Source organism: Trifolium pratense, linkage group LG5, assembly GCF_020283565.1.
Source record: "Trifolium pratense cultivar HEN17-A07 linkage group LG5, ARS_RC_1.1, whole genome shotgun sequence".
In the NCBI taxonomy this organism is placed as follows: Eukaryota; Viridiplantae; Streptophyta; class Magnoliopsida; order Fabales; family Fabaceae; genus Trifolium; species Trifolium pratense.
The window spans coordinates 14524478-14595899 of record NC_060063.1 but is presented as its reverse complement, the minus strand read 5'-3'; the positions used below and the strand labels follow the sequence as shown (position 1 = coordinate 14595899).

Genomic DNA, 71422 nt, shown 5'->3' with positions numbered 1-71422 from the left:
AATTCTTCTTCGCTGTGTTGTTTACTTTAGAGAGAGAGAGAGAGAGAGAGAGAGCATGTAGATTTGACAGTCACGCTCACGTTTGGACCCTCTTTGTGTCTTAATATTTAACCATATTCTTTTTCTTTTTTGGAATTTACCTATATTTTAATTGAGTATTTATTTTTTCACCAAAAAAAAAATATATATTTATTTTTGACAAATTACTGTTTTAGTTTTTTTTTTTCATCACAAGTTAAATTTGGTTCGGGGGTCAATTCTAGCATCAAGTGGTTTCAGCCTCTCCGATCGTAGTTGTGGGGATCAAATCGTGATTCTTCCTACCAAGTTCAATATCAATCACCAATGATCAACTAACAATTGGTTTAATAACCGTTTTAGTTTCTAAAAGTGTAACTTAATGTCACATTGATTTTCAAAAACATTGAAAATCAATTTGTACTAAATATAAAAATGTTATCAATTAAACAATAAAAAAAATATTAAGGAACTAAAAATTTGCTTAAATGACAGTTTGCTTAAAATTACTTAAAATTCCCACAGTTTGCTTAAAATTTCACATCAACGTAGGCCCCGTTTGAATTAGCTTATTTTTGAGTTTATGCAAACAGCTTATGCAATTTTTATGTATTACTCCCTCCGTTTCAAATTACTTGACATTTTAGAAAAAATAATAATATTAAGAAAATGTATTTTTACACCTTATTTTCCTATTATACTTTTATTTTAATTCACTGATAGGGAGTATTATAAGTTTGTCAATGTAGTTTATGATAAAATTGCTTATAAAATACAATTTTCACAAACTAATAACAAGTGACCATTAAGGTACTAAAAAGTTGTTAATAATATAACTTGTCTTACATAAAAAAGATGTTTTTAAATTTATTTTTAAAATTAAAAAACATTAAAGTAAAAACAATTTTTTTTTTAATTTTAGGGATTTTAAACTTTATTTTTTGTTTTGGTCCTTCAATAATAACTTTTTTTTGTTTTGGTCCTTCATTTGCCACGTCAGCAGGGACGGATCCACTTGTAAATGAGGGTGGGCAGTTGCATACACTGGATTTTTATATTTACTCATAATACCCCAATATATTTTGCACTTGCACCCCCTGAATATATTCATTTGCACCTTATCCAATGATTTTGTCCATGGACCCATTGAAATCTCACCTCATGTAGCAGCCCAACTAGCCTAACCGGAAGCTTGCTTGTTCTTCTTCTTGTTTCTATTTCAGTGTTATTAATTATTATTATTTTTATATTGTTTTTCTCATAAATGCCAAAATGCCATAAAAAAAATTCTTATATGATCTTTGCAAAGTTAATATATGTAACAAATTAACTCTCTTATTTTATTTTAAGTAAAAAAAAATAAACTATCTTATTTTATTGTTACAATAAAAATTAGGAACGGTCACAAATCAAACTCATACGTGTTTAGAGATGTTCAATAGGTGCATTTTGCGTAAATAGGGTTATACCTCTGCAAAATACGCCAGTTTTGCGTTACCCCATATCAAAACATTTTACAATAAAAAAATACACGAGTTTTGCATTACCCCACTGCAATTTATTTTTTTTATTGTTTGTTACAGTAAAAAGTCTGCACCCTCTGGTCCAGGGTCCTGGATCCGCCACTGCACGTCAGCATGCCATATGTCATGTCGTTAGCCACATCAACATTTTTTAGATGGGACGGACGAAAACCAAAAGGAATTGGATATGCAGGGACTGTTTAAAAAAAAAAAAACAGGAACTAAAACAAAATCGGGAACATACAGGGACTAATGTGATATTTAAGCCCATCTAACTTTTATGCCTTTTCAAAAATACAATAAATCATCAATTTGATTTATGAATCGTAAGAACATTGTTTTATTTTTATTCTTTTATTTGGGCTTATTGTAACAACCCAAATTTATTATTCACTATGTAAGTGTCTAATTATTTGGTAACGTGGTTTTTAAGTAAGATAGTAACTTTAAGTTATTTATCGAGAGTTGTAGTTAACGCGCGAGTTAGTGAGAGTTAACGCGAGTTGGGCCAAGTTAGCGGGCTTGAGGCCCAATGGGCCTTGTCACATGAGAGGGGGCGGTTTATATAGCCCATTAGAGAGAGAAAGTCTCATTTTTCTTTGTTCTTGAGAAAGATACAGAGAAGGAAGAGAAGATGAGAGCTAGGCAAGAGCTTCAAGGAGAGATCCAAGAGCAAAGTTCGTGAGTTCGTCGATCTAAGGTAAGAGAGTAGATTTTATATTCGTGGGTGATACGAGAAAGGGGAAAATGTCGATTTCTCTGTACCCGAACTTTCTCCACCCCATTTTCGTTTGGGTTTTTGGGTCATTTTCTTAAAGAAAATGATAGAGAATGTTCATAACATGTATAATATACTTTTAACATGTAGTATGAACGAATTTGTGGGTTAAAATTGGGTATTTGTTATGTTTTGATTTGAGTTGTTGTGTTTTCTTGAGCTTTTGAGCTAATTAAAAATGGTAAATCTCTACTTTTTCATAGTAAAAATGGTAGATCGGTGAATTGAACCGTCCTTTTGTGTTTAGATATGTTTGTTGCACTTGAATATAAACTTATTTGGGGTTTATTATAACATGAAAAATGAGATTTTTGGGTGAATTTGAGTGAAAAACGCAAGGTTTGAGCATTCCTGTCAGGAGACCTTCGCCACTGCTCGCCAGGACCAAGTGTTCCACTAGTGTGGTTCGCCACTGCTCGCCAGGCCTTCGCTCAGCGAACTGCTCGCCACTGTTCGCTTAGCGAACAACACTGGACAACAACTTTTTGTTAATTGTTTTAAGTACATTAGGGCACTTGTAACATGTGAGTAGGGTGTTCTAACATACAATTAGGTGTTTATAACCATGATTAATTGTATTGTGATGAATTGTTGATTATATTTATGTAATCTAATTGTTGTTGATTGTGTTGATGATGTTTGTTTAAATGTCAAAAGAAGTATATTAAGGTGTTAATTAACTTAATAAAGAAATATATCGAATTATGTTATTCGATAAAGACGTATATTAAGGTATAATGTTATCTTAATAAAGACGAAATATCGGATAGTGTTCCACATTATAAATGACGAGTAAAATGTTAATCGTGTGAGTGTGAATTCATGAATTACATACATGCATTCATGAATTGTTGATGTATATTGGATATTCCAATAAAGACGGATATCGGATTATATTTATCTGATAAAGACGAATATTAAAGGTGAGATACTCTAATAAAGACGATGGTACCACATGCATTAGATATGTCTAGGGGACGTAGCATGAAGATTGTGGCATTAGATTGCATTAGGATATGTGTACATTATTTGATATTTGATATGTGACACATATGTTTGGAATTTGTGATAATTGTCTATGTGTGTTAGACTTGTTGTATTTGTTGATTGTCCGATGATTATAAATGTAATTTGCTTCAATTTCCTGTGGATTATGATTGATATTTGATTATAACTTCTGCTACCTTATAATTAAATGAGATTAATGAAGTATATGAATGATATATGAATATGCATGAATGTTGATGAAGTGTTTAAGTATAGATTACTTATGTAACACCCAAACCCATTAATGCCTTTATTATGGCTAAAAAAATTCTTTTCTCAAAAACGACGCAGCGGATAAAATAAAGTTCTAGACTTAATTCAATTGATTGATTAATTGTTGGTTCGAGATATTACACTCCTTTTTACAAAAATAATACTAATTTGATTAATTAGTAAAACTCGCTTTATACAAAATAAATCTTCTTTATAAAGATACATTTTCCAAAGTAAATACAAATAGTCACAAAGACTCTATATACTAAATACAACCATTTTCCGTGTCACAATCAAAGCGGAGCTTCACTGACGACTCGACATCGATAACCACAAAACCTGTAGATCTGGACCCCCAATAGTCCAGCACATAACACATAAAAGAGAGTTAGACAACATACTCAAAATATACAAGTGTAAGTAAACTATACTTAAACACTTCATTAACATTCATGCATATTCATATATCATGCATATACTTCATTTATCACATCTAATTAGGAGTTATAACCTAATTGTACTCATACTTCATTTATAACATACATCATTAACTTCATTTAATTATAAGCTACACAAAGTTATAATCAAATATCAATCATAATTCACAAGATATTGAAGCCAATTACATTTAAAACAATCGGACAATCAACACATACAACAAGTCTAACACACGTAGACAATTATCACAAATTCCAAACATATGTGTCACATCATCAACACAATCAACAACAATTATATTCCAAAACAAGATACACACACCTAATCCAATTGCATACATCATCACAAAAGCATAAGATTAAGTCATATTCCCAACACATATTCATGACCATTACAATCATATTTATTCTCTAAGATTACTCAATTAATCTCATACAATATGTTCATTATCCATATTATAAGCATATATGTCTATTACAACAATTAACATACATAATATAACATGTTAGAACCCTCAAAGTCATTCAAATTTCAAAACAGTAAAGTGTTGTGCTGTCACGGTGGCTTAGCGAGCCGTAGCGAACGGTTCGCTAAGCGAAGGCCTAGCGAGCATCAGCGAACCACACCAGTGGGACACTGGCTCTTGGCGAGCCGTAGCGAGCCGTAGCGAAGGGCTCTTGTCAGGAATGCTCAAAACTCACGTTTTCACGTTTTCCACTCCAAATCACCCAAAAATCCCATTTTTCATGTTATAAACCTCAAATGAGTTTGTATTCAAGTGCAACAAACATATCTAAACACAAAAGGACGGTTCATTTCACCGATCTACCATTTTTACTACGAAAAAGTAGAGATTTAACACTTTTACTCAAAACACACAAGAACACAATGTTCTTGAGTTTAATCCTCTATAAATCCCGTTTTTATCCATTAGATTCATTCATACATCATGATAAGAGCATGTTAAACATGTTATGAACGTTAGAATCGATTTCCATTAAGAAAATCCATTCACAACTAAAACGAAAATGGGGTGGAGGAAGTTCGGGTGAGGAGAAATCGACATTCTCCCCTTCCTCGTATCACCCACGAATATGAAATTTACTCTCTTACCTTAGATCCGACGAAAACTCGACGATTACTCTTGATCTCTCTTTCTCAAGCTTGCCCTAGGTCTCCTCTTCTCTTCCTTCTCTCTATCTTTCTCAAGAACAAAGAAAAAATGAGACTTTCTCTCTCTAATGGGCTTAAATAGCGCCCCCTTCCATAAGTCCAAGGCCCATTGGGCCTAAAGCCCACTAACACGGCCCAACTCGCGTAAACTCTCACTAACTCGCTCGTTAACTAAAGCCCTCGATAAATAACTTAAAGTTACTATCTTACTTAAAAGTCACGTCACCAAATAAATAAACACTTACATAGTGAATAATAAATTTGGGTCGTTACAACTTACACTTGTATATTTTTGAGTATGTTGTCTAACTCTCTTTTATGTGTTATGTGCTGGACCGTTGGGGGTCCAGATTCACAGGTTCTGTGGTTTTCGATGTCGAGTCATCGGTGAAGCTCTGCTCTAATTGTGACAGGGGAAAAGGGTGTACTTAGGGTATAGAGTCTTTATGACATTATTGTATTTATTTGGAAAAGTGTATCTTTTTATAATGAGGATTTATTTTGTATATAAACAAGTTTTACTAATTAATTACATTAGTATTATTTTGACGAAGAATGTAATGCTCGAACCATGACTTTTATAATATCAAACATTACTTTTCCGTTGCGCATTTTGAAAAAGATTTTACTAAAGGTAGAAATATATAAATAATGGGTTTGAGTGTTACACTTATCTCTTCCGGTAAATAGTAGGACACATGTCTCGTGAGCTTAGCTTATTTGGTAGATACATTACATCTTACCTTAATGCTCTGTTTGGATTGATGGAACAGAACGGGACAGAGCGGAATGAAACATAATGGAATGGAGTGGAGCGGAACGGAATGAAACACAAATTCTATTCCATTGTTTGGATATTTAGTGATGGAATACAAAAAAATAGTACAAACGAAGAATTTTCACTTGATAGATTCAGCTAATCAAATGATGTACCCAAACGAAGAATTTTCCCTTGATAGATTCTGTTCCCAATGAGGGTATTATCGGAGTACCCAAACGAAGAATGGAGAAGTTGGCCAACACCATAATCAACTACTCCGATAATACCCACATTGGGAACAGACAAATCCTTAAGTTTCAAAAACTGAAGAACCCGAGACGCCATGTCCTTATCTCCGTACAGTGCAAACAATGCCTCCTATGAGGGAAGTGGTTTCTCATCATGAGATTCACGACTGCGCTTCTTGGCCTTCTTCTGTGGTGGTTGTGCTGATTCTCCCATCGCGAGAATACTTTTTCTATTTCTTTCTCTATTGTTTTTTGTTTCTTCATTAAAAATTCAATCTTCAATTTTAATGTTTATTGTGTGCATGATATAAAACTAAATTGTTTTTTCGTATTATTTAAACAAACTTTTTATTTATTGTTTTTATTTGTAGATAATAAGTAGCATAATGGATAGTGGTGGTGTTATAGGTTTGAGCAACAATACAATAAATTTTGGTTTGAATGAATGTTTGGTACATGATATTTTTTCAGAGACTGATTATTCAAAAACAACTGTTGAGCATTTTGATCATATTATTGTGGCAAAAGATGTTTTAGAAGTTGATAATCCTGGGAGTCTTAAGAAAGAAAATCTTGTACCTTCTAGTCAGAATATTGAGAAAAATAAATTGTTATATGAAGTTGATAATGTTGAGAGTCTTGGGAAAAAAATATTGTACTTTCAAGTTAGAATATTGTGATAAATGAATTTTTTGAAGAAGTTGATAAAAATGTAACTTGTAATGGAACAAATTGTGTTCCATTCGTTGGTCAGATTTTTCTTAGTGATGAAGAAACATTTGCCTTTTATAAGAGATATGCGTATCAACAAAAGTTTTCAATAAAAAAGGTAGATTCATAAATAAAAAAAATGAGGTTATTAGACAAATAATTCGCGTCATAGAGCTAGACAAGAATGTGAAGGTTGAGTTGACTATGATTGATTATGGTGTTTGCTTGCTGGATCACAAGGATAAAGATGAATGAGGGAACTGAGTTTGGATAAGAAAGGTTTCATATGGAAAGAATTACGGAAATGGATGAATGAATGAATATGTCTAGAGAAATACAAAAAACTATTTTTTCGTTGTTTTTGTTCTTCAATTTGTTGTTGTTTTCCATTAATAGAGAGAATCAATCTACATGATGGGGGATGGTGTAAATTCGTCACAACGTAGCAACACACCATCGTCACGAGCTGCGTTTTCTTCTTCGGTTATGATTTTTTGTGGTTGTGGTAGAATTGCAGTTCGACGTGTTGCACAAACCCATGTGAACATGGGTAGGGCATTCTTCACATGTGCAATTAACATGGTATATGGTGTAATACCCAACTTCATTTTTAAACCGCTCCAAGATTTCAAACTCCATTTCCTTTTCCAAGTGAACTTGCCCAAACTGTGCATTTGCATCAAATTGTGGGAAAATTTGCCTCCCATTACTATCAAATTCATCCTCACTGCTAACAGCATTTTTGGTTCTTCATAATGGTACGAGTCATTGTCACTGTTCTGGTAAAAAACGAGGGGGTTTATGTTATTGATCAAATGGTGTGATTACACTTAGTTCGATCCCAACAACCCTGGGAGTTTTATAAGTCAGAATTCGATCCCTTTACAAATGAAAGTATGGAGCTATTTATAGAGCTTCTAGTCTTCTTCTCCAAGCAAGGGTTCCTGAAAATCCGGTCCTTAGCATCTTCTTCGGTGATGCAGCGTGAAAGTAGGGATGAGAGCCTTGGTCTCCAAGCTATGGCAGTTACTAGAAGTTTATTTCTTCTTTCTTAGGCTAGCGGTTGATACCAGGAAGGGGAAGATATTTACTGTAGCATTGGATTCGCCCTCTTTGGCGTTGCTTTAAGGTGGCCAGTCACGCCTTAGCTTCTAATCGCCTATTGGACGCTCTAGGGTTTAGTTGATTTGGGCTTATCATTCTTTTTACTCTAATTGGGCTTACTGGATATTCTCTTAAGCCCATTGCCCAGTCCACAGCCCCCCAAGCACGAGGTCCAAAGGAATGAAGTGCTTGAGTAGGATTCGAATTTTCCCTCCAAAACCTGTAGCGCGGGAAGAATTTCATCACGTTCCTCCCCACTTTCTGGCACACGTTCTTGTGCTCCTAGACCATATCTATTAACCGCTTCTCCATTCACCGATACCACGATGGGATATTTTCTCTATAAAATGGAGCATTTGATAGAATCAACTCGTCACATTCTCACCTGCTCTCTTGAGAGTTTTCCTTCTGCAGTATGTCTCCTAAAAGCCTTCCCTTTGAATGTGGTCAGTCCCCTGCTTCCCCCGTCATTAAGCGACTCCGCCGTATGTTGAACCTGAGTACGGAGGACTTAATGGACGATTTCGGTGAATTCTCGGAGTTTGTCAAAGAACTTAATGATTATTGCTGGAGGTTGACCAAGGAAGAGAAGCGTTTTCTTGACAGTGTGCTGCGTCTGGAGAAGGAACTGAAGGATAGTGCATCCTTTGTGATCGCTGTGGAAGGTGTGAAGGAGTGCCACGCCGAAGTCACTGAAGCTGTTGACAGCCAGATAGAAATTACTAAAGAGACTATGGGTGTGCAGGAGGAAATCTTGGGGATATGCTTCAATGAGGAGCGCAGAGTGGATGATCGTCTGGCGATGCTGAATAAGGAGATGAAGCCGCTGGTGAAGAGGAAGAGGGCTCTTCAAGGCGAGATTAGGGATGACATTGCTAAGTTGATTACCCGGCGCCATTCTTTGGTGGACCTTCTGGACAAACAAAGCGTACTAAGAGAGGATCTGAAGCCCATTGAAGAAAATATGGTGAAGGCGAAGAGGGTGAAACGGGCATTGGAGGAAATGCACCGTATCGCCGTTGCCGATGCCGGTGAATTAGGGAGCTCTACTATGCCGTGAAGTCTTTTGTTTGCTCATCTTTCCGTTTTGTACTTTTCTTTCCAATATTTGTAATTTGCTTCTGTACTTTGGGATCTTTGTTATTTCCATTCTGTTTCTTTGCTTCCGTTGTATTTTCTTTGCGACAAATTTGAATATTAAGCAATTTCCTTCCCTTATGTGTTGCTCTTCTGTTCCTTTTAGTACCGCCTTCCTTTACGATCTTCGATAACTAAACTGGGTCAAATTTTGACTCCTTGGAAACATAAAAGTGGTATTTATCGAGACGGTCAAAACTTGATGGTTACGACCGTCCACGCATTTATTGTTGCCGTTAATAACGATGCTAAGGTTGAATATTGGCTATAAATATCACCTGCTAAAACTCGAATTTTCATCAACTTGTTTTGAATCTTTATGATGGAAAATAACAATGCGAAAAAACCTGTTGCCGGAAGCACTCCGCCTCAGCGAAGGAAGAAAAGGGTAGAGGTGTCTACCTCCAACTCCACTCGCTCCCGAAGGTCTAAGGATGTCAAAAAGGTGGAGGTTATCGTTCTTTCCTCGGATACCTCCGATTCTGGTAGTGGTGATGAGGATTACATTTCGTTTCTGGAGACCTATGTTCCTCCTGAGCTTCGTGCTTCTTCGTCCAGTGAAGAAGAGGGATCTCGGATTACCGTGGAATCAAAGATGACGCTTCCTGAGCCTATGCAGAAGGATTCGGAGTCTGATTGATAGGATTTTAGGATTTTTCCATGTAGCCTTGATTTCTCCTCGTTTGTACTTTTTTATTTGCTGCTAATAATAAAGATTGTCTTTCTTGTTTTGAGTATAATGCTTTACTTTTTATTTTTTCTTGACCTTTTTGCTTCTTCTCGTTGGGCGTTGTTTTGGATATCTTCGCCGCGCCCTACGGGCGAATCAAACTTTTTCGGCGAGATAATTTGTCCTGGCATGGCCCCTCCTTTAATTAGTTATCTCGCCTATAGGCGTTGTAATAAAACATCTGACGATAAATCTTCTATGATTTACTCTTGGGATGTGCGCTTTGACACGTACGCGATCCGACGACTCGTATGACAACTATTCGTTCGAACCTTACAACTTCAAATTGACTGTTCGGAATAAAGTCTTATAAATAAGGGTTTAGCTCTTTCTTTTTCCTTTACTTCTTCTGCAAAATTTTCTACTCCCATTCCGATCCAGTTTACGCTCTCTTCTTCATTCTCTTGATAAAGGTTTTCAACGGTCTTCGTTTTAGGACGACTTATCTCCCTGCTTCGAGGTCTTCATCCGTTTCATAAGGTATTTCACTTCATATCTTTCCTCTTTTCGTTAGTTAGGTCTGTTCTGAGTAGGAACCCTAATTTCTCTAATTAGGTTTAGAACAAATGGTTATTTTGAGGGAGTTAGATGAGGATTAGGGGAGAGTTCCTATTTCTTCTCCTAGTTATCTCGAGTGGGCGCAACAAGTTCGCGCCCACTATACTAGGGCTAACGGCGTTCTTAATAGCCGGGGGTTTTATTCGGAATTGTGGGGTTTTGATGTTGGGAGTAGTAGTAGTGACAGCGATAGCAGTAGTGATAGTAGTAATGACAGTGATTGCGTCATAATCTCCCCTTCCTCTTTCACAGGAAAGCGGAAGAATCCCTGCCGAGATCTGGTCGTTGCTGACTACATTCCAGTCACCATGGAAGTTTCTTCAAAGTATACTAGTGTGGAAATGGTGAGGAGCTTTAGGAAAGCTGTCAAACTCTCTGACTCCCTTCCTCATGAAGATTTGATTATAACCGAGCCTGTCAAGGAGGGCGAGTTCGTGTTTTCCAAGAATGATACCCCGCCAGATTATTTCTACCTTTATACTGGCGTGATCCAGCCCCTCAATATTTGGTTGCCTTTCTCTTCTTTCAAGGCGGAGATGTTGAAGGTTCTTAACGTCGCCCCCACCCAGCTTCATCCTAATAGTTGGGCCTTTATAAAAGCTTTTGAGGTAATGTGTTCGGGTTTTAACCTGGATCCCTCTGTTGGCGTTTTCTTCTCTTTTTACCAAATAAAGAACCTAAAACCTCAATCTCTAGTTTCTCTTAGTAGCCAACCTAACCGTCGTCTTCTAAGTTTATATGCCTCCAATTTCAAAAACTTCAAAGACTCTTTTCTTCGGGTTCGTAATGATGAGAAATTTTCTGACTTGATGTATGATGAGGTTGATGATCCTCTATTCCCTTTCTACTGGACTGATAACCCTAGGCTTATCAAGGGTGCTATCTTTGAAGCCTTAAGCGATTTTGAGCAAGATACCGTCAATTTCCTTGACTCCTATGCTCTTATGGATACCGCCGATATTCTTAGGTGTGAGGGTAATAGTGAAGCCCTGACAGAGTATTTACGTAAGTAACGCATTTGGTATTTTTCTACTTCTGTTTAATGTTGATCTCGCCTTATTATTAACTTGCCCCCTTTTTTTTTTTTACTTTTGCAGAGAGGATGAGGACTATCTCTAATGAAGAGAGATTGGCGTTTTTGGCAAAAGCTCGCCAGCAGAAGGCCAATCCCGCCATTGCCGTGGTTGACCCGTTGAAGCAGCTACAAGTGGAGGAAGCTGCTGCCAAAGAAGGGCGAAGTAAGAAGAAGCACGAAGGGCGGATCCGTGTCGAGATCCCGGGGAAAGCAGCTCCTGGAGCCAAGGAAACCGAGGGCGTCGCTCCTCCTCCTCCCAAAAAACAGAGGGTCGAGAGTACTACTCAAACGGTTAAGGACGCCTCCAAAGGCAAAGGCGTGGCTTCTAGTTCTTCTCAGCCTCCCTCTCAAGACGCCGATGCCGATGCTTCTCTTACCTGGAGTTCTTTTGATCCTTTCGATTTCATTGAAAGGGGAGTGACTATGGTTGGCGATATGACTCGCTTCACCAACACTCCTACTGAGGATCTGAGGAAGAAAGCTTTGGAGTACGAGGTTAAGGGCACTCTTCTCAACTACTTGCTGACAAATCGCCAAGAACAAGAGGTCCAAGAGGCGAAGCAGAAGGTGAAGACCGTTGATGATAACCTTGCTGATATTGAGAAGAGGTATACTGAGACCAAGACCAAGCTGGAGGCAGATATTAAGAAACTGAAGGAAGAACAGGAAGGCGAGGCGGAGAGGTTGAGGAAAGAGTATGAGGAGAAGCTGGCCAAGATTAAGGAAAGCTACGCCGCTTCTGAGACTAAGCTTAAAGAGAATGCCGCTGCTCAAGACGAGAAAATTTCTAAGCTTTCCAAGGAGAGGGATGCAGCGGTGTTTTCTGCTGGGACTTTGGGCGAGGAGAGGGCTAGGTTGGAGAGTGATGTTACAGAGCTTCAGCTCTATGCCGCCAGTCAATATGACGAAGGCTTTTCTTTTGCCATTGAGCAGGTCAAGCTGCTTTTCCCGGATCTTGATGTTAAGCGCCTTGGCGAAGCTGATGCCATGAATCAGATTGTTGACGGCAGACTCGTCCCTTACGTTCCTCCTCAGTGAATGACTTCTTTTCCCTTTGTTGTAATGATTTTTGTTCTTGCCCTTCTGTGGCTTTTAGTAACTATTTTGTATGCCCTTTTGTGGCTTTGAACGATTTGCCCCTTGACTGGGTCCTTTATAAATTTCTTTATTCGCCTGATTTCTTCTCTTCATAACTTTATGGATTATTTTTTGCATTACGTTGTGAGGTAACGCCTTCTGTCGTTCTCGTCTAGGAAACTTTGTTGGCGCACCTGCGACATCTTCTACTTTCTATAATAATTGTAAATTGATACAAATAACTTTATACCTGTTGTCTTTTGGCGTTATAATGAATCGCCTGCTTTGGTTGTGTATAAGCTTCTTCTGGCGGTGTTGATAATCTCGCCTTTTTCTGCTGTTTCTTTTTCTGACGTACCCAACTCGTAAGACTTACAGGTAACGCCAAGGCTTTGCAACCTTTTTAATTTTTCTTTTTCTGACGTACCCAACTCGTAAGACTTACAGGTAACGCCAAGGCTTTGCAACCTTTTTAATTTTTTTTCTGACGTACCCAACTCGTAAGACTTACAGGTAACGCCAAGGCTTTGCAACCTTTTTAATTTTTCTTTTTCTGACGTACCCAACTCGTAAGACTTACAGGTAACGCCAAGGCTTTGCAACCTTTTTAATTTTTCTTTTTCTGACGTACCCAACTCGTAAGACTTACAGGTAACGCCAAGGCTTTGCAACCTTTTTAATTTTTCTTTTTCTGACGTACCCAACTCGTAAGACTTACAGGTAACGCCAAGGCTTTGCAACCTTTTTAATTTTTCTTTTTCTGACGTACCCAACTCGTAAGACTTACAGGTAACGCCAAGGCTTTGCAACCTTTTTAATTTTTTTTCTGACGTACCCAACTCGTAAGACTTACAGGTAACGCCAAGGCTTTGCAACCTTTTTAATTTTTCTTTTTCTGACGTACCCAACTCGTAAGACTTACAGGTAACGCCAAGGCTTTGCAACCTTTTTAATTTTTTTTCTGACGTACCCAACTCGTAAGACTTACAGGTAACGCCAAGGCTTTGCAACCTTTTTAATTTTTCTTTTTCTGACGTACCCAACTCGTAAGACTTACAGGTAACGCCAAGGCTTTGCAACCTTTTTAATTTTTCTTTTTCTGACGTACCCAACTCGTAAGACTTACAGGTAACGCCAAGGCTTTGCAACCCTGTTTTATGGTTCAGCGCTCACATCTGAGTTGATCTTTGATAAAGATTCAGAGCTCAAATTTGAGATAACCATTTTTGTTGATTTAGAGCCCGTAACTTAATCAGGTTGATGCAAATATTTTGAGATATGCAAGAAGATATAAACTACTAGAATTTTGAAATTCAATGAGCCTCGATAAAAACCCCAGTTAAAACAGGGGAAAAGAGTGTCTCATTGTCTTTTTATTCATTTATGAAAACGGTTCTTATACATCATTAAAAATATTGCTAAAAGAAGAGAATGGTTTTACTTATTCTTCCACCAGAAACGTGTTGCCCCGCGATTAGCTGTAGTAGAACTTTAAGTTTGCTATGTTCCACGTCCTGGGGAGGATTCTTCCTTCCATGGTCTCTAGACGATATGCTCCTCCTTCGAAAGCTTCTTGCACCCGAAAGGGGCCTTCCCAGTTTGCCGCGAACTTTCCTCCTTTATCCTTTCCCATAGGTCTTTTCAGCACTAGATCGCCCTCTTGGAAACTCCTTTGTTTGACTCTCGTATTATAACGCCTAGCGGCCCTTTGCTTTATGGCGAATTCTCTGAAATGCGCTCTTTCTCTTCTCTCCTCGATCATGTCTAGGTTCTCTTCCAAAGCTCTGTCGTTCTCTTCCTGCGTCGTGGTTTCTCTGCGCCAACTAGGAGGATTTATTTCCACCGGGATCATCGCGTCTGAACCATAGACCATTGTAAATGGCGCTTCTCCTGTCGAGGATTGGGGAGTGGTGTGATACGACCAGAGGATGGGTGAGATGTGGGCTACCCAAGCTTCGCCTTTGCTATCTAGCCTTCTTTTTAAGGCTCTTAGTATCACCTTATTTGCTGACTCTGCTTGTCCGTTAGCTTGTGGGTGCTCCACTGATATAAAGGTGTTTTTGATTCCTTTGCTTCGACAGAATTCAACGACCTTTTCGCTGGCGAACTGTGTACCGTTGTCGGATACGATGTATTTGGGCAATCCAAATCTGCAGATGATTTTCTTCCAATAAAAGATTTTCACCTGTTCCGCCGAGATGCTGGACACCGGTTCTGCTTCAATCCATTTTGTAAAGTAGTCCACGGCGACGATGATCCATCGCGCTTGTTTATAGCCAACCGGAAATGGACCAACGATATCTACACCCCACATGAAAAAGGGCCATGGGGATAATACTGACTTTAGTGGCTCCCCCGGAACGTGATGCAGGTTGGCGTGTCTCTGGCATTTGTCACAGTTTCTTACATACATGGCGGTATCGTCATGTATATCTGGCCAATAAAATCCTGCTCTTAATATCTTTCCTGCTAATGCTCTTGAACCGATATGACTACCACACGATCCTTCGTGTACTTCAGACATGATGCGCTTGGCTTCTTCGGTACTGACGCATAGAAGGAGGGGGGACGCGAATCCCCTCTTATATAGCTTATCCCCTACCATTGAATACCATGCCGCCATTTTCCTCAATTTAAAAGCCTTTTCCCTTTCTTTCGGGAGTTCATCCTTTTGGAGGTACCGGATAATGGGCGATCTCCAGTCTTCTTCTTCTATTACCATCATCGTCTCTTCCCCGCTGATGCTGGGGCTTTTTATAGTCTCTTGGATAACGGTTCTATGGCTTCCTGGTTTCTTGGTGCTCGCCAGCTTTGACAATAGATCTGCTCTCATGTTTTGTTCACGGGGAACGTAAACTAATTCGAAAGAATCGAAATGCTTAGCTAGGTTTTGAACTTTTTCCACGTATTTGATTAACTGTGGTTCCTTCGTTTGAAACTTCCCTGATACTTGGTTGGTTACCAGCTGGGAATCGCTCATGGCCCTCAACTCTTTTATCTCCATATCGCTTGCTAACTTCATTCCTGCTATCAAAGCTTCGTATTCTGCTTGGTTGTTGGTGGCTTTGAAGGCGAAACGCAGTGATTGTTCTATCATAACGCCATCTGGTCCTTCCAGTACTATTCCGGCTCCACTTCCTCGCACATTGGAGGCCCCGTCAACTAAGAGTGTCCAAGACGCCGTTTTTTCTGTTGTTGGCGGAGTAGACATTTCCAATACAAAATCAGCTAGTCTTTGTGACTTAATGGCCCCTCTAGGCGAGAAGGTGATGTCAAATTCTGATAATTCAACGGACCATGCTACCATCCTCCCTGCTAAGTCTGGCTTTCGGAGGACGTTCTTGATAGGGTAATCTGATCTAACAACTACCTGGTGGCTTTGAAAGTACTGCCTTAATTTTCTGGCTGTGACAACTACCGCGAGAGATAACCTCTCTATTCTTTGATACCTGGTTTCTGCTCCCCTTAGGGTTCTACTTACGAAGTATATAGGTTTTTCTTCGCCCTCTATTTCCTGAACTAGAGCTGTACTCATGGCTCTATCCGAAACTGCGAGATATAGGTAAAGGGTGTTACCTGGTAATGGGCGTGTCAAGATGGGTGGTGATGCTAGGAACTCCTTTAGTTGTCTGAAGGCTTCTTCACATTCTGGTGTCCAGGAGAATCTCTCATTTTTTCTAAGGGATGCGAAGAAGTGGAAACCCTTTTCGCCCGCGCACGATAGAAATCTGGATAGTGCCGCTATTCTGCCTGTCAAGGTTTGGACTTCTTTCACGGATGTAGGGCTCCTCATGTCTATGATGGCTTGGCATTTTTCGGGGTTAGCCTCTATTCCTCTGCTGGTGAGCATAAACCCTAAGAATTTTCCGGCTTGTACTCCAAAGGAACACTTTGCTGGGTTTAGTCTCATGTTGTACTTTCTTACTGATCCCATGATGTCCAACAGATCATCATCATGGCGACTTCCCTCGGAAGTTTTTACTACCATGTCGTCGATATATACCTCTAAGTTCTTCCCTATTTGCTTGGCGAAAACCCTGTCCATCAACCTTTGGTATGTTGCTCCCGCATTCTTCAATCCAAAAGGCATGACGTTGTAAAAGTAATTGCATGTGTTCGACATAAAGGCTGTATGGCAGGCGTCTGAGGGGTTCATCTTTATTTGATTGTATCCGGAGTAGGCGTCCATGAAACTCAGCATCTTGCACCCCGAGGCGCCATCAATTAACCTGTCTATGTTGGGTAGGGGATATGGATCTTTGGGACACGCCTTGTTTAAGTCTGTGAAGTCCACGCACATTCTCCACTTCCCGTTGGCCTTTTTCACCATGACGACATTTGCCAACCATGAGGGGTATTTTATTTCTTCGATGAATCCCACTTCCTTTAGTTTCTCTACTTCTTCTGCTATAGCGACTCGTCTTTCTTCTCCCACCTTCCTTTTTCTTTGGGAAACTGGTTTTGTGCTGGGTGATATTGAAAGTTTGTGTGTTATCACCCCTTCATCTATCCCTGGCATATCTGAAGGCTTCCATGCGAATAGATCAGCGTTATCCTTCAAGATTTTGATGATTCGTCTCCTCTCTTCGCTGGGCAGTGCTGTTCCCAAGCTGGTTGTCTGGTGTGGGTCATTGCCAATTTGAACCTGCTCCAAGTCTTCTATAGGACTTACCCTTCGATCCTGAAATTCCTCCCTCGGATCCATATCTGCGCTCTCTATGATGTTTATGCCGCCTGGAATTGCGGCTTGTTTTCTTTCGAATTTTCCGCTTGCGCTGGACGTTCGGTGTCGTATCTTTAAGCTGGACTCGTAGCATTTCTTGGCGAGAATCTGATCGCCCCTTACTGTTCCTACTCCCCCATTCTCAAGGGGGTATTTTATTGCTAGGTATAGAGTGGACATGGCTGCCCCTAATGTGTTAAAGGCGGGCCTTCCTATAATAATATTATAGGAGGTAAAAGGAGTTTTGACTACCAGGTATCGTACCTTGATAGTTTTGGCGTTGCTGCCTTCTCCAAACGTGGTAAGAAGAGAGGCATAGCCCATTACATCCACCTGTTCGCCAGAGAACCCAACCAGGGTTCCGGAGTATGGCTGTAGTTGCTCTTCTGCCAATTGCATGGCCTTGAAAGCTTCCCAGTACATAATGTCCGCTGAACTCCCTGAGTCTATCAATACCCTTTTTACGTCACAGTTCAAAATTTGGACTTGTATCACTAATGGATCATCGTCATGAGGTGCTACCTCCATACCATCCTTTGCAGTGAACGCCAAATCTGGTACCTCTAATGGCTGGGGTCGACTTACGAGGTATATTTCCGAGACGGCTCGGCGTACATACCTTTTCCTTGCTGAGCTTGATTCGCCCCCGCCTGAGAATCCTCCTGCTATTGTGTTCACGGAGATTCTCCCCTTGGGAGGCTCTCTATTTGGCCCAGGAGGGTCTCGTGGCTCCTGTCGGGGGACTTTTGGCACGACAACCCGCCCCTGGGCGGCGTCGTCAATGAATTTGCGAAGGTGTCCGCTTTTGATCAGTTCTTCGATTAAATCTCTTAAGCGGAAGCATTTTTCTGTGGAGTGACCTCTACACCTGTGATATGCGCACCAGGCGTTATCGTCCAGCCCCATGGGAATGTTACTGGTTCTCCTTGGGGGGAGGCTGGCCAAACCAGTGGCCAGAATTTCGTTTAAGACGTAAACTTTTGAGGCGTTTAATGGCGTGAGGTCTTCATTGGCGGGATGATTCCTGAATTCTCTTCTGGGCGGTTGGCGGTAGGGCTTCCCATGATGCCTCTGCCATGGGTCTCCTTGGTGGCCTCCCGTTTTTGGTCGTGGGTGTTCGGGCGCTCTAGTGGCACGGCCCACGTATTCCTTCTCCTTAACGTCTCTTTGCCTTTTCTCGGCGTTACTTTCTTCGCCTTTGATATAACACTCCGCCCTCTTGTTCACCTCTTGCATTGACGAGGCTGGCTTTTGGGCTAAGGACTCGTTGAAATGTCCTGCTCTTAGCCCATTGTGGAAGGCTGCCACGAACATCTCCTGATTTGGATTTGAGACTTTGATGGTGGCTTCGCTAAATCTGGCGAGGAAGTTACGCAATGACTCGCCATGGTTTTGGCGGATGGAGAAAAGACTGGTTGATGTGACTTTCACGTGTTTCGATCCAGCGAACTGGTGTATAAATTTTTTATGAAAGTCAGCATAACTCTCAATTGAGTTCTTTGGAAGGTTCATGTACCAACGTAGGGCGACATCCTTGAAGGTGCCGGCTAGTAATTTACACTTTAGATGTTCCGGAGCGTTGATTATGGCGGTTTGTGTCCCAATTGCCATCAGGTGCTCCCTTGGATCCGTCTTTCCGTCGAAGGTAGGAAGGTGAGGAACCTTAATTGTTTCCACCACTTGGGCATCCCACAAGTGTTGTGCTAAGGGCTGTACGTCCATGACGCCCTCTCCCTCCTCTTCCTCCGAAATCAATTTCGCTTTTTCTTTCTCATTAGTTCTTTCGGCTTCGATGGCCGCAATCTGAGTTTGTAAGCGCCGTATTTCTACAACGGCGGCTTGCAAGGTGTTAACGCTAGAGTTGTCGTTGTTTCCATGTTCTCCAGCCATGTGAAGATGTTTGATTTTTCGTCTAGTTGCTGTGATAGGCTGGGATCAAATGATTTTACCGCAGCCCCACGGTGGGCGCCAAAATGTTCTGGTAAAAAACGAGGGGGTTTATGTTATTGATCAAATGGTGTGATTACACTTAGTTCGATCCCAACAACCCTGGGAGTTTTATAAGTCAGAATTCGATCCCTTTACAAATGAAAGTATGGAGCTATTTATAGAGCTTCTAGTCTTCTTCTCCAAGCAAGGGTTCCTGAAAATCCGGTCCTTAGCATCTTCTTCAGTGATGCAGCGTGAAAGTAGGGATGAGAGCCTTGGTCTCCAAGCTATGGCAGTTACTAGAAGTTTATTTCTTCTTTCTTAGGCTAGCGGTTGATACCAGGAAGGGGAAGATATTTACTGTAGCATTGGATTCGCCCTCTTTGGCGTTGCTTTAAGGTGGCCAGTCACGCCTTAGCTTCTAATCGCCTATTGGACGCTCTAGGGTTTAGTTGATTTGGGCTTATCATTCTTTTTACTCTAATTGGGCTTACTGGATATTCTCTTAAGCCCATTGCCCAGTCCAGTCACCAATAACATCCTCTTGATCAACATTTTGTCTTCCCCTTTTCCTACTACTTCCAGGTTCATCTATTTCAATCTCATTCAAATCACACTCAACATCCATAAATGACTCATCATCCTCACTTAAATAGGAAGACCAATAATCAAAATTTTCAGAACTTTCATCTTCATTCACATTATCGGTCTCCCTCACATTATCACCTTCATTAATAACATCATAAGTTTCTTTAATAACATCATCAGCTTCAGCCACATTAACATCCTAAGCCTCCAAATTTTCATCACCTACATCCACATTAACTTCTTCAGCCTCCTTGAAATTTTCATCAGCTTTAGCCACATTAACCTCTTCAGCTTCATTAATAATAACATAAGCTCCAACCACATTAACCTCCCCAACTTCCTTCAAAATTTCATCACCTCCTTCACCCTCCTTCAAATTTTCACCAGCTTCAACCACATTAACATCTTATACATCAATCACATTAATCTCTTCTCATTCATCAACAACTTTGTCAACTATTATTGGCTCATCAACACGATGTTCAACATAGATGTGAACTTCATAATTGTGGGGTATAACAGTGATGTACATATCATGGATGTCTCCATCCTCAAGCAATTCAACCTAACCACCCTTGTCAGGAATCAACCACCATATGTTCCCAATCGTAGTGTACTTTACAACATATTTTAACTTATTTTCCAGGATCATCTTGTTAAGGTAGTCACAATCATAATCTTTCCAAACAAAAAAATCACCACCTACATACTTCATATTACCATTGCCATATCTTCAAAAATATCCACCCATGATGCAAAATCATAGTAGCCACAGGTTCCATTCTAAAAAACAATAACATAGATATGTATTAACAATTAAGAAACAAACCTTAATATTCAAAACTAACTTTAACTCTAAATCCTAAATACACAAAATGAACAACAAATAACCTAAACCAGTACACAATCAAAACTATGAAGATAAAAGGCTTAATTAATAAAATGGTCCATTAAAGACATTTTTGGTTTCAGATTGGTCCCTTAAAGAAAAAAAGGTCCAAATAGGTCCCTTAAAGAAAAAAAAGTCCGAATAGGTCCCTTAAAGACATCTCCGTTAATCAGTTTGGTCCCTAAAAAGAGGTCTAAATAGGACTAAACTGATTAACGGATATGTCTTTAAGGGACCTATTCAGACCTTTTTTTTCTTTAAGGGACCTATTCAGACCTTTTTTTCTTTAAGGGACCAATATGAAACAAAAAATGTCTTTAAGGGACCATTTTACTAATTAAGCCAAGATAAAAATATTTGATACTTATATGCTAAAAAAAGGAAACAAAGAAGAGTTTTTTTTACTAACCTTATGATAGTTGTGGTTTCACAGATACTCAAACGAACTTCAGTGAACAATTTCAGAGAATGGAGGACCAAACAAAGGTGACGGCAACGATACGATGGTTGGGGGTTAGGATGATTGGCGATGGACGATAGTGGAAAGGAAAAGAAAGTGAAAATGTAATGGAAAGTGAAAAGGTGTTGTGTCGACGGAGTCAATTTGATCCCCTTGTATTTATAAAGATAAACAATCATTTTATTTTTTAATAATTTAATTTTGTCTATCCTTCACTCTGGTCCCGGGTGCCATCTTAGCTGCTGACGTGTGTTAAAAAAATGCCAATTTTTTTGTTGAGCGAACGGCCAAATGTAACACTGGAGACTAAAGTGACTAACATAATGCAAATTCATGAATTATATTTTAGTTTTTCCTCCGTGAAGTACCAAAATGATAACAAGTTGCATAATGAAAGACGAAAATTACGGATTTTCCCAAAAGAAATTCTCATTATTCAATTGGTTGACACTTTGACTCAGTGTTTTTAAAACCGGACCGGACTGGCCGGTCGGACCGGTCCGGCCGGGAACCAGTAGTATTCCTGGGTCGGTTGAGATGCAGAACCGGTTCTGCATTAAACCCGCTATAAACCGGTATGACCCGGACGGGTCGGTGGTTTAACCGCTAAACTGGTGAAACCGGTAGCAGACCGAACCGGTTTGGACCATCAATTATATATTCAAAAAATTATCAGTTTTGCAACCAGGGAGATTCGAACTTGGCTCCTTCATGTAAGGGTGAAAATACTTTGCCACTCGGCCCACTAATTTCTTGTGATATTTATTGCATCCAAATATATTTATTACTAAGGGTCTGTTTGGTTCAACATAGGAGGAGGGGAGGTGTTTTAATGAAGGGGAAGGGAGGTGAGGTGAGGGGAGGTGAAATTTTGTACTTACACATATGTTTGGTTCAAAAGAAGGAAGGGGAGGGGAGATGATGGATTTTAATTAGATATATGTTTGGTTCAAGAGAGGGAGGGGAGAGATTTTAAAACTAATTTACTTTTTTATCCTTATAATTTTCATGTAGTCCGACAATTTTATAGCTATTTGGTGCGAATTAACCTATATATCCACAATATTTTCTCAATTTTTTTTTTTTGAAGAAGCCAAAATGATATATATTAACATAAACAGCCTCCCCTGCACAAGACGTACTGAGGTAGACTAAATAATTACAAGAGAGTCAGAGAGATACAAAAATAAAATCATACAAGGCCCAAACACAACAATGGACTAGACCACCAGCTATGGTAGTTTAAAGCTAACGTGATGTTCGTCGTCTTCAACCACCTAAAAGAGAAAAGCTTGATCTTGTCCAATAAAATATGAGGTGTGCCCGTTGAGCCTTTGAACAACCGATGGTTTCTCTCTGTCCATAACACCCAAACACAAACGAGCCAAACAAGCTGCATAAAGGACCGTCGCGCTCGAGATCCACCTGATGAGGCCGTAAACTGAACAAAATGATCACGCAGAGACGTGGAGTCCACCAAGGAAATGCCAATCCATGCACGAACTAAATCCCAAAGCGATCCAGCAATACTATAGGAGAGGAATAAATGATGGGCCGACTCAGCTGCTCCACATCAAAAAACACAAGTGGCAGCCGTGGGAGACAAAACGCCACGAGAAACCAGGTTAGCTCTCGTGGGCAACCTGTCCCGCAATAAACGCCACGCAAAGATGGAAACCTTCAAGGGAACCTGAGAGTGCCATATAAGTTTGTCAGCATCTTCCAAAGTAACTTATTCCTGAGACGTCAGAAGCTGATAAACTCCCCCGACCGTATAACCTGAGTCTGGATCAAGCCTCCAGTGCCACCTGTCAATAACCTGATCCTGCAAAGAAATGTCAAGAAGTAAAGTCTGACACTCCCCCAACATCTCCTCCTCCCACGCCCACAACCGCCTCCGCCACTCCCACGCCCCCCCATCTGCCCCCCCAACCTAAAGCAAACATCTCTGCGACCGAGTGAGATTTGATCACAACCAACTCAAAAAGGCGCCCAAACCGCTCCCTCAACGAAATCCCATCCAACCATGGATCAGTTCAAAAAAGAGTATCCGACTCATCCCCCACCCTCCTCGAAACATGCTCACTAAACCAACTGCCTCCTGGCTCACCAACACCCTCCCGAATACGCACTAGCTCCCTCCACCACACCGATCCTCTCTGACCACCCGCTCGTAAACTACCTCCCTCAAGCCCATACCTAGCTACCAGCACTCTAAACCACAGTCCCTCTCTGTCCACCAGCATCCTCCAGCACCACTTGCCCAACAGCGCTATGTTGAACTCACGCAACTGTCTAACCCCCAAGCCTTCATACTCCTTACGCAAACAAACAGATTTCCAACTAACCCAAGAGATTTTCCTAGAATCCTCACACCCCCCCCCCCCCCAAAAAAATTTAATGAAAAGAGATTCAATAGAGGAAATTATACTTGAGGGAGCTTTGAAGAAAGAAAGGGCGTAGACAGGTAAAGAGGTCAAGACAGATTTTAACAGAACCAGACGACCACCAAAAGACAAAAAGCGACTCTTCCACCTAGACAATCTGTTCTTTAAACGAGTCAACATCGGTTCCCAAAACACCAAACGACGCGGATCACCCCCAATCTGAAGACCCAGATAAAGGAAAGGAATCTTTCCCACCTTACAACACAGAGTAGACGCAGCTTCGCATAACCAGGACTCAGAGATATTAACGCCAACCAACATACTTTTATTAAAATTAACCTTCAATCCAGACATAGTCTCAAAAAGCACTAAAACAGCCCTCAAAGTCCGAACATTTGCCCAGCTTTTTATCCCCATCAAGAGAGTATCATCAGCAAATTGAAGGTGCGACACCGAGACCGACCCCTGTCCACCAATACTATAACCCGTAAACAAATTACGAGCCACCATAGCCTCCATAAGCACATTAAGGCCCTCAGCCGCTAGAAGAAAAAGGAAAGGAGAGAGCGGATCACCCTGCCTAAGCCCTCGCCTAAGAGGGAATTCATCAGTCGGACTGCCATTAACAAGTACCGAAGCCGTAGCCGTACAAACACACTCTCTAATCCACTTCCTCCACAAAGACGGAAATGCCATTCTCCCCATAACGGCATCAAGATACCCCCAATCTATCGAGTCATAAGCTTTCTCAAAGTCAACCTTGAACAACAAAAGATCCTTTTTAGATTTCCGCGCCTCATCCACCACCTCATTAGCAATGAGAATACCATCAAGAATTTGTCTGTTCTTCACAAACGCAGTCTGGGACTCAGAAATAACACTACCAATCACTTGACGCAACCTATTAGCTAAAACCTTCGCCAATATTTTATAGAGGCTTCCGACAAGCGAAATAGGGCGAAAATCACTCAGCCTCTGAGGACTATCCGTTTTTGGAATCAAAAATAATATTTATAAGTTTAAATTACCTATAAATATATTTAAAAGAATTTTTTGATAATTATTAAAAAGAAAACCTTGTACTGATACTAATATTGTACAAAAAAAAAAAGTAATATTTATTTATAAGTATAAAGATCTTGTATTAATACTAATATTGTAAAAAAAAAACCTCTTGTATTATAAGTTATAACGTAACAAACTTAATGATATTTTAAAAAATATAATAGTGCATATAAATACTAATATGATGTGGGTACAAAGTAAGTAACAACGTTGATTTTCTATAAAAAAAACGTTGAGGGAGGTGAGGTGAGGTGAGGGGAAGTGAAATTTGTACTTACACATATGTTTGGTTCAAAAGAAGGAAGGGGATGGGAGGTGAGGGATTTTAATTAGATATATGTTTGGTTCAAGAGAGGGAGGGGAGAGATTTTAAAACTAATTTACTTTTTTATCCTTATAATTTTCATGTAGTCCGACAATTTTATAGCTACTTGGTGCGAATTAACCTATATATCCACAATATTTTCTCAATTTTTATGATTGATCTAACCCAAAAATAATATTTATAAGTTTAAATTACCTATAAATATATTTAAAAGAATTTTTTGATAATTATAAAAAAAAAACCTTGTACTGATACTAATATTGTAAAAAAAAAAAGTAATATTTATTTATAAGTATAAAGATCTTGTATTAATACTAATATTGTAAAAAAAAAAAAAAACCTCTTGTATTATAAGTTATAACGTAACAAACTTAATGATATTTTAAAAAATATAATAGTGCATATAAATACTAATATGGTGCGGGTACAAAGTAAGTAACAACGTTGATTTTCTATAAAAAATAAAAATAACAACGTTGATTCAAAAAATTATATGAACTTTACAAGATAACAATGTAATACAAAAAAAATTAGCACAACAGTTTATGAATATAAAAAGACATGCGTAACAATCAAAAAAAGTTTGAAAAAAAATATTAGAACTAAAAAATGGATAATTTTGGCATTTTAAAATAATTATGAGGACAATTATGTCAAAATAATTAAAATGGTAATGATATCTTTCTCCTTCCCTCCCCTCCCCTCCAAATCCCCCCACCCCCAATTTGGGGGGAAGCAAAAATTGGGATTTGGAGGTATTTTGCTCACCTCCTCCCACCTTCCCTCCCCTCCTAAAAATTGAACCAAACACAATTAATTTAAAATATCCCCTCACCTCCCCTCCCCTCCAAAACCCCCCGAACCAAACAGACCCTAAGTTTGAACTGTTAATACATTAAAGTAGTAATAAGTTACTATATTTCTTCAAAAAAAAAATAAATTAAAGTAGTAATAACTTACTATATTTATCTTTGGGTGAACTATTCCTATATGAATATTTCAATAATCTATGATAAAAAAAAAATGTATGATCAAATATATTGTTAATTTTGTTTTTCTTTGTTATTATAAACTTTGATTATGATATATAAATTTAAAAATATGATGTAATAATATCATTAAATTAATTTTTATCAATTACTTTTTAGATGATTTTTTATTAAATTTTTATTGTCAAGAATTTTAAGTCATGATATATTTTAAATTTTTTATATAGTCCGAATTGATAGTCATGCGGTTCGACCAGTGACCCACTAATCCGACCAACAAACCAGTGACTCAGTGTCTTGACCGGGTTGATCACCGGTCCAAGTTTTAAAACTATGCTTTGACTGCTTCCAACCAATAAAAAAGAAAATAAAACGGTCCAGCTTTTTATCTCCCGGTTCACTCGTAAAAATTATTCATCTATTTCTATGTCTCGAAATATTATTCTCTACTATACTTTCTCTTTCCATTTCCAGTTAGAGAAATTTCTTTCCTAATACACAATCATAACTAAACCACCATGGCGGTGAATCTCACGGCGAACGCTATTCCGGCGATAATCAACGGCGACGTTGACGCAAAACCGTTGGTTCAAGTTCTCGACATTGCAACAATCCAAAGTACCAAAAACTCTCAGACAGAGAGATACCGTCTTCTTCTTTCCGACTCCGTTTTATCTCACCACGCCATGCTCGCTGCTCAACTCAACGAGAAAGTCAAAACCGGCCGTATTAAGAAAGGAACAATCGTTCAGCTTCTCGATTATATATGCACTCTTTTTCAGAATCGCAAGTAATTTTCTTCCCTTTGTTGTTAAAATTTAGTGTTCGATTAAGTAATTTGTGTGATTATTGTTGTATTATGATTGTTTTGATTTGAATTTTGTGTGCGTTTCGATTTTTAGGTCATTTTAAGTTTGAACCTAAATCGTTCTAGAAGTTGCATTTATAAGAATTATGATATGGAACCTCATTGATAAATTTCATAGCTGAACTAATTTTAACTGTTTAAGTTTATTGTGATGTGATAGTTGAATTAAGATTATTGCATTTGAATTTTATTTATGTGCATTTCAATTTTTAGGTCATTTCAAGTTTGAACCTAAAATGTTGCAGAAGTTGCATCTGTAAGAATTAGTGTGAGAATTAGGATACAGAACCTTATTTATAAGATATGATAGTTGAAATAAGTTTGTTTCGATTTGAATTTCATGTCCAATTCAATTTTTAGGTGATTTGAATTTTGAACCTAGAAAACGTTCTAGAAGTTGCATTTGTAAGTTAGTGTAAGAATTAGGATATGGAACCTCATTGGTGAAATGTGATAGTTGAACTAAGTTGTAGTTTCTTGTGATAGTTGAATTAGTGTTATTGCAATTTGAATTTTGTGTGCATTTTGCTATTTAGGTCATTCCAATTTTAAACCTAAAATGTTCTAGATAAAATGTGACAGTTGAATTAAGTTTAAGTTTCTTCTGCTAATTGAATTAACGATTTTTGCAATTTGAATTTTATGTGTTCACTTTTTTAGATCATTCCAATTTTAAACCTAAAATGTTCTAGAAGTTGCCATTGTAGGAATTAGTTTAAGAATCCTCATTGATGAAAAGTGATAGTTGACTTAAGATTATTGCAATTTGAATTTTATATGAATTTCCCTTTTTGCGTCATTCCAATTTTCATCCTAAATTGTTATAGAAGTTTTAGCTTCTTGTGTTTCTTTGGTGAGTGACTAGTGTTTGAATCAGGAAATGCAACCTGAAATTCGAAATCCTAGCACATCGATGTCAAAAGAGTTATAAGAATGTTCCTAATGAATAGTTTATATTAATTTTAGCTGCCTGTGTCTCTTTGGTGAATTATTAGTGCTAGAATTAGGAAGTGCAACCTCATGGATGAAATCTGAAATTTTAGCATATGCATGTTAAAGAGTTAAAAGAATGTTAATGATGAATTGTATCATAATTGACTTTAGTTTTATTCTGTTCAATTGGTTTATCTAATTTTGTGTTTATTTTTCCTTGTACAGGATTATTATGGTTCTCAACATGGAATCCATAATACCTGATTGTGAGATAATTGGTAATCCAAAGTCATTTGTGGATTCAGAATTACCTGTTCAGAAAGAATTGTGTGATAACACTGTGCAGAGTTCGTCCAGTGGTAATAATAATAACTTGGCTGCTCAAAATAGAGGTAGTAATGTGCAGAATTTCAGGCCAACCGTTCAACCTGCATACAAACCTCCTCCAGTTTACAAAGGCCGCGGTGCAGTTGTAAAAAACGAAGCACCAGCAGGTGTAATACCAATAGCCGCTTTAAATCCATATCAAGGTAGGTGGGCCATCAAGGCAAGGGTTACTGCTAAAGGGGATTTGCGCCGCTATAACAATGCTCGTGGAGATGGAAAAGTCTTCTCGTTCGATCTCCTTGATTCTGATGGAGGTGAAATCCGTGTAACATGTTTTAATGCTGTTGTTGACCGCTTCTATGATGCAATTGAGGTTGGTAAAGTTTACTTGATATCTAAAGGTAACTTGAAACCTGCACAGAAGAATTTTAACCATTTGAAGAATGATTGGGAAGTTATGCTGGATTTAAATTCAACGGTTGAGCTTTGCCCAGATGAGGATGGTTCTATACCTAGACAGCAATTCTCCTTCAGGCCTATCAGTGACATTGAGAATGTTGAGAATAATGCAATCCTTGATGTTATTGGGGTTGTGACATTTGTGAGTCCTACAGTTCCCATCTTAAGGAAGAACGGAATGGAAACACAGAGAAGGATTTTAAATCTAAAGGACAATTCTGGCAGGAGTGTTGAGCTAACACTGTGGGGTGAATTCTGCAACAGGGAAGGACAAAAGCTGCAAGAGATGGTAGATGCTGGGGTTTTCCCCATTTTAGCAGTAAAGGCGGGGAAGGTTAATGAATTCAGTGGAAAGTCTATAGGCTCTATTTCTACTACTCAGCTTTTCATAAATCCAGATTTCCCTGAGGCACAAAGCTTAAGAAGCTGGTTTGATCAAGTCGGAAAAGATTCTGCTTCTCTATCCGTTTCTAAGGACATTACTCATGGAGGTCCCAAGAATGAGATACGCAAAACTGTGTCTCAAATCAAAGATGAAGGTCTGGGGAGGTCAGACAAACCAGACTGGATAACATTGAGGGCAGCCATATCATTCATTAAGACTGATACATTTTGTTACACGGGTTGCCCTCTGATGATTGGAGATCGGCAGTGCAATAAGAAAGTGATAAGGTCAGGAGACACAAAATGGCAGTGTGATAGATGCAACCAGGAGTTTGAGGAATGCGACTATCGATACCTTCTCCAAGCTCAAATCTTGGATAATACTGGATTAACTTGGGTTACTGCTTTCCAGGAAGCAGGGGAAGAGATTATGGGGTACTCGGCAAAAGATCTGTATGTGTTAAAGTATGAACAGGAGGATGTTGAGAAGTTTGGAAATATAATCAAGAGTAGACTCTTCAACCAATTTGTATTTAGGCTGAAAATCAAAGAGGAATTATATGGCGATGAGCAGAAGGTGAAGATTACAGTAGTTAAGGCAGATAAGGTGAATTATTCTGCAGAGAGTAGATACATGCTTGACTTCATTTCCAAGCTCTGTAGGCAGTAATTTTAGCTTGGTTTTAAGCATATCTTTATATAGAATCATTTTAGAAAAAAAGTAGCATTAGCACGAATTGACTATTAGTGATTATGGATTATTACATCTTTTGTGTAATCAAACTACGTTTATCAACTGACAACTATTATTCGACTTACTGTCTGATCCTTTTTTAATTTTCTGTCAGCTATGTTTATAGTAGATTAGTAGTACTTCATATTTGAGTATGTCAATAATTAAATCTACCATTGATCTGTTAGTTAGTTTTGACCCGATCGGCAGAAATTTGTAATTAATCTGTTTCTATGATGTGCTAAAATGAATATTACATTTAAATAATTGAGAGGCTTCTGCTCAAGTGGAGCTCACGAGTCACAGATTAGTTTACACACAAGATAGTTCAATTCATTACTGAAGAACACAACAGATACATAATTACATATCATGATAAGAGATAGAAGAAATAAAATAGGTCACAGGCAGCACATCAGAAATTCATCAGTTTCGCTTGACGGGATCGAAATTGGATACAGCAATCACAGCACCAAGGATGACTACAACCACAACTCCACCAGCCGCGATGCTGAGCAAGAAGTTCTTGAGAGAAGGTGAAACGGCAGCTTCAGCCACATCAGGAACCACCATTGAAGCTGTCAATGCAGCTGCTGTGAGCCCCGTCACAGCTTTCTCCTTCATGGAGGCCCTGACTTGAAATCTTCCATTGCATTTTGACGATGTGACAGCCTTTGTATACCGAACAGGCAGTGGATTGAAGAATGCCTGTGAACTATTGACCACCTTCTTGCTGGAGTAAGTTAGTGGCATTGCCATTGATACTGCAGAAGTGGAAGCCATTATTTTCCTATAGGTTGTTTCTTTGCTTGAAGCTTGTGTTTAGTGAGGATTTAGTGTGATTTTGTTTTTTGCTTTGAGTGGAAGGTTGGTGGAGGCAGGAGTGGAATGAGAGGTGGAAATTTTGGGCATATTTGCATGCATCTGATGTGGCAGTTTCTTCATTGGAAATTGACGGATAAGGTTATCTCATTGGTTCAACAAATACCTATCTATTGAATGCTTACTGTGAGGTCCTTGATTGGGTCTTTCAGGGTTGAAGTCTCTAGTGGCATGCTATTATGCTAATATGTGTACCGAGTAACGCATCATGATTTTGAATGGATTAGTTCAGATTGGGTTAACCTCATTAAAATAAAAAAGTTTAGCTAACATGTGCCTTTATGTAGATCATATGTCAAGAATGTAGATCACATGTCAAGAATTCAAAAGTAGAAACATTCTCTTAAAATTTGTACAATTAATTTGTGAAAATTTTAAAGTGAATTGGATGCACGGATAAAATATTTCTTTTTTAAATAATAAATATGTCCTAAGAGTACATGCTATTTTTTTCCAAAAGAAAAAATAGACTACAAAAAATAGACTAAAAAACAAGGTTTTCAAAGGTGGGGGTTGTCCACCGTCATTATTTTAACAATTATCAAAAAAGAGACTAGTCCAACAAATCCGTCGGTTACTTGAGTTAGAGTGAGAAATCAAAATGTGCCATTTCTACCGTGAAGCGAATAAGTGTGCACATGTGCTGACTAATCTTGGTTGTCAGCATGAGACTAATTTGATGATTTATCAGCCATGTTCAGCTCAACTAAGCTCTTTATTGTTAGCTGATGTTATGGGGATATCGACCTGTAGACTTATTGCAATTTAATTTTTTCCGGGCTCCGGCCCTCTTTTTTATAAAAAAAAAAAAAAAAAAAAAAAAAAAAACTAAAAGCTTAAGGGTAAGTTTCTTCAAACCTTGAATAACAGTATTTACATGGATTTGGTATTACAAAATTTATATAGATTAGTATTAAAACCCCAATAAAATAAGTATTAATAAATAATTGACGAAATCAGAGTCCTCCAATGATTATTTTTGACATACCGCTTGATCATCACAATCAGATTAAAATTGTTTGCAACACTTTTATTACTATTCCATATATTATCAGTTCCTCAAAACATAAAATCGAAACTTATAATCGAAACTTCATTTCAGTACCCAAAACATAATTTTTAATATTGAAAAGGCAGCAAACTAGAGCATGGTTTCAAGTACTAATACATTCAACCAAACCCTTGCCTCCCTCCTATCATTGTCGACGAACTCATGAATAAAGGATAACAAAAAGGGCTAAAGGAAATAAATGAAGGCGCAACGATACTACATAACAATAAACGGTAGTATGTTTTTTACAAACCATCAAAATTCATGTGAGGGATAACACAAACCATCAAAACTTTGATAGTATTTTGTTCATGTGACCTAAACTAATTCATTTTATTGATGAGCTCGTTGATGAGATCCTCACGGTCCCCTGAATCTCCACCATCCTTGAATCGATTTTTCAATCCTTTCAATCCATCAGCTGGCTTGTTCAGTTCAAAGGGCCACATAAATCTGACAACTTCCTTAATGTGTGGACCGACATTTTCAATTTGATGCACCATGTCTTCTATGCAAACTATACCAAACTTTCCTAATTCCTGCAAGGCAAAAAGTGGAAGAATTATAAAAACAATTAAGTACGAGGGTCAAAAGAAAACTAGTAATCTAGGAACATTGTGTATTACCTGCTCAATAAGGTTATTATCTGTCAGAGGAACTTTTCGCCTATCTATTTTTGCATGTCCCTTCTTGTAAATTAGCTCCTTTATGCTTTTAAGATTTGGATATCTTCAAAAGAAGCAAATTTTGACAAATTCAGGAATAATCCTCAGAAACTGAAATTGGTGAATAATGCGATATATACAGGAAAGTAAAGATGAGAAATAGCAAAACAGGTTCATACTAAATAGTGTATCACGCTATCACAAAACAATAATCATTTGTTCAAATTCCACTGCACTATAGCATGATAGCATTATATACGCAATTTATTTGACAAAACTGTCAAAAAATATATTCAAGTTCTACAGATCTACCATTCCACTAACATATCATAACATAAATTCATCATCATCATCTCATACACAGAATATAGAATCATGAACATTAATCAATCTCTTACCCGTAGGTAACATATGGTTCAACTCTCGCCAGCTTGGCCATCACTCCATCAGTTGGTTTCACAAAGACAGCACTGAATATTCTTCTCAATCCCAAACTGAATAAGTGCTTTCTGGTTGTAGGATGCATGTCTTGTTTCCTATAAAACGAATGGAGCAAAAGAAAGATGTTATTACTGTTCACAGAGACAAAAAAATCAAAGCATCAAGGGGTGTGAAACAAAGACACTACCCCTGTATACGAATGACTATTATGGGCTTGTTGCATAGGGTAGATTTTTCTCCTCGTTTCCTCTTGACCCTCCTTTTCATTCTAATGAGATCCACCTCCTACACAAGTAAGCACAGATGGATAAAAAATGTATTTAGTTTAGTGTTACAAAAATGAAAGAGGAAAATAAAGGTAAAATAGCTACCCTATTGCGATATTCAAGAATAAAATCATCTGGCTTTTTTATAAAGTCCTTGGACTTCCTCAAATGGAAATCTTTTTTCTGCAATTGTTCCTTTTTCCTCAACGCCCATGCTTCACTGTTTTTCCTCTTCTTCAATATAACCTCTGGAATATAGTTAAGAGCCTTAAGTTCCTCTTCAGCCATCTTTTCAGGTCTTCAATGACAAACACAATAGCGCATTTAGACTCAAACAGTAAGAAATGACAGTGGCAATACTAATAGATTAATACGATGAAGAGAAAAAATATCATATAACTGAGAGCAAAATAGACTTAGAAATGTGAAAGGTGAGGTACGTTTTCCCCTTCCCTACACTACACATAAAGAACTATCAAGTTTTAACCGACCCTGATGCCGGTTATGGTAGACGAGACAACAACCGTTCCCACATCCTCATATTAGACTATCTGCTACTTTGAACATGACAAAGAAAACTAGTTTTAAATATAATGTTAGTCCCTGCAAATATAGTGTTTTGGTTTTAGCCTAAACACTAAACACAATCATGAATGATCCACCTACACAGTAAGACAACAAAACCTACCACAACTACCCCAGATTTTTTACAAACACCTAAGATGCAGCTGAAAATGAGTATCGAAACTTAAACTCCAATCCCTTCTTTTTTCCAAGTAAATACAGCCAAGAACACAGATTCAGTCAACAAAATCAACAATCAACAATGTGCAATCACTTATTCAGTCAACAAAACAATCCAAACAAAAGGGAATGTGCAATCACTTATTCCATCAACAATCAACAAAACAATCCCAAAAAAACCAGTGAGCCGGAGAAAGAGTGAGAAGCTTACCGGTCGCAAGCGCGTTTCGGAGAGGGAGACAGCTTCGACGGTGGCCGTAGCGTTTTTGAGAGGGAGAGGAGAGTTGCTCGGTTTGATCACGCAAGAAAGAGAGATAGAGAGAGAACTTCGCCGTCACCGGTCGGACAAGCGAGGGAGCGAGAAAGTTCGCCGGCGGTTAGACACGCGAGGTTAGTTATAAGTGATTTTGAGCTTATATAATATTCCCCAGGTTATAGTGATTTTGAAACCCTAATTCCTCTTTAATGGGTGATTTAGGATAAGGATAGGATCAATTTTGATTCGAAATCGATAGTTTTTTTTTTGTTTAAATTCATTTCCTTTGTGATTTCTTTCTCTTATATTGTTTTAATCCCGTCATAGTGTGGAGTTGTTCCGTCTTTGTAAGGTATTTGTTTTGTTTAAATTTGCAGATTTGTTTCAATCCAAATCCAGTGCAGATTCAATAATTTTAGAGTCGTCAACGTTGCAGATCCGAAGGCATGACTATTCCAGATTTTATTATATCAATTGTAGGCTTATATTCGTAGACAATGAGCCGTTTTATGCTACTAACTCGGATGTTGTGAGTTTGTTCGCAGATTCACCCTTTTTAGTTTTTAGCGAATTTGAATGTGTAATAATTTCGATTGATGTACTCTGCCGATTTGAATGAATGACTAATGAGTATCGTTGTTGTTTTTCGTCAAAAAAAAACTTATGTAAAAAAAAAAGATATGTCTTATGTTATGGTCAGTTTGTTAATGAAAGATGTTTGCTGCTAAAAAAAGATGCGCCTTATGTTATGGTGCGTTTGTTAATAAAAGATTTTTGTTGCTAATAAAAAAACCAGGGATATTGTTAATATTATGAAAAGTTGGCACCAAAACTCATTATAATAGGTAATCTTAAAACACATTATAAACTATTCAAATAAAGTAATTTACAATTAAATAATACAATAAATTTAATGTTAAAAATATTGAATATACAAGTAAAAAAATATATTTCCATATTACTGCTTGACATGAATTTGTGCCATTTTCATAATATATTTCACCCCATTAAATAAATATGTTGCATTATATTTCATTTAATTCGATAGTTTTTTTTTTTTTTGAAAAATGCTAAACAGTGTCCCGAAACATTGTTTAAGGAAGTAAATACTCCCTCCGGCCTCCTATGTAACCAAAAATATTTTTTTTAGATTCATTGAAAAAGTGATGTTTTTGGTCTATATTTTAGACTTAAATACATTCATTTTCCAATGAATCTAAAAAAAACTAGTTTTGCTTAGATATGAGGCTGAAGGGAGTATAGTAATATGACATTGGAGTTTGTCCAGTCAACTTCTCGAAAGTCTAAAAAGTATTATTTTCAATTTAAGAATTTCATTTTTTAGTTTCCTTAACCGGTGCCCCTAAAATTTAATTCAATAGTTAGACTTATTGATTCAATAATAAAAATAAATTTATCCATATACAAAAAAAAAAAAGAGTTTATCCATGATGCAAGATTTGAATCACTTGTGCATCATACACTTGGGCTAAAGTACATATTCAAATTTTCGGATCATTTCGATAAGACATTGAATTCAGATAATGTATTTATAGTGATAAGTAAAAATTAATAGACTTCACAAGTCTCAGTTTAATTAATAATGTCGATATTGTTAGATTACACGGATTTAGCCGGACTTGATTTGAGGCTTCATAGGGTTTGTTTGGATTAGCTTATTTTTGAGCTTATGCGAAACAACTTATGAAAATAAATAAGTTTTTATGCTCATCTTACCTTAATCAAAGTCGACATTTGTCCGGTGGTGCTCCTCTTTTATTCCGGTGAAAAGGAGGGGATCTTAATAGATAGAATAGAATGGACGTCCAACTATGTTCGGGTCGTGCTCGACGTTTGAGGAGTAGGATTTTCTCGGTTCTTTTTGGACCTACGGTCCAGTCCAGAACAGGAACCCCCAAGTCGTCATGCTTGAGCCTGAGTATGATGACTTGAAGTTTGTCGCTGCTGGAAATGTCGAGTTAGCGAACGATCATGTTTAAATTGTGTTTTTTTTTTAAGAACTTCTTTCAAGGATAAAGAGTAAAGACGATTTAATGACAAGTTAAGAGATCAGAGAGAAGAAAAACACACAGAGTTCTTATACTGGTTCACCCGTTAACTAGGGTTACGTCCAGTCTCCTCACACTTGAGAGATTTAATTATAATCACCAAAATTACAATTGCTCAAACACCTAGTTCAAGACTTCCTTGCTCAATATACTTTTGATCAAGAGACTTCCCTTTGCTCAAGGTACTACTAATTTTATCAAACACTTCAATTAGCTTATCAGTTATAAGCTATCAACAGTCACTCATCAACTATAACTTATCAACTAACTTATCAACATCGACTAAGCATTTTGAGTAGGTGTTTTTTTTGGGACTCAATTAATAGGTGATGTGTTGAAAACACTAGTAGTCTTAATTCCAAAGAAGAACAAGATCAATGGTGATAGAAATTTTAAGGACAACTTAAGGTGAACGTGGAGCACAATAACATCAAGTGTAGTTACTATAAACATTTATTGTCCAAAGTAATGGAAAACAACTTGATAAAAAGTTGAGATTTAGCTCATAATTTTTTTTTGTAATGCAATATATACCAGAAAGAGAGTTAAACTATTTGTTTAGGATAAATTCTAGCTCATAAAATTTCTGTTACATGCTTGCACCCAATGAAAGAATATATCAAATTATGAAAGAGGCGAATCTAATCAACTTGCTGACAAGTTAGCTAATTTTGGTACTAATAATTTATATACGGATTGTAAGGTCTTCGATATTGGTCCTTCATTTATTTCTCCGTTTCTTGTCGCTGACATTTCCTCGTTCCCGTGGTTTCTAGTTTGAGTTTTTAGCGCCCTTCGACCACCCAAAACAAAAGAAACTATGAAAGGCAATTTTTATGCTTTTTGTGCCTTATGGTCTTGTGAACTTACATGATTAAGAAGTACTTCTTGTGGCAGCAGATGGTATTTAATATCAAGATCTTCAAGGATTTTCTTTAACTCCAGCATTAATTCAGATCTTCTGATGTTCTTATCCGTATAATTCTGAAAGTTTATGGTGTGAGTAACATATAAACCTATTTTCATCTTGTTTATATTCTCAATATCCTTAACCACTACATTGTGGTTTGGACGCCAATGTTGAGGCCTACTTTCCAAGTATCTGAAAAAATGATAAACAAAACTATCAACATAAGTTGAAATACACAATTATTAATATAAACATAATACATGGTTAATATGATTTTTTGTGTGCGGTGCGCTGAGTGCTTATATGATAAACATTTATTCAATAAATAAAAAGGGTTAAATAGTGTTTATCCTATCTAATATTAGCGAATTTTGGTTTAACCTTGTACTATCTTTTTGCGTTTCAAACCCTATAATGTGAAGATTCCGTCCTTTTAGACCTTCATTGTATATGATGGCTTATGGTTGGACATAAATGATGACATAGCATGCTTAGTGAGGGGTAAACCAAAATTCGATAACATTACAGGAGGCAAAATACTATTTAACCCAAAGAGTCATATAGCCAACGTGTTTAGTGAAGGACTAAAAGGACAGAATCTTCACAATACAGGGTTGGAATCGCAAAAAAAAAAAAAACTATACAGGGGATAAAATGAACTTTGCAAACATTAAGGGGGTCAACACTATTTAACCCGACAAAAAATTAATTAAAGTTTAATTGCAATTTTGACCCTCTTATTTTATCTAGTTCGAGTATCTGATCATTTCATTTCTATGTCTAGGATTTTGTCCCTCAATTTTTAAAAACTCTAGCATTTTGTTCACGTGAAATTTGGGTAGGAACGATCCAACTAAAGACTTCTAATAATATCAAAAAAAAAAATTTTAGAGCTAAAGCATAGTAAAAACTTACACTTTTAATCTAGCCTTTAAGGCTCCAATACTTTCTATTGAAGTTGAAACATCAACAGCAAATTCAACTGAATCACACATTTCTGGACTCCGATAGAAGTTACTGATTGGCTTGGTTGCAAGAACTGAATTTGGATAGAATATCTTTTCATTGTCATATCTCAAAAAGATTGTAGTCAATATGTTCATCTCTTCTACAATCATCTGCAGAAATATATATAATTAAGGTCCTATTGATATAAATAACTAATACGCATGTCGAGCATAAACACTTATCATATAAGTGGACATGTATAAGCCATTTCTATAACAAAAGATAAGTAAAGTCAAATTACTTTCATATAAGCTATAAGTTGTTTTCATAAGTTATTATGAAGAGCTTGTGTAAATAAGCTGAAAACAACTTATAGACATGACATAAGCTGTATCTACAAGCTCTCATAAATCGTATCATAAGTGGTAGGTTGCCCTGAGGGTTTGCAGGAGGTGCAGCCACACAGGGCCCCATAACTTAGCATGTGTGTGCGAGTGTTACTTATAAAAATAACTGGGCACCAACTTCATACTTTGTACAAGGTACTCATGAACGGCCATGACGAGAGGTTAATGTGTTGAGAATTGAAAACTACCTGAACACCATCAATGACACATCGATCACCAACGTCAAACGGATGCATCACAAAAACAAATATAATAGCTTCAAATGTTGTCTTAGCTGTGTTGCCAAAAACAAACACCACAAGTAAAAGTTGTGATGAAATAAAGACAAGAACTTGGGTTGTTAAGAATCCCATCACAAGAAACCAAACAATAATGGCGACAACAAGAACAATTGCAGAAGCAAGGTTATTCAGTTCATCAACAGCCGTTTTGGTATCATTTAGTGAATGCACAAGTGATCGGCGTTCTAGGTAGACTTTCACCTGTAAACATTAATAATATATGTGAGCATTGTGCTTATGACATTAATCTGAGCAATAACTTGGTAGCTGGAAGAGAAACATGCATACGAATGCAGGTACGACAATTCTAACAAAGTTTCGCCTACTTATCGTAGGTAATTTTTGTTATCAATATTTTCTAGAAATTTCATGACAGCATAAATTGAAAGAAACAAATTTGATTCTGATATATTGTTAACCAATCCTAAGAAAACAACAATGATACAAGTAACTATTTTTCGATGACAAAAAGGGAACATATTTTGGCAATTGATACAAAAAGGCTCAATAAACATATCCTAAACACTGACACAAACACGGACACCGACATTGATATGTAGACCTGGTAATAATTTGAGAAAGTTGAAGGCATTCAATGTAACTGCATGTGTTGGTGTAGTACAAGTGTTGTATACAAAATATGTTGGACACTCGGACACACTTTAGCTTGAAGTGTCGGTGGTACATAGTTTCTATCAATCTTCTGATCAAATATAATGTAATGAAGAATATATATATCGAGTAACTTTACCAGCCAGTTCTTCAAAGACTTCCTCTTAATTCTTCTAGTCTCTTCCGCTCCTTCAAATAACGGAAGCAAATTTTCCACTTCTTCAATTTTCATGAAGCGCAAGAGGTCTTCCTTATCAATGTACCTAATGAATTCAATGGCGACGACAACATTAAATAATTCCATAGAAAATGATTCTAAGTCACATTGCAGGGAATTTTTAGAGGGTAACAAAATCTTACTTGCTTCCTGGCTTAGCAACATTCCTGAAAATTCGATATGCAGCCGCCTTCGCTTCCCACTCACTTCTAATTTCATTATCATTGTTGTCACTAACTTCTTCATAGATGCTCTCTGGTGTATAGCTGATCGTCGACAAACCAGAACTCCTTATAACATTAATCAATCCTTTCATAGTCCAAGCCGAAACTTTCCCTTGTTTCATTTTCTTAAGCTTGTCTACATCAATAACTTGTTCTTGTTCCTTCTTCCCTTTCTTTTTATTAGTCTTGAAACTTAGTCGGCCGTTACTCGAACTCTTGCCTACTGTTTCAACCATCTCCATCAAAGGTGGACCAGAAAGAGTCCTAAGTATGTACTGATGAAAAATCGATTCTTGAACCCTATCGAAAAATCTAGTTGACTGAAAATATGAAGACAATAGCTTAATCAACAATGTTTTCGCTAACCATATAGCAGCCGAAATAACACAAGATGCAAGTGCCCTTGTGATGTATTCAAGAATCCTAGTAACTTTTCTTGTTCTCTTAACACCTTGATGGAAAATTAAACTCCATACCAAAAGAACCAAACTAAACCATACAAAAGCTTGAACACTCTTCCTAACACCATAAACAAAGTACAAAACTTTCTTCTTAAACAAAAAGTTTCTTTCAATTAAGAAAACCAAAACATTGATAAACCAACTAGTGACTAATCTACCAGAGATAATTACCAATGTAAGCACACACCATTTCCAAAGTTCTAAACTCCAAATTTCTTTATTTTCCAATTTATGAACCCTTAAACTTGCAATCAAAAACCCTAAAATTAAAACAAATGCTAAAAACTCAATCCAACTAGAAAATTTCTTCTTTTTACTAGATCTCTTACTCACTTCAATTTCTGCAATCTTGTACACTTCTTCTTCATCATCATCTTCTTCTTCAACCTCTCTTGGAGTAACAATCAAAGGGTTTTTTGGTGTAACAACATTTCCACTTCCACTTCCATCATGAACTTCCCTTGGAGTCTTTTCTTCAACAAATTTTGCATCTTTTTGAAATGTTGGTTCCACCATTCTTGACTTTGGCTTTGAAAATTCTGACCGACCAAAAAAAGTGCTTGTTGTTCTAAGATTTTCAAGCTCTATGAGTTCTGCATGTGACCCTTTTGGAGATGAAGATGAACCCATCTTGGAAATGAACTGAGGAGAATTTGAACTTGTTTCAACAACTTGGGTAGGTCCAAAATCTCTGTTTTGTTCATTATTGGAAATTCTAAGAACAAACTCGTTTTTTGTTGTTTTGTTGTCTTTCATGCTTTTTTGTTCTTCCATTACAACTTTGCAACTTTATAGATTCTCTAGAACGAATTTTCAACTGTACTGTAAAAATGAAAGAGAATATAGAGGTAGCTTGTAGCTTCTTCAAAGTAGAGGGAGAGTGAAGTGGGGAATTTTCACGCAAAGTTTGAATTTTTTTTTTTTGTCTTTCTGTGAATGGCAGATAAAGAAGTTATTGCTGACAGTGATTGAATTGAATAACAAAACTTGTGCCAAAATATCTCTGTACAAGTCACATTGTTAACAATTTCTTTATATTTCAAAAATATATTGAACTCTGAATCAAATAATTAAAGGATTAAAATATGGGTGAATAGTTAAATATTCTCTTAAAATTGTAAAATTGTAAAATTATCAGATACTCTTTGTTTGACGTGTATGTTAACTACATACGTGACACTTGTTAATGTGATTTCAGAACACACGAGGGATAGAAATTTGACTGAAATTTACATAGAGATGGAGAAATAGAGAAAGCGAGAGGAGGAGGGAGAGATAGAGCTAAAGAGGGGGGAGAGTGTGGTGTGTTTGGTTTGAGAGAATTAGGGAAGAGAGATTTAGAGAAGAGAGAGTTAGAAGAGAGATAAGTAATTTCTCTTGATTGATTTGCAAAGAAATTGAGTAGAGAGAGTTAAAAAGTATGAGTCCCTCCCATTCACTTTTTATTTCTTCTCTCAAGTGAGGAGAAAGAGAGAAGAGATACACCACTTTATCATATTTTCAATTTACCTTTATGTTTCTAGCACAACCTACTTTAGTATAAGGATATTTTTTTCTTTTCCACCATCAAACACTTTTCTCTCTTCTACCAAACAATACCACAAATATACTATATTTCTTTTTTATTTCTCTCTTCTCTTACTCTTTCTCATCTATTTCTCTCTTCACACTTTCTTCTTACTACCAAACATACCCTCATGGTATGTTTGTTCCGAGAAAAATAAGTGAGAGAGAAAAAGAAGAGAAATAAGGAGTTTCTCTTGTTTGGATGTAGAAGAAAGAGGGAAGAGAGAACAAATTGTAGTAGAGTCACCAACTTTTTAACTCTTTGCTAACATGCGAAGAAAGGAAGGGAAGGGAGATGCTTTTTTTTTGCCATAGCATAAATACCCTTGATTTTGCATCTTGTCTTGTACTAATGCAATTTTTTTTTTTGACGAACAGTAACAATTTTATAAGGCCAGGTCATGTAAGTTTATTAAATAATTAACTTTATTTTTTATGTAAGTTTAATTAATTGAATTGATTGATTCATTTAAGTAAAATAATTAATTTATTAAATTATTGTTTGTGAAAATAACATTATATTGATTTTTCCATAAAAATACATTGTATTAGATTTTGATTCAAGGGTATTTTGGTCTAAACATTAGGTTTAACATTTCTCTCATCTTACTTTCTATTCAACCAAACAAAAGAAGAAGGGGAGAGTAGATTTTCTCTCTTCTATATTTCTCCTACCTTTCTCTTATATCAATCAACACATCAGATTTATTATATTTTTCATCTATTTCTCTCTTCTCATACTCTCTCTTATTTCTCTGTTCACAACTTCTCTTCTAAGCCAAACATAGTGTTAAAAAGAAAGAGAGATAGAGGAAGAAAGAGAGAGAGAGTGTGTTAAAGAGGAATAGTTAGAGATCAAGAGAAGTAGATGGAGAGAGGGGGGAGGGATAAAGAGAGAGAGGGATAGAGTTGGAGATAGTTGGAGAGAGAGAAGAGAGAGAGGGATTTAGGGAGAGAGAGGGAGGGAGAATGAGAGACAAGGAAAAATACGGTGAGAGAAGGAGAAGGGGATCAGTTTCACCAACAACTTTGGGAAATACACCTTCAAAACAAAATTGGGAAATATTTAAATCAGTCATTTAATATTCAAAATAGTTGCACCCAAATTTTTTAAAATTATTATTGACAAATTACCCCTCGTATGAAGTAAATGTAAGTATTCCACATCAAGTGGATAATGATATATCTCACTTTCCCTTTCACAACAAAATGCTCTAGCTCCCCTGTGCCTGTGCCTCCCTCTCTCTCTTACCCCTTGATTTTCAAATATTCAAATTTCTGTCAAATACACTCTTGATTTTGTAAATTTTAGTCAATTACTCTCATGTGTCGTGGAGTCACGTTGGCAGATGTCATGTATGTAGTTAACATCCACGTCATCACCATTGCCGGGGTAAATGGAGGTAGGTGGTAATTTGACAGACGAAACACAATTTCAGGGGTATTTGACATTTTGAAAATTTCAGAGACGGATTTGACGATTTTTGCAATTTCAGGAGGATATTTGATTATTCACTCATTAAAATATATATCATTTGTATCATATGTTGTTGACAATTCAAACAATGTCGGTGCTAGGACCCTAGCCCAGGGATGCAATATATATATATATATATATATATATATATATATATATATATATATATATATATAGGGGAGGGATTAAATTACACCGGTGTAACATTTGAGTAATGTTACACCGCTCAATAACGCTTCAACGAATACAAATTTTACAAAATCCACCGTTGGATTGAAAGTTTATATCATTTAGATCATCCATGTTCAATTTTACAAAAATCTAAAATCGTTTGATATGTTATTGAGACCGATCAAGATTAACGCTTTATGTGTTTTTATTGAATACCGTTAAGCTTGATCAATCTCAATAACATATCAAATGATTTTAGATTTTTATATAATTGAACTTGAATGATCTATATGATATAAACTTTCAATCCAACGGTGGATTTTGTAAAATTTGTATTCGTTGAAGCGTTATTGAGCGGTGTAACATTACTCAAATGTTACACCGGTGTAATTTGATCCCTCCCCATATATATATATATATATATATATATATATATGGTTTTGCTAACATACACCCGCTTATTTTTAAGAAGGCGTGCTTTAGCATTTAGCAAGTTATAAATAAAAAGTTGTTAAATACACCATAAGGTGCATGTTGCTAATGCACACCTTCTAAAAAATAAGTGGGTGTACGTTAACAACTCCTATAGGCATTTGCTATAATACACCTACTTAATTTTTAGAAAGCGTGTGTTAGCAAATGATAACTAAAAAGTAGTTAAACACACTTTAAGGTGTATGTTGCTAATGCACACCTTCATAAAAAACAGTGGGTGTGCATTAGCAAATTCCATATATATATATATATGTTTCTATGAGTGATTGAAATATTTATGCCTCAACATCTGCAATGTTGATGGCAAATTCATAATGTGTAATAGATTGAAGCAAATCTTTCAATATGGAATTAATAGAACAACACAACAAGACGAGAAATCAAACGTTACGCCAAGACGACGAACAACATAATGACGCACTCAAAAGACAAAATCACAAAAAAAAACCACTTATTTAGATTGAAAAAAAGAGGGAAAAAAAGACGCAGAGGATTATTCTAGGCTAATAAATAACCCAAAACCAGTTAGTACTATTTTTTGATTTCGTTTTTCATCGCATAACTAAGGTCTTGATTTTGATTAACGATGCAGTTACATCTGTCATTTTAATTCTTGCCTCTGGTGAATCTTCACAACAGCTCAATGCTAAGGCTAAAATTTCATGAAGTTCTTCCTCATGTTGTGAGACTAAATTGTAATCCACAACATCCATAACTGAATTGACCATTGATTCACTAATCCAAGTTTTCAAGTTTAATTCTTCTGAAAACATTTCATTTGTTGGCTTCTTTCTTGTGAACATTTCCATTAGCATTATCCCATAACTGTATACATCTCCTTGAATTGAAATGACTCCCTTAGATCCATATTCTGTATGTAAATGTTAATCACTAGTTATAAAAAATTCTCAAAAGTGTATTATCATTTTATTCTTTTCTCAAGTGAGTTTACCTAACTAAACTCAAATTGATAAGATAAAATATAACTTAGTGTTAGGAGTGAAGAAATAACCTGGTGCAACATAACCAAGAGTAGCTAATGTCTGCGTATGAGTTTTTGATTGTCCTTCATCCAAGAGCTTGGAAATGCCAAAATCACTAACATGTGCAACCATATCTTCATCTAGTAAAACATTACTAGGTTTCAAATCGCAATGAACCACTGGTATGAAAGAACCATGATGTAGATACTCCAATGCAAATGCCACATCTAGCATTATATTCAACCTTTGTAAGAAATCCAAACAATAGTTCTCTGAGTGTAACCATTTTTCCACACTTCCATTTGACATAAACTCCAACACCAAAGATTTGAAATCATCATTTGAACAACTACTGATAACCTGAACAAGATTTCGATGTCGAAGGTTACGCATTGCATTACATTCTGCATCAAAACTTCTTGATGTTGCCTCCAATGTCAAGTCAAGTACTTTAATTGCCACCATCTTCCCACTAGAAAGCATTCCTTGATACACAGATCCAAAGCCGCCCTTTCCAAGTAAATTACTTTCACTGAATCCGTTAGTTGCTTTCACAATTTCATAGTAGGATATTCTTCTTGGAAACCCTAAATTAGCTGACAAATCACTTTTTTTAAGTGGATTTTCAACCTTTTTCCTTTTACGCCTCCGAAGCATTATGCATGCAACAACCAAAATGCCTAACACAACAATTATGGATAATATGCAAATGATTAATATCATCTTTTTCTTTGATTTTTTCCTAATTTGTTTATCACATGGAGGTACTTGTAAGCGAGGACGACCACAAAGTGCGTCATTATGCATAAAAGATTGAGCTGTGAAGCTTTTGAAAGGTCCTCCATCAGGAATCTCTCCTTGCAATCTATTGTATGATAGATTTATGTACTTAAGAGAAGAAAGTGACTCTAATGATTTTGGAATCACACCAGTTATAAGATTTTGAGACAAGTCCAAGAAACTCAAACTTAACATTTCACCAAGTGATGTTGGAATAGGACCATTCAATTTGTTATATGCTAAGGAGAGAGTTTCTAAAGTTGTCAAGAAACTTATCGCCGTTGGAATGTTGCTTGAAATTTGATTCTTTGAAAGATCTAATAGTATAAGAGCTCTTAAATTCTTAATTTCAAGTGGAAGGTTTCCAATTAAAGCATTAGATGATAAGTTTACCTCTAAAATATCTTTGATATTCCAAAAGGAAGAAGGTATCTTAGAAGTTATCCTATTAGATCCTATGTGAAACTTTCTAAGTGAAGTCATATTTCCCAAACATGTTGGTAACACTCCAAATAGCTTATTGCTTGTTAAATACAGCTCACTCAAACTCCTAATTTCACAAAGCTCATGAACTATAGATCCTTGCATTCCATTATATTCAAGATCCAAAGACTGAAGTTCATTTAACCCTTTAATTGTACTTGGGATTACTCCATTTAAATCATTCCTATACATAGATAATCGAATCAAGTTGCTCATGTTTCCAATTTCTAGTGGAATATTTCCATAAATTCCACAAGAATGTGCCCAAATATCTTCTAAAGATAAGTTTCCAATGGAGTTGGGAAGTTTTGATAGTAAATTGTTCTCTGACACATCAAGATATCTCAGATATCTGCAACTTGTAAGTGAAGTAAAGAAGTTGGATTCATGAGAATCATCTATTAATGTTAAATTATTGCCAGCTATGATGAGTGATTCGAGGACTCTTAAATCTCCGAAAGAATCGGGTATAATACCGCTAAATTGATTAGCACTCAAGTCAAATTGAACAAGATTTGAAGCATTGGATATACTACTTGGAATATTTCCAAAAAAATTGTTTCCATACATGTGTAATTGTAGTAGGTTTGGTAGGCCAAATCCCACATGCAATGGAAGATTGCCGAAGAGAGAATTCTGTTCGAGAAGCAAACTTTTCAATGTTGAAATGTTGAAGATTTTTGAAGGAATAGCTCCACTCAGGTTGTTTCTTCCCAGTTGTAGAAATTGAAGTTGATTGAGATGGCCAAACTCAATTGGTATCGAACCTAAAAACAAATATCGTCGAGAAAAACAAATAAACAAAGTTACATGTATATGATGAATCTTAATTCATAACACCAATTGCAATTAATGATGCAATTTAGTTATACCTGTAAAGAAGTTATCTACTAAAGTTAACCTTTGTAACAATGTGCAGTTGCCAATCGATGGCGGAATTATTCCTCGAAAATGATTATCATGTAGAGTCAATATTTCAAGTTGAGGAAATTGGCACATCTCATGTGGGAGACTTCCATTTAAATTGTTTATGTCAAGATTGATCTCCATCAAAGAAGAGCTATTGAAGATGGAGAATGGAATTTCACCTGCAATGTAACATACAAATATGTATGTAGGACACAAGCTCAACATGTGAGTTAACTTTTGGGAAATTCAAGCCCATTAATTGTGCAATCTATATATCTATATATGTATTTGGAAATTGGATACCCTCATTTTATGAAGTAAGTTTTGAAAGTGTGATTCAAACTATTTTGAAATGAAAAACAATAATTTATCTATCTTATAATTTTCCAAGTCTTTGACTTGAGGCTATTCACTTCCTTTACTTAATTTTCCAAGTATATTTGTGTTTGGAAATTACTACCTTCTATCCTATATGTGACGCTCTTAGCCAAATCACAATGATTAAGAAAGATGGTTCTAAGTTCTAACACTAAATTTGTCAATAATGCAAATTGTCTTTTTAAAATCATCTCATTCAATAATTAAAAGAGGGGAATGATTAATCTATAAATTCACACCATTTAAAAATTGTTTGATTTCTAAATCGACATTTTCGTTACTTTTATACTCTTATTTAAAAAATTCTTAAGTTTTGTAAATAAAATTTTAATAGTATTCTAAACATGCCTTAAAAAAATTATTCAAACATTTAAAAGTTTAAGGATAATAAAACAATTTTAAATTTTTTTAAAAATATTAGGGATTAAAACGGCATGCATAAAAATTTGTAGAGACTAAAACATGTTACTTTTTTTTTATAAGGACCAAAGATAAAATTTGATAATTTTTTAGGACTAAAAACATATTTAACCTTAGAATAAATAAAAATAATAATTTATTCTTAAAAATATCTTACCCTCCAAGTTGTTTTTAGAAAGATACAAATATTGAAGCTTGGTCAATTTTCCAATTTCAGCCGGCATACTTCCTTTGTCAAAATTATTGTAAGATAGCTCTAAATCTTCCAATTCTTTGCAATTACGCCAAACTTTTGGCATCTCACCAGAAAGATCATTAGAAAAAAGATAGAGATATCTAAGGTTTGGAATCCCTTGACAAACATTTGATGGAAGAATGCCAGATAGATTATTAAAACCAAGATACATGTATTGCAACAATGAGTTGTTGAACATGAATAATATGTTGCCCGTGAGAAGATTATATTGGAGGTTCATAATTCTCAATTGTGTGAGATCACCAATTTCTTTTGGAATTTCTCCTTTAGTTCAATACATATAGACACATAAAACACATTAATTAGGATGATTCATACAATAAATAAAGAGAAAAAAATCAATTAGGATGATTTTAAAGAATGATTTGTTATAGTTTATATATAAATTTAGAAATGAGTTTAAACTATATTTTTTTTTGTACGGCAGTTTAAACTAAATTGCTATTGGTATAAATGTTTGAAAACAAAATTTTGAACACATAAACAAATAAAAAGAAAGTGGTATTAAAAAAATTTGAACATATGTATATGATAAAAATTATCAGCTAAAAAAAAGCAAAATGTAAAATAAAAAATTGTTTGGTTGGCCGGCTCACCAACTTGAAAACATGGTGGACCGCCCACTTTACGTACCACCCTAACTAAAGACTTTAATTTATATATACTATCATGTGTAAAGTTTTATTAAACATGCGTCCAATAATATATTGATATAATGTATTGTGTTTAAATGTATATGAAATGTCATATTCATTAAATAATATAGCAACACATCATTGAATGCATAAAAATTAAACTTCTAACTTAAAGTGTGTCTTGTAACATAAAAAGTTAAAGATTAATTATAAATATATAGCAATATAGTATTATGAATTAATAAATTATTTATATTACCAACTTATATTTTAAATAAGTTTACAAGAAATAATTAACATAATATTATATAATTTTTTTTAAAAATATTTAATTTAAAATAAATTTTCTACGTTAATATAGTGACAAACTCAAATAATATCGATAAAAATCAGTAGATCCGTGCGAATGCACGGATCTTTAAATTAGTTTTTAATAAAAATGATATACAAAGTATATGCTTATATGTATTGACGGAATAAATATATCATACTACCTGATAAGGAGTTATTAGATAAATAGATTTCTTCAAGTGAAGACATGTTCGAAATTGTTGATGGTATGATTCCAGAGAGCTTGTTATTTCTAATATCCAAAATTTTCAACCGATGAAGTTGACCAATAACATGTGGAATAGTTCCTTTGATGAAATTTGATTTCCAATCTAAGTACTTTAGCATTGACAAATTGGATATAGATTGAGGAATAAATCCAACAATATTATTATAACCAAAATTCAAATGTTGAAGTTTAGACAAGTCCCCTATCCTTAAAGGAATTTCTCCAACAAAATCATTGTAACTCAAGTCCAACAATTTCAATCTATGTAATTGAAGTAACTTTTGTGGCAAGTAACCATGGAAGTTATTGCTACGTAGATCAAGAACAACTAGGAAAGATAGATTTCCCAATTGAGGAGAAATTGTACCTTCAAGGCCCATGTTACTAAGATTCAATGCTTTTACTCTTCCATGACGTGCATCACAAGTAACACCAACCCAATTGCATGAAGAGGAAAAAGATGGAGATGAGATTGACCAATTACTAAATATATGATGAGGGTCTAAGGTAATAGAGGATTTGAATGCAAGAAGTGCAAATTCATCAGTGGTGATGTTTCTAGTATTTTTAGCTAAGCAAGTGAAGAAGTAATAGAGTGAGACAAAGAAAATACAGAGCCAAGAGTTACAAGAGGATAGTTTGACCATTTTCAATACGATGTATGAATTAGTACCTAAGCACCAATGAGAATATTTATATTAACAAAAATGTCCCATTAACTATTGACTATTGACAATTATCATAGATAAATAGTGAGATATGAATGTTGGATTACACTATATGTATAAATGTTTCCTTTTCTTGCTTCACGCATGACAACGAATTGAAGAAAACAGTCAAGGTAGTAGTACAAAAACTATAATAAAATTAATAATATATCACCAATATGCATATAGACTAACTCTAATGTATCACCATCAATTATAAACTGTTAATAAAAAGAATCTAATATATCACCACACCACAAGAAAGAGCGACAAATAACATTAATTTTTTGGATTACCTTTTTTGGAAGCGGCAAGCATTGCATCCGGTAGTTGGCTACGACGAAAGCAACACTAGCAATCAGATGTAGTCTATCAGCATGGCTCAGAAGCTTGGCACTCGAAATACGAATACGCTCCCCAATACGATCCACCAAGGACATGTAGTGATGAATAGAGAGTTTCTTGCTAGTGAGTGGAATTCCATGATACCTAAAAGGTAAGTACCCTTCAGCAAACAAGGTAACCTTTCTACCACCCCTCCATAAAATATTTTACATTTAGAATGGTTCACATGAAGACCGGTAGATTGAGAAAAATCCTTTATTTTAGCCATAACTAGTTCAACGGATTTCGTATATCCTCGTGTGAAAATCAGTAGAACATCAACAAAACTAATTAGATTGATGATGTTAAGGTTCTCACATTTAGAGTGGAAATTGAAATCAGGCACTTGTATCAATCTTTGCAGCCAAGGTTGTCAAACTTGTGAGTCTACTCAGACTCGCAAAGGGCCGTAGATTCGACTCGCAGACTCGACTCGTAGACTCGTACGAGTTTATGGAAACTTAAAAATGAGTTTCAAAAGCCTATAAGTTACTCATAAATGACATATAATAGAACACCACTTAACATAAAAATTCAAATTTCAAGCTCCAAACAAGCTTGTTATTGTTAACAAAAAAATTCCATAATAAAACAAACAAAATAGCAAAGTATGTAAATCATGTACTAGCTACTTTTTAATTGGCTACTACATACAGAAAAAAAAATAATCATGAAATGTCTTCATGAAGGGAAATCGTACTTATAGAAAGCAGCGGAATTTAAAATTTTTGGATTTCCTTTCCTTAGATCATTACGAACTTGGAATGAATCAGTGATAGAATTGTTACCTTGGCGAAACAGAAACAGCAAACTCTTTGCTTTGGTTAACGATCACAAGCACCACACGATGGCAGCACCTCTAGTCGGTACACACGAACAGCTTCCTTCAACCTTCAGTGCTAGCTGCTATAAGATGAAGGCTTTTGGGAGTGCGGTTTAGGGTTTCAGAGAACTAGGGTTATTCTCTAAAATTCGGTTGTGAAGGAGCAGTGTAACAATTGAACTACACAAGCTTCTATTTATAGAGTTTCTTGTGTGGTCAATTGGGTCACACAGTTTTGGTCTTCATAAGCCCAATAACCGCCTTTTACTAATCGCACCCTTTCTAATAAGTCTTACTTATTTCTCCCGTCTTAACTGTCCTTATGTGTGTGACCCTGTAGGTTCTTATGACGTTGGCAATAATATTAATCTTAATATTATAAATAGTGAGCGGTATCTAGCAACACATCACTGCTACCCAAGTCACAAGAATGTCACGTGATCTGACAAACCTTTTTCCGTGATAAATATCTTGTGTATAATTACCCTTTTGCCCCTATGTCTATATTGAACACAAGGCATACACTGTGTCACCCTTGTTCGATTCAATATTGGGCCCTTAGACATTTATCCTGTTATGCAGGACGGGCAAATTCCAACTAGGTCACTCATGTCCCTAAGCATGCTTTGTGAAGTACCCATTAACTGTCTTTATGGTTATCCTGTTACGGACAATGTTTGATCAGCAACAAAGTACCTGACTCTACATTTAGGGTCCATAGTGGTTTCAGGTCGGAGGGTGGTATACACCACTATCACCATGAGAGCAACTTATGACATCTTGCATAACATTATATGTAGTACTCTCATAGCGGGTCAATCCAGTATAAATATTACTCCTAATATTTATACCTATGTCAAGACTTGATAACTCCTTATCCTATGATCCATGAGATGTGATCATCAGTCTATCTTCATAATAGTCTCTATGTTTTATTATTATCCCAATTCATAATAAAACTCGACTACGGATACTTTAAGAATATTTAAATGGATTCAACTATTCTAGGGACTTTATCATTTTGGACATACAAACATAATAAAGAAATGCCTTTTATTTATTAATAATAGATTGATACAAGCATCAAAAGTATTGGCCTCTAGGGCTTACACCAACAATCTCCCACTAGCACTAGAGCCAATCAGGCATTCCTCTAATACCCATAGATCTAGTATGTCCATCATGCTTCTGCTGAGCGAGAGGCTTTGTCAGTGGGTCTGCAATATTGTCAAGTGTAGGTACTTTGCATATTTTCACATCTCCGTGATCAACGATCCCTCGGATGAGATGATAACGCCTGAGTATGTGTTTGGATCGTTGGTGAGATCTAGGCTCCTTAGCTTGTGCGATAGCTCAATTGTTATCACAGTAGAGATCAATGGGATCCACAGTGCTAGGGACTATGCCAAGTTCACTTATGAACTTTGTTGGGTTTTTGTATGTTGGCTACATTTTGCAAAAACATCTTTTAGCCAAGTGTTGAGACATATGTGCTTACGCCAAGTGTTGCGACAGATGTAACAACACTTGTATGTCTGTGTATCTGTTCGCGCCAGCTAGCGGTTTTAATTTCTACTCAATCTTTTGAAGATTTGATTGAAGAATTGTTTCAAGGTTTCTTACAGAGGAAGGCGCACGTGTTTAATGTGTTTCAGGAGGCAGCCGAAACCCTAGTTATATTTTCTAAAGGAATTATATTTTTGGAAAATATATTTTTGTGTTTCAAAAATAGAACTATTATTTTCAAAAATATATCTGGTGAAGATTGCTGCAGAAAATATGAAAGATTTATTTCAAATAAATCTTTGTGCTTCAAATAAATCTTTGATGCAAAGAAAGATTTGGTAAAAATATATATTTTGCATCTAGAAGATTTCTTGGAGCTGAAGCATTGTGAAAAGCCCACGAGGCTCTGCTATTTAAAGGGTGCTGCTAACCCTATTTTAAAACCGAAACTTGAAGCTAAAATAGAATATCAAAGATGTAGTCTTTTAAGGGTTTCGCGTCTTTAAGCCACTCTCTAGGAGAGTTGGTGTAAAGTGAACCACTCGGGTTGTGAGATGGTCACTATGTCCTCACTCAGAAACCTATAGGTAATGAGTTGAGTATTGTCTTGGAGGAAGCTTTTAAGCAACTCCAAATTGTGAACTTAGTCGTTGGCTAGGTGGTGATGTTATTGAAGTGTGTCGACTTCATCTTTTTCAAGGAGAGTGTCTCCATTCTGTTGTTATTGAAATCCTTACTGGTTGTAAGGTTGAGGGGAGTGAGACGGGGTCTCATATCTAGGAGTTCCTAGGTAGAAGTTGCATTGGGTAGGGATTAAGTGAGGAGTTGTAAACGGGGGAGTTTAGCTCCGAATTAATACTGCTGATAGTGAATTTCCTCCTGGATTGGTATCCCCCAGATTAGGCTGTTAGGCTGAACTGGGTTAACAATTATGTGTGTCGTTTATGCTTTTCAGTATATGTTTTTAATGCTCTGTTTTATTGTTCTTACTGCTAAGACAAGTGTTGCGACAAGTGTCGGCACATCGTGGACAACACTTGTCTACTGTGTACCAGAATTTCAATTGGTATCAGAGCAGGCATCCTGTTCTGTATCTGGGTGAGATCCTAGGGAAGATACTTTCTGGTTATGAACAAGTAAGGAATACTGAAAAGTTGTTTGGACTTGAAGAAGTTCATATTTGTTTGAATGGTCCCTAGAAGTGGAGGATGGACTATTCATGGCACGGTGTATAGCTTTGATGTTTGTGCTTCTGTATGGTTTGATTTATCTTCAAACCTATGTTAACCTGTTGCACCTGAAGTGTGGAGTTTGTGCAAAGGTCATTATGGTGTGCCTGAAGTTTGTTGAGGAGTTTTCTGGTTTGAATTCCGCTGCATACGTATATGATGGGAAAACTCCTGGTGGTTTTGAGTGTGCTACACTCTGTTCTCCTCTGGTGAGGTTCAACTAACTTGTTGGAGATGCCAACGATACTTGAGGGTGATCTCAAGTCCACTCTTAAAGGCACTCATATATGAGTTTGTTGAAGAGAGATCTGAACAAGTTGTGAGCAATTTATTTTTGCTTCTAACCCTAAAAGCCAACCTCCAGTGGCTTTGATAAAGGATCTCTTGGTGTGTTCCTTGAGAAGGGGACTGATGTCGTCCTAGATGTTGCTACATCTGACCTGCAGATTATGCAGAATCGTGTTGGATGACAGTTGGGCATGTAAGGTGCTTGGAATTATGCATAGGAGTGCTCAAGTTGTATGGTCAGAAGAAGCTTATCTGCCTATGTGAATCAGAATGTGGAGGTTCTGATCTTTCTTTAATAGTATGCTCTAGCAATGCATGACTATTGATTCCACTAGTAGTGGATGTAAGGGCAGCAAAATATTGTCAGATACTGAGGTCTGATAATTGTCTTTGGTTATCTATTGGAAGTCACTCGAGAAAAGGGCTGATAATCAGAATCTTAGTCAAGCTTTTAAGCAAACTAAGAAGTTTTGGAGTTTGTGAGTGACTTCACACCTATTAAGCATGACATCTTGCCTATTCAAAAGGTCATGATACAGAGTGTGGTTCTGCAAGGACAGTGATCAAGATGTGTCCTTGTTAAGTAAAAGGGTTAGAGTGTTGTTCAAACATGTGTGGATGATCTGGTATTAAAGGTTAATCAACTACTAATGGTTGATCCTCTTGTGTCCCCCTGCTGTTGTTAATTGTGACTTTGGTGCTTTCACTAAGGCCACAAGTGATTGTGTTGGTGAAACTCTCAAGGAAACTATCCCTGAGACAAATGTTGTACCAAGTGTAGGTACATTTGTGGCACCTGCAACTGCCACATATTTTGATACATCTGCAACACCTGAAACTATAATAGATCATAATGTTTCAGATATTTCTTACCAGATGAATACTACTAAGAAAGAGAATACTACAAAAGTAATTATGACTGCTCATGCTCTGATTAGTAGAGTGCTAGTCTTTGTCGTGATGTTTGTGGATGTGTTATGCTATGAATCTAGTCATCCCGATCTAATATGTTCTTTTGTGAGAATTTATATCTGTCTGTCAATGTGCTATGTGGGCTCGGTGAACCCAATTACGCTGCATGCCTCTGGTGTGTGTTTTTGTTGAAGTGAAAGAAGGTATGTCTTGTATCTCTCTCTCTCCATTGTCTGGTGCACGCTAATCAAGGGAAATATGATTTAAATTCTTCGGCAAATGTTAATTCTGCTGTTGATGCTTCTACTAAGGTCAATAGTTACTGTATTGATGAGTATATCAAGGAAACTGTTCTTGAGACTAATGTTGTGCCAGATGTTTATACATTTGTGGCACCTGATACTGGTGTAGGCAAGAATGATCAAGATAATCCTGACCAGGTGGATACTACTGAGCAAGAAAGAATTCCAGTAGTAGTAAGGACTGATAATAACTCTGGTAATAATGTTATGAGTTATTCTAAATCTGATGAGAGTATTAGGTCTTTGTTTGCTGATAAAGAACTTTCTGTTGACAAAAGTGTGGGTGATGATCCTGATGTTGTCATTGTGAATGATATAGTGGCTGGTAACAAGTCACTAGATAAGACACCTAGTGCTAATGTTGTAGGAAGAATCAGAAGTAGGGCTGGTAAAAATGTGACAACTGTCAATACACTTGTCCAGAAATCTAAATCATGAAAGGTGACAAGATTTGTTGGGAAGAAACCTTTTTATGGTCCACCAAGGACAAAGAGTAATAATGTATCTGTTACTGGGGAGAAGAAAAAGAGTCTGAAAAGAAAGAACCCCCTTCTAGTAAATCAGACTTTGAAAGGGAGACAAGTGTAGCTACATTTGGTGACACATTCAGAAGAAGTGTGAAAGGAATGAAGGTCTGATGAGAACAGTGTCTGATCTAGGTGACTGTTTTGATAAGCTGGTAAGGGGATTTGTAGTGAATGTTGGTGACAATTGTGATGATCCTAAAATCCTGAGTATAGGCAGGTTTTTGTGAGAGGAAGGTGTGTTCACTTCTCACCCTCTATAATCAACAAATTTTTGGGAAGAAGTAATGAGGAAGTAGCTGAGCTGGAAGTCACAGATAATATTTGTAGAACAATCACTGGGAATAGGCTGAAGCAATGGCCTTGTCAAATGAAACTTTCTGCATCTCAACTATCTCCTTTATATGCAGTTCTGAATAAGATTGTTGTTGTTAATCGGGTTCCTACCACTCATTCCAGTAATGTAGCCAAAGAATTGGCTGGGTTCATTTATGTTGTTGGAACTAAGGCCAGGTTTGATTATGGTGCTTATGTCTTTTATGCCACTTTGGAACATGCTAAATCTTTTGCTCTACCCATAGCATTTCCTACTTTACTGTGTGGTATTGTTCTTGACCAACATCCAAATATTCTTGTGGACACTGATGTCCCTTGTAAAAGAAAAGGAAAGCTGAATATTGAGCAAAGGCTGCTTGCAGAGACAAATGTTGCAGCAGGTGTTGGTACATCTGTCCAGCAAAAGTTGGTGCTCTCACTAGGCAGCAAATGATAACTGACTTGATTGAGTCTAGTAGAGCTCTCAGGAAACTGAAGACTGTGATGATCCTTTGAGCAAAGAATTCATGAAGGTTTTTGACATGGGTAGATGTGTTGAATTTTCACCTGATGTGATTAATAAGTTTTTGGGCAGGAGTGAAGAACCTGAAGCTGAGGTAGAGAATTCTGACAGTGCTATAGGCTTGAGTAACTTTATCTACACTGTTGGTACCAAGACCAAATGGGATTTTGACTCTTATATTTTTCAAACTATTAAGCATGCTAAGCCTTTGGATGTGAAGATGCCAACAACATTTCCAATGTGCTTTGTAGTATTATTCTTGATCAGCATCCAAGTATTTTGATCAGCTCTGATGTTGTCTGTAAGAGGGAATCTCCTCTCACATTGCACTATAGACTAGTTGAAGGGACAAATGTCCCACATAATGTTGCAACATCTGGCAAGAAAATTCTGGCTTCATGACAGAAAAAGAGATGATTGCTGATTTGATGAGACCTATGCAAGTTGAAAACCTTGTTCGAAAGAAGTATGTCTTTGTAGTTGTTGATGATTCCTCCAGATTTACTTGGGTAAATTTTATTACTCATGTTAAAGGTTCTGTCAGTTCCAATGTTGTGGGTAGTGTTGGAACATCTGTCAGATGTACCTCTCAAACTGTTGATCTAGTATGAATGCTGCTGTTGTTGATGACACTATTGTTGAAATCGTGCATGTGTCATCTTCCAAGGTTGTTGGTTCTGACACTTTGTCATCCCTAACTAAAGTTGTGGTTGAGTCCCCCAAAGGAACCTCACATAAGTCTAATGTCATATCGGATGTTGAAACATCCTGGACCAACCCGTTGGTGTTGTTGAAACCTGTTTTGCAATTCCCCAAACTGATGTTGATATGGTTCTGAGAGTACTCAATCTAATGAGGATCAACTAATGGTGGTTTGGAGTATTGAGGTTTTGAATGTGGTAGAAGAAACTGATCTTGATGATCTTCCACTTGACCAAAGTTGTTGCTCAAAGTGTGACTAAAAAGAGAACTAAAATGGTACGTTTGTTTGGATGTGCATTCTGCTGAGAAGTATTATATGTGTTCAGATGTGTTATGATCATATGCGATAATGTGATGATCAAAGGTGATTACTACTATGGTAAGTGACTATTTCAGACCTGTTTCTGAAACCTCTAGTTTGATGTTCTTATGTGATGACAATATATATATTGTTGAAGATGCTTTTGGTATATGTCTCTTGAGATTGGAACTGAATAATACTCATCTGTGTTGAATAACTTGTCTGTTCTGGTACGAGATGTTGTAACATCTGTCTCAACATCGTGTTATCTCAAGTGTTCCAACATTGTGTACAACATCTGTCACCAAAATGCCAAAATGTGGTTGACTCTGAGCCAAATATTGAGGATGATGTTCTGGGCATCATGTCACTTGACAGGAAGAAAGTTGACATCTCTTCTGTCCTCTTAGAGAATGTTTTATTCATTTTGAAGAAAATGTCTAGAAATAGAAACTTGTGTTTTAAAAGAGATAATGCTATGAGAAGCTGGATTTTTGGTAAGTATATTTTTAACTATGAAGCAAGCTACAACGTTTATGGTGAAGCTACCAATAACCTTTATGGGTGTAATCTCTAAGAGTATTATGAGACAACTCTTTGAGATTGAAAGATCAGAAGCACTCCAAAGCCAAAAAGGGAATGTCTTTGACTTCTGACTATAGATTTCTTTTGTCGGACCACATGTTCCTAACATTGCTTTCTCTGCCGGTTGGTACATGTTGTTTCCAAGAACAATGTTTTCTCATGCTCTTGTCATGTTGTGGAAACAAGGGGAAAATGTCTATTTTATGAGTGTTAACTATGGAGTTTGATGTGGTAGATATGATATGGTTCCTCCACTTCTGATATATATCTGATGAACTATGTATCCCATGGTGTTATATTTGGTTGTAGTAGCCCTGTGCACTATGTGGTTGATGTGATGAAGATAGTATAGGTTTATGCCTTGTTACTTATGATCTTCATGCTATACTGTTGGAGTTTGGTCATGGTATTGTGGGTGAAAGTGCGCATGTTCTCTTCCCACTACTTTTGTTCTCCGTATCTTTTGTGGGCTAGGCCATGGATTTCTAGCACCTCTGTGTGCATTATGGTCTGTATTGTGTGCACTCTGAAGCGTTTGTCTGCTACTCTATGTTCTGATATGTATGATGTTTGTCAAAATTATGACTAAAAAGGGGGAGTAGTGTGTGTGTGTGCCAAGTGTGTGGACAGATGTTCTCACATCTGGTGACTGTTTCTATGCTCGTATTGATGTTCTTATGCTTCTATGCTCGTATTGAGGGGGAGTGTGAGTTATCTATATATGCATGTGTTGAGGGGGAGTAATGCTATTCAGGAGGAGTAGTAGTGTGTGACTAGCATGATAATGTGTTCTGATAGCTTATGCTCTGATAGTGTGCTTGATGGTTGTGAGAGTGTTATGTTCCTGATGTGTGATGTCATGTCTGATGTCTAGACATCCTGATCTGATGTGTGAGAATTTATTTTTCTCAGTGTGTGGGAGTTTATTTCTCCCTATGTGGTTCTTTTGTGAGAGTTTAGTTCTCTCTGTTATGTAACTTGCACTTCTGATACTGCTATGGTACCTCTATGCCTCTATTTTGTTGTTTAATGCACACTGACTTTATTTGTCAGAATTTGTGGCTAAAAAGGGGGAGTAGTGATCTGTGTGATATGTAAGTGCGTGATGTGTGGACAGATGTGCTGACATCTGGTGTGTATGTTGTTGCAGTTCTTTCTGCGATGTGTTAATCTTCTAGGCCTATGTCTGAGTGGAGTAAATGTTACCTTCAGCTCTGTGTGATGTGTTGCAAGAATTCCAAAAAGCATTTAAATTTGTAGCATAGGGCATGATCATAATCATAGTCATAGAAATATGGATGATTCATCGTGCTTAGTCATAATCATAGAAATATGGATGACTTTTATGCTTAGGATCACAGTCATAGAAATATGGGTGATTTGGGTCACATTCATAGCAATATGGGTGACTTAGTTAGTTACATTCATAGAAATATGGGTAACTTGTACATGCTTATTTATGAATGCACACATGTGTGTCTACAACAACTATTAAGCGTTAATCACTCTGATTGAATGCTTCTGCTATTACAAGGATGTTGTAGTTCCTATGGTTGACTACATTGTATGCTTGTGCTCTATCATGCACAAATTCAGGGGGAGTGGTAGTATGAATAAGTGACAAGTGTGATGTCAGATGCTGAGACATCTTGGCTTTATTCTCTGGTGGCTGAGAATTTATTTTTCCTAGTTCTATGTTTGTGGGAATTTATTTTTCCCTGGTGATCTTTTGTTGAATGGATGTACTCTGATTATAGGAGTTTATTTCTCCTATCTTTGAATCCACTATGAGAGTTTATTTCTCTCTATCTGCTCTGTGAGGCTATATGTGTTTATTCCTGCTATTGCATGCCTCTGATGCTACTTACCTCTCTTGGAAGTAGTCTTACTATGTGTTACTTTCTTTCCTAGTTGTGTGATCATGTTGACTCGAAGGAAAGGTAATACTGTATCTCTCTATATACTGGTCTAATATTGTTTTAGCCAAAATTTGCCAAAGGGGGAGATTGTTGGGTTTTTGTATGTTGGCTACATTTTGCAAAAACATCTTTTAGCCAAGTGTTGAGACATATGTGCTTACGCCAAGTGTTGCGACAGATGTAACAACACTTGTATGTCTGTGTATCTGTTCGCGCCAGCTAGCGGTTTTAATTTCTACTCAATCTTTTGAAGATTTGATTGAAGAATTGTTTCAAGATTTCTTACAGAGGAAGGCGCACGTGTTTAATGTGTTTCAGGAGGCAGCCGAAACCCTAGTTATATTTTCTAAAGGAATTATATTTTTGGAAAATATATTTTTGTGTTTCAAAAATAGAACTATTATTTTCAAAAATATATCTGGTGAAGATTGCTGCAGAAAATATGAAAGATTTATTTCAAATAAATCTTTGTGCTTCAAGAAGATTAGAAGATTTAATTTTAAAATATATTTACAACAAATATATTTATGGGAGGAATATTTGATGCAAAGAAAGATTTGGTAAAAATATATATTTTGCATCTAGAAGATTTCTTGGAGCTGAAGCATTGTGAAAAGCCCACGAGGCTCTGCTATTTAAAGGGTGCTGCTAACCCTATTTTAAAACCGAAACTTGATGCTAAAATAGAATATCAAAGATGTAGTCTTTTAAGGGTTTCGTGTCTTTAAGCCACTCTCTAGGAGAGTTGGTGTAAAGTGAACCACTCGGGTTGTGAGATGGTCACTATGTCCTCACTCAGAAACCTGTAGGTAATGAGTTGAGTATTGTAATTGGAGGAAGCTTTTAAGCAACTCCAAATTGTGAACTTAGTCGTTGGCTAGGTGGTGATGTTATTGAAGTGTGTCTTCATCTTTGTCAAGGAGAGTGTCTCCATTCTGTTGTTATTGAAATCCTTACTGATTGTAAGGTTGAGGGGAGTGAGACGGGGTCTCATATCTAGGAGTTCCTAGGTAGAAGTTGCATTGGGTAGGGATTAAGTGAGGAGTTGTAAACGGGGGAGTTTAGCTCCGAATTAATACTGCTGATAGTGAATTTCCTCCTGGATTGGTATCCCCCAGATTAGGCTGTTAGGCTGAACTGGGTTAACAATTATGTGTGTCGTTTATGCTTTTCAGTATATGTTCTTGTTCTACTTGAGCAGAATATCAAACTTCTTGATCCAAACAGCTTCCTTTGCTGCACTTGATGCGGCAATATACTCGGCCTCGGTCGTAGAATCAGCAACTGTTTCTTGCTTCGAACTTTTCCAGCTTACAGCGCCACCATTTAAGCAGAACACATAACCAGATTGCGATCTGAAGTCATCCTTATCTGTCTGGAAACTAGCATCGGTATATCCAACTACCGCAAGCTCTTCCATGTTTCCAAATATCAAGAATGAATCTCTAGTCCTTCTCAAGTACTTGAGGATATTCTTGACAGCTATCCAGTGACTCTTACCGGGATCAGATTGGTACCTGCTCGTTGCACTTAAAGCATACGAGACATCTGGACGAGTACATAACATGGCATACATGATAGATCCAATTGCAGACGCATATGGAATCTTATTCATGCGATCCCTTTCTTCTTTTGTTGAAGGGGATTGTGTTTTTGACAGACACAGCCCATGCTGCATAGGTATGAATCCTTTCTTGGAGTCATGCATATTAAAGCGCCTTAGCACTTTATCTATATATGTACTTTGACTTAGGCCAAGCAGTCTTTGTGATCTATCTCTATAGATTCTTATTCCTAATATATAGGCTGCTTCGCCAAGGTCCTTCATAGAAAAGCATTTCCCTAACCAAGTTTTAACTTGTTGTAAGGTAGGGACATCGTTTCCAATGAGTAATATGTCATCTACATATAAGACCAAGAAAACGATCATGCTCCCACTAACCTTCTTGTAGACACAAGGTTCATCTTCATTCTTGATGAATCCATACTGTTTTACAGTTTCATCAAAACGGAGATTCCAGCTTCTGGAAGCTTGCTTTAATCCATAGATTGATCGCTGCAACTTGCATATCTTATGGTCTTCCTTTGGTATGCCAAATCCTTCAGGTTGTGTCATGTACACATCCTCAAGGAGGTTTCCATTAAGGAAAGCTGTTTTGACATCCATCTGCCATATTTCATAATCATGATATGCAGCGATAGCAAGTAAAATCCGAACAGACTTAATCATGGCAACTGGTGAAAAGGTTTCATCATAGTCAACTCCTTGAATTTGTTTGTAACCTTTAGCAACCAGTCTTGCCTTATAGGTATGTACTTTACCATCCATGTCAGTGTTCTTTTTAAAGACCCACTTGCATCCTATAGGATTAACTCCTACAGGAGGTTCCACCAAGTTCCAAACTTTATTTGTGTACATGGAGTCCATTTCAGATTTCATGGCTTCTAGCCACTTCTCAGACTCAGGGCCAGTTATAGCCTCTTGGTAGGTCACAGGCTCATCTTGATCCATGAGCAATACGTCACCTTGATCAGTTATGAGATATCCATATCTCTCTGGTTGGTTACGTATCCTGTTTGACCTCCGCTGTTCTTGTTCTACTTGAGCAGGCTGTTCTTCCACAACTACTTGTGGTTCCTAATCATGTTCCTCCATAGGTTCTACAATGCTTTGTGGTTCTAGAATTTCTTCAAGTTCTACTTTCCTCCCACTGATTCCTTTGGAAATAAACTCCTTTTCAAAGAAGACTCCGGTTCGAGCGACAAACACTTTGCCCTCTGAAGGATTGTAGAAGTAGTACCCTTTTGTCTCTTTAGGATACCCCACAAATAGGCATTTGTCAGATCTGGGCTCAAGCTTTGTTGAGAGTTGTCGTTTCACATAAACTTCACAACCCCAAATCTTCATGTAAGACATGTGTGGTTTCTTGCCACTCCATATCTCATATGGTGTCTTCTCAACCGTTTTAGAAGGAACGCGGTTAAGTTTATAAGCTGTTGTTAATAGAGCGTGTCCCCAAAAGGAGTTTGGAAGATCAGCATGACTCATCATAGACCGCACCATGTCCAAAAGGGTTCGGTTTCTCCTCTCAGATACACCATTCCATTGTGGTCTTCCAGGAAGAGTGAGTTGGGATAGGATCCCACACTCTTTTAGATGGTCATCAAATTCTAGGCTTAAATACTCACCTCCCCGATCTGATCGAAGAGTTTTGATTTTCTTTCCTAGTTGGTTTTGTACTTCATTTTTAAATTCTTTGAACTTTTCAAAGGATTCGGATTTGTGCTTCATTAAATACACATATCCATATCTACTGTAGTCATCAGTAAATGTGATGAAGTATTGAAAACCTCCTCTGGCAAGTGTGTTCAGTGGTCCACATACATCAGTATGTATGAGACCCAAGAGATCACTAGCCCTTTCACCTTTACCAGTGAATGGAACCTTTGTCATCTTTCCCAATAAGCAAGATCTGCATGTTTCAAAAGATTCATAATCAAATGAATCCAAGAGTCCATCTTTATGGAGCTTGGAAATGCGTTTCTCATTTATATGGCCTAAACGACAGTGCCAAAGGTATGTAGGATTTAACTCATTAGGTTTCATCCTTTTTGTATCAATGTTATAAATTGGCATTTAAAGGTCAAGAATATATAATCCATTACTCATTTGTGCATTGGCATAAAAGATATCATTCAAATAAATGGAGCAACAATTGTTCTTTATTATAAATGAAAAACCAAGTTTATCCAAACAAGAAATAGAAATGATATTCCTGCTAATGGCAGGTACATAAAAACAGTTTTCTAACTGTATTATTAATCCACTAGGTAAAGTCAAAACATAAACTCCTACGGCTAATGCGGCAACTCTTGCTCCATTTCCCACTCGTAGGTCGACTTCTCCTCTAGCCAATCCTCTACTCCTTTGCAGCCCCTGCACATTGGTACAAATGTGAGAACCACATCCGGTATCTAATACCCATTTAGAAGAAGTAGATAAATTAATTTCAATAACAAAGATACCTGCTGAATTGGAACTCTCTATTCCATTCTTCTTATCTTCCAGGTACTTTGGGCAGTTCCTCTTCCAATGTCCAGTTTTGTTATAGTGGAAGCACTTACCCTCCTTTGCAATGCCACCAGTAGGCTTCAAAGCTTGAGGGGCAGACTTGGGTTTGACAACTTCTTTGCCCTTCCCTTTGTTGCCCTTTTTGTGATTTCCTTTGCCGATCATCAGGACATGTTTCGACTTCCCTTTTGATTTCAAATTCTGTTCAGCCTGTCTCAACATGCTTAACAATTGTGGCAGAGTTTTCTCCATGTCAGACATGGTGAAATTCAGCACAAACTGATTGAAACTTTCCGGCAATGATTGCAGGATAAGATCAGTCGCGAGCTCATCTCCGAGCGGAAATCCCAATCTTGTCAAGTTCCCCACGTACCCAATCATCTTGGGCACATGTGGACTTACAGGAGATCCCTCAGATAACTTAGCTTGAAAAAGGGCTTTGGAAACCTCAAACCTCTCAATTCTAGCTTGCTCTTGGTAGAGCGTTTTCAAGTGTTCGATCATATCGAACGCATTCATTTCCTCATGTTGCTTCTGAAGCTCAGAGGTCATGGTAGCCAGCATGAGACACTTTGCATCCAAGGCATCATCAAGACACTTCTGATAAGCATCCCTTTGGGCCTTAGGAGCATTTGGGGCAGGTTCCTCGTCAGGATCAGGGTGGGGTTCCTCAATAGCATACAGCTTTTTCTCGTGCATGAGGACTATCCTCAAGTTACGGTGCCAATCAAGAAAATTTGTCCCAGACAGTTTCTCTTTATTAAGGATTGATCGCAAAATGTTGTTAGAAGTGTTGGTTGTCATGGTAATCTACAATTAAAGAAGTGAAAAATATAAGTATCATTAACATATTCAATTAGGCCTTTAATTAAATACGCTCCCACTATTTTATTCAAAACAAATGACCCTCATCATTTGATTCAGAAAATCCCGTTGGAAGATCTTCTAGTGGATCGAGATCCATATTTCACTATGTCTTGAGTCAGCGTTGGCTGATCACCCAAAACATAGCTATTTAGGTAGGAACTCCTTCCAATTGTATCTTATACAATTCTCGAATATTTCAATTGGGTGAATAACTCCTTATTCTAATCCATCTTATGGATCATTCCCAATTCTTGCTTCTAAACATATATAATCTCATTATATTTTAGCTTAGTTAAGTTCGACCCGATATTTTAGAAATTGGATATTACTTTTATCCCATCGTGCCTTACTAATGTAAAACATGCACTTCGTGTTGGACGTACCCACAATATTTGACACTAGTCTTGACGAGTTCTAAAATACGGAAAGCATAAACTTAATATTAACCTTGAGGGAATTTTAATTAGTTTGATCTCACCTCACCACGTCTTATATATCACATATATTCGCACTCCAATCATTCAAGCATGCATAACAATTATACAAAGTAAAAGTGACATGATTATGGCCCCTAACACAATGATTTTCTCAAGCCAATGAGAAGATCTTAAACTAACCCTAGGAACGACCTTGCTTCTCCAAGCTTGACTTCCATGGTTGCTTTAACGTCACCTGTCCTATTGTCTCCTTGTCATTCTAATTACATTACATAAATAAGAAACTCGTTTTACATACGAGGGATTGGATGAGAAGAGAATGTACATATAGAATAGAAGAGAGAGGCACGACACGCAGGCCGTATTTTAAAATTCCAAAATTTAAAATAAAAGACTAAGGCCATAATCATTTACCAAAACAATAACAATAACAACAAACATACTTCATTATTATTATTATTATTAGCACTTCTTAATTAAATAAATAAAATTAAAACTTGGCATTATTAGATTTCAAGTAAATTAAAAGGTTAGCAAATCAAATATTTGCTAAAATAATATCTTTTAAAACAATTTTAAAGATAATCTCGATCTTTTAATTTAAAAGGAAATCTTGTCCATATTCTTGGCTTTATTATTTCCAAAACAAATAAAGCTAAAATTATGCAAATCTTTTATATAAATTCAAAAGATCATATCTGATATTGAAACTATTTCAAATCATAATCTTTTAAACTTAAAATTAAATCTGGTCCAAATTTTGGCTTTATTATTTCCAAAACAAATAAAGCTAAAATTATGCAAATCTTTTATATAAATTCAAAAGATCATATGATATTGAAACTATTTCAAATCATAATCTTTTAAATTTAAAAGGAAATCTTGCAAACCCTAATCGGTACCTCATAACGGCACAACACTTGCACCATAATGAGCCCTAATGTGATTGAGCGTTGTAACGACCCAAAATTTAGTATTCGTTGTTTAATTATTTTATTACGCGAGGGCGTGATTTATAATTAAATTATTAAGCGGCGAATAATCATTTAGCGAGAGCGTAAGTTAATGAGCGAGAAGTTATGTTGTTTGGGCCTTTGGGCGTGGAATAGGCATTGGGCCTAAGCCAAGTGGGCTTTGATCCATGAGAATAGAGAGAGCTATAAGTAGCAAGTCAACCATGAATAGTCTCATAATTTATGTTTCATGAGAAAGGAAGATTGAGAGCTAGGGCAAGAGCCAAAGAGAAAGAGAAGAGCAAGCTTGTGGATTCGTCGAGCTAAGGTACGAGAGTTAGATTACATATTCGTGAGTGATTCGAAAGAGGGGAGGATGTCGATTCCTCCACTCCCAAACTCTTTCCACTCTATTTTCTTGTGGGTTTTGTGGGTGATTTTCTTAATGGAAAATGGATTCTTTTGATCCTAACATGTGTAGTGAACTCATGGTAGATGAGGTAAACAACTTTGGGGAGTTGGAAGTGGGTATATGTAGATGTTTGATCAATGATTTGCATGTTTTGTTAAACTTGCTTAAAATGCAAGAAATTGGTATGAATTTGTAAGTGTGATGTATGTGGGTGTTTGTGAGTGTTAATTAATGTTCATAGATACCATATATGCTTGAATTAGCTGTTTATAAGAATTTATAACATGTTTAGATGGATTTTTGAGTGGATTCCATGTTAAACCGCCTTAGAGAAACTCAAGAACAGATATTTTTCTGGTGTAGTTCGCTAAGCGACCAGGAGTTCGCTGTAGCGAACATGTTCGCTGAAGCTCGCCAATGCTCGCCATGAGCAGGTGACTTCCTGGTGAGGTTCGCCATGTCTCGCTAAGCCCTCGCTTAGCGAAGGCCTCTGTGACAGCAATTTTTGTTGATGTTTGTAAGTGTAATTAGGCACTTGTAACATGGTTTAAGGGTATCCTTACATGATTGTTGATACATGTTGATACTGTTAATGCTTATTGTTAATCGTTATATGATTGATAAACGTGTATGCAATAAGTTGTAGCTTAAAGTGAGTATGTATATGTTTTAGCATTAATTTGCAATGATAAGAGAATGATGTATGTTTTATGACATAAGTGTAAATGAAACTTTATGTGTATAAAAATGGTTATGCAGATAATTATCATGTGAATAATTATGATTTGAGTGATAGGATATTGTGTTATCCTAATGTGTTAGATGTTGGAATTGTGTTTCCGCATCAGTGAATGAATAGCTTCGAGCTAGATAGCGTCATGTATTTGATGTGTTTAAAAGTAATCATGCATTCATGAATAATTGTGTTATGGGAATCATGTGAATTCCAATAATTGATGAAAATGGTTTATGTTTATGAAAAGTGGTCGAAGATGGGACCATGTTATCCGAGATCTGGAACCCATATCCAAACATGATATAAAACTGTGTGACTCCTCTTTATGGGAGAGATGGTTGATGATAACCATATCCTACATGATATAAAACTGTTATTGAGCTTATCCAAGGGAGATAAGGTGGTTCGGTAAGTTCCGACGCATCCAACAAGATGTAAAACTGGGTTCATCTTAAATGGGGTGAATAGCAGCATCCAACATGATGTAAAACTGGTTTGGTCCACCATTGGTGAGACGCTTATCCTGCATGATGTAAAACTGCTGATGTAGAGTCCGTACATGACTATAATCTGAACAGTCCGTACATGACTATAATCTGAACAGTCCGTACATGACTGAAAACTGAACAGTCCGTCATGACTGAAATCTGAACAATGTAAAATTGGTACCACATGCATTAGTCGTGTCTAGGGATGACATGACATTGGATAATTGGCATTAGATGCATTAGGGTAAATGCACATGTATTTGATAATTGTTATGTGACATTATCTTATTGGATTGTAATGTGTTTTCCGTATGTGTTAAGTTTTGGTATTTACTAATTGTTTAATACTGTGATTGTTGCCATGTCTTGGTATATGAGCAGAGTCCGTCATGACTATAAAATGAACAAGTGTAGAGTCCGTCATGACTATAAAATGAACACTTTGGTAGTGTCCGAGAAGACGTGAAACTATATGATTGGTGTGTTTGTAAATGAATGATTAATTGGTAGTCGTATTTGACGATGTATGTGCGTGAGTTAGAAATGTATGATAGCGTGTGAAGTGTGTAGTATACTACTCACACTTATATCTATGTTTATGTTTTCTAACTCTCTGCTATGTGTAATTGCTGGACCTTTGGGGGTCCAGGTTGGCAGGTTATATGTTAGCCTCGTCCGAGTGCAATGGTGAAGCTCTGCTCTGATTGAGACACGGGAAAAAGGGGTTTTTATATGTATATGCATGTAGTCCTCTTAGTATACTCTGTTGGTCTTAAGCTTTCATTTGAAAAGTATCCGTTTTGTATAACTAATAACGCATCGTTCGATGCGAGGTTTTGTTTTTTGTTCATTCGAATATTTTACTAGATAAATGTATTAGTATTATCTTTGAATGAAGTTTGTGATATTCAAACCAGCGCTTTATAAATCAGATTTTCAATTTTTCCGCTGCGTATTTTCGAAAAAGATTTTATAAAGGCAGAGTTAATTAAATAACGGGTTTGGGTGTTACAAAGTGGTATCAGAGCCTGGTTGTCTTCGGACTGTGAGGTTATGTGTCAATCAGAGCCGGTCTGTGCATTCAGATCGAGTGAGCGTGTGTGCCAGTTGTGTCTGTCTTTTCTTGTTGTGTGTACTTGATGCGATTGATACTTATCATTGTTATAAGTTATCAAGTCAAGTAGTGGTTGAGTATTTTTATGCTTAAAGTTTTAAAAATTTGTGTGGTTTGAACTTTTGGTTTGTAGATGCTTATTGCTAATAGTTGATGATCCGACATGATGTAAAACTGTATTGTTAATGATCCAGCATGATGTAAAACTGCATGTGATGAAGATTTTGTTGAAAACATAAGATTATTTTCTTTTGAGTAAGTGAAAATGAATTTTTCACTAGAGTGAGAAAGGAGTAGGATGTAAGTAGATCCTAATGTGTGTTGTTATATGTTTGTTTGTAACATGTGGTAGATTGATTACTAGTACTTAGTGTGGTTCTTTAATTGAACTATGTGAATGTATCCTCATGATGAGAACTTGTTTTAGAACATGCTATGTTTTTTTCATGTTTGAGTAGATGTTGTAAGTATGTGGGCAAATGAAATGTAATGCATGTACTTGACTCGATGTCTTGTGTACATGGATGTTTTGTTGTCTTACATATATTTTAGTTATAAATATATGTATTGACATGTTGTTGTGTTTATGTATGCTAGTTGTTACGTAGGTTGTTACATTAGCATAGATGAGAATAGTGTGTTTATGTATTTTGTAGTGGTGTGTATGTCAAGAGGACTGCACCGGGGTTTTGAGTAGATGCTTAGATATCTTACCTTATGTTTACCCTTTGCATACGACATGCATGTGAATGCTGTCGGTATTAGATTTCTCTTGGGAGGAATAAATTTGGAATCGATAGGACGGTTAGGTGCTTACACCGGATGTTCTAGTGGAAGTGTAAAGGTGAGTTTGAGATAAGTGGGGGAGAAGATTTTGTCTCTCCAAGATGTTTCGAAACGCGAGAAGTATGGACGAATAGAGATGTTCTTGAAGTGGATTGTTTAAGATTGAGTAGCATTGTTCGAAGTGGAGTTCTTATTTGGAGAATATTTTGGAGGAAGTATCAGATGATCATTTCGGAGTGAGTCGGAATGAAGTTGTTTAGCCGTAGGGAGAATGTGGCCATTGGGGAACGATGGAGCAGATTGAATGTTAAGTGAACACCGTTGCTGGGAAACGGAGAAGACGTGTGCGTCGAGGGTAAGAAAACCTAGTGATGATCATACGACGAGTATGCGAATGGTGGGACCTTGAGGGTTAAGTTAAGTGGGAGATTGATGTCAAGGATGGAAGGTGTGGTTAGGGAACTGAAAACCCGATTACAATAAGTGGGACTGGTGGTGTTTCTAGCGGAACTCGTAGCAAGAATGTTCCATTGTTTGGTTGTCTTTCACTTGATGGTTCATCCTCAAAGAGGAGGAAGAGTGATAAAGATGGAAGCTTTGTTGATGAAAAGTTTTCAGAGGAATCTGATGAGAGTTGTGTTGGAATCAACAAGACGGAGATCATGGTTGTTTGGAAATCAACTTTTGATAGTAGCTGAGATTTAAATACAGAATTACTAGGTGATCAAGAAGAGCCTAGGAAGGATTTATAAAGGTCGAGTATGTTTGAACCGAGTAGTCATTTCTTGGAATGGAAAAAGTCGGTGGAGACTAAGTGATGTTGGGAACATCGTATATGTTGGAGTAGTATAGTAATACTATGTGGTAAGGAAATAAAATATTTTGGATATTTTCATCATGGACGATGAAATGATAGTTAGTCGACGAGTGACTTAAGGTAATATTTTGGATAAAAGTACCTCGACGGAAAAGTGACATTGGAAATGTCGTGTTAAGTGAAATTCCTGGCACACAGTGGACAGGTGTTGCTCAAGGTGTAGCAACACTTGTCTGTTGTAGACAGATGTTGTTACCGGTGCACCAACACTTGTCTATAAACAGAGCAAATAACATAAAACAATACAAACAGTAAAGTAAATAACACACGAGAGTTGTTAACCCAGTTCAGCCTAAAGCCTACTCTGGGGGATACCAATCCAGGAATGAAGTCCACTATCAGCAGTATTACTTCGAAGCTAAACTCACCCGTTTACAACTTCTCACTTAATCACTACCCAATGACCCTTCTACCTAGGAACTCCTAGATATGAGACCTCGTCCCAATTCCCACCTTAGCAACACA

The 71422-nt window shown here is 36.8% G+C and overlaps 7 protein-coding genes across 7 annotated transcripts in view; 1 reads left to right on the top strand and 6 right to left on the bottom strand.

The window, feature by feature from the left end:
* Positions 1-74, bottom strand: part of LOC123887019 (protein ELF4-LIKE 4-like) — a 2527-nt gene extending 2453 nt beyond the window's left edge. Inside the window, exon 1 of the mRNA XM_045936291.1 lies at positions 1-74. This exon is cut by the window's left edge and continues 132 nt beyond it. The gene's annotated coding sequence lies outside the window, so the exon portion shown is untranslated.
* A 17022-nt stretch (positions 75-17096) lies between these two features.
* LOC123886087 lies at positions 17097-18219 on the bottom strand. Its single transcript, XM_045935426.1, has 2 exons — positions 17263-18219; positions 17097-17111 (listed from the first exon to the last, which is right to left on the bottom strand). The coding sequence occupies exons 1-2, from the start codon at positions 18217-18219 to the stop codon at positions 17097-17099; spliced, it is 972 nt and encodes a 323-aa protein (XP_045791382.1).
* An 8125-nt stretch (positions 18220-26344) lies between these two features.
* On the top strand, positions 26345-29734 carry LOC123883935 (replication protein A 70 kDa DNA-binding subunit A). The gene is made up of 2 exons (XM_045932907.1): positions 26345-26735; positions 27972-29734. The coding sequence occupies exons 1-2, from the start codon at positions 26464-26466 to the stop codon at positions 29584-29586; spliced, it is 1887 nt and encodes a 628-aa protein (XP_045788863.1). The 5' UTR covers positions 26345-26463; the 3' UTR covers positions 29587-29734.
* Positions 29735-29862: 128 nt separating this feature from the next.
* LOC123883937 lies at positions 29863-30612 on the bottom strand. The gene has a single exon (XM_045932910.1). It carries the CDS (start codon positions 30430-30432, stop codon positions 30076-30078), a length of 357 nt encoding a protein of 118 aa, XP_045788866.1. The 5' UTR covers positions 30433-30612; the 3' UTR covers positions 29863-30075.
* A 1157-nt stretch (positions 30613-31769) lies between these two features.
* LOC123883936 (60S ribosomal protein L7-1-like) lies at positions 31770-34242 on the bottom strand. The gene is made up of 6 exons (XM_045932909.1): positions 33910-34242; positions 33060-33252; positions 32876-32973; positions 32646-32783; positions 32209-32311; positions 31770-32121 (listed from the first exon to the last, which is right to left on the bottom strand). The coding sequence occupies exons 2-6, from the start codon at positions 33240-33242 to the stop codon at positions 31906-31908; spliced, it is 738 nt and encodes a 245-aa protein (XP_045788865.1). The 5' UTR covers positions 33243-33252; positions 33910-34242; the 3' UTR covers positions 31770-31905.
* A 2238-nt stretch (positions 34243-36480) lies between these two features.
* On the bottom strand, positions 36481-41099 carry LOC123883934 (mechanosensitive ion channel protein 10-like). The gene is made up of 5 exons (XM_045932906.1): positions 39542-41099; positions 39321-39444; positions 38477-38770; positions 37849-38051; positions 36481-37125 (listed from the first exon to the last, which is right to left on the bottom strand). The coding sequence occupies exons 1-5, from the start codon at positions 40855-40857 to the stop codon at positions 36858-36860; spliced, it is 2205 nt and encodes a 734-aa protein (XP_045788862.1). The 5' UTR covers positions 40858-41099; the 3' UTR covers positions 36481-36857.
* Positions 41100-44281: 3182 nt separating this feature from the next.
* Positions 44282-49842, bottom strand: LOC123886086 (probable LRR receptor-like serine/threonine-protein kinase At3g47570). The gene is made up of 5 exons (XM_045935425.1): positions 49131-49842; positions 47903-48265; positions 46911-47126; positions 44805-46805; positions 44282-44663 (listed from the first exon to the last, which is right to left on the bottom strand). The coding sequence occupies exons 1-5, from the start codon at positions 49840-49842 to the stop codon at positions 44344-44346; spliced, it is 3612 nt and encodes a 1203-aa protein (XP_045791381.1). The 3' UTR covers positions 44282-44343.
* Between the last annotated feature and the right edge of the window lie 21580 nt (positions 49843-71422).

What these genes read in the sequence shown, in the direction of transcription:
- LOC123886087 (XM_045935426.1), bottom strand. Translation starts at nt 18,219, where the DNA reads ATGGGGCTGGACGATAACGCCTGGTGCGCATATCACAGGTGTAGAGGT.
- LOC123883935 (XM_045932907.1), top strand. Translation starts at nt 26,464, where the DNA reads ATGGCGGTGAATCTCACGGCGAACGCTATTCCGGCGATAATCAACGGC. An exon ending in ACTCTTTTTCAGAATCGCAA is followed by an intron (nt 26,736 to 27,971) that starts GTAATTTTCTTC and finishes TTCCTTGTACAG; the next exon opens with GATTATTATGGTTCTCAACA.
- LOC123883937 (XM_045932910.1), bottom strand. Translation starts at nt 30,432, where the DNA reads ATGGCTTCCACTTCTGCAGTATCAATGGCAATGCCACTAACTTACTCC.
- LOC123883936 (XM_045932909.1), bottom strand. Translation starts at nt 33,242, where the DNA reads ATGGCTGAAGAGGAACTTAAGGCTCTTAACTATATTCCAGAGGTTATA. An exon ending in TTCTTGAATATCGCAATAGG is followed by an intron (nt 32,974 to 33,059) that starts GTAGCTATTTTA and finishes TTACTTGTGTAG; the next exon opens with GAGGTGGATCTCATTAGAAT. An exon ending in ATAATAACCTTATTGAGCAG is followed by an intron (nt 32,122 to 32,208) that starts GTAATACACAAT and finishes TTTGCCTTGCAG; the next exon opens with GAATTAGGAAAGTTTGGTAT.
- LOC123883934 (XM_045932906.1), bottom strand. Translation starts at nt 40,857, where the DNA reads ATGGAAGAACAAAAAAGCATGAAAGACAACAAAACAACAAAAAACGAG. An exon ending in GTTGCTAAGCCAGGAAGCAA is followed by an intron (nt 39,445 to 39,541) that starts GTAAGATTTTGT and finishes TGAATTCATTAG; the next exon opens with GTACATTGATAAGGAAGACC. An exon ending in GTGTCATTGATGGTGTTCAG is followed by an intron (nt 38,052 to 38,476) that starts GTAGTTTTCAAT and finishes ATATTTCTGCAG; the next exon opens with ATGATTGTAGAAGAGATGAA.
- LOC123886086 (XM_045935425.1), bottom strand. Translation starts at nt 49,842, where the DNA reads ATGGTCAAACTATCCTCTTGTAACTCTTGGCTCTGTATTTTCTTTGTC. An exon ending in ATCTAATAACTCCTTATCAG is followed by an intron (nt 48,266 to 49,130) that starts GTAGTATGATAT and finishes ATTGAACTAAAG; the next exon opens with GAGAAATTCCAAAAGAAATT. An exon ending in TTCTAAAAACAACTTGGAGG is followed by an intron (nt 47,127 to 47,902) that starts GTAAGATATTTT and finishes GTTACATTGCAG; the next exon opens with GTGAAATTCCATTCTCCATC.